Genomic DNA, 71,041 nt, shown 5'->3' on the forward strand with positions numbered 1-71,041 from the left:
CAATCTTAACAATTTTTTGAATTTCTTCATAATTTCTTTTCTTTTTTCTTTTATTTTCTTTAGTTTGTTTTCCCTCCACTTAGGGCCAGCAAGGGATGCGACGGCCTCACCCAATCTGGGCTAGTGAGGGCGTCTTGACCCTAAGTGGATGGGTAAAAAAATATAAAATAGAAATTATTCAAAATTCAAAAAATTATCAAAATGAGTCGTCATTGGCACGTTAAAGCCGATCGGCTAAAATTGGTTGAATGGATTGAATTGGCAGAAATACAAAAGGTTTATGAGTGAATTGGCGAAAAAAATATTTCGGATTAAATTGGCATAATTGCAATAGGTTTATAACTTTTTTTATGATTCTCCCCATCTTTACTAGGTATCCCTGTCCGAACGTAATCTTTACAAGCATTGTGACGTTAATGATGATTATATAACAAAATTCATTATCCTACATTAGGCATAATCATAGCTCAAATACAAAATGAGCTGCATTGCCTCGATCATCCGGGTCGAGTTTTTAACACAAGTATCTTGATCCCCCGACATGAGTGAATTATGTATTTGTATCACGTATCTAATTTTCAAAGCAATTGGTTGATAAGCAAATTACAATGTAATTAATTGTTACAAGGGGAATAGACTTGAAGGCAAGTCGTTGTAAACTTAAATGGTTGCGATTCAAATTAATGTGATCACACAAAAGTCGTGAATTTTAGTTATAATTTCTAGAAATTGACGAACAAGGAAAGGAGGAGACATGGGGGAATAAAAAGGGTGGAGTGAAATGGGTCGGCTGTGAAAATTTACAAGAGATGAAAAGTTTCAAAATTTTGCCAAGCCCCTTTTCAAGCTTCTCCTCCTCTTGTGACGTCCCGAAATTTTGACGTATATAAGATAAATGGATTCGATAGATTTTAACCACGAATTCCAACCCAGTAAATAATATTAGATTTTTGAGGATTAAGGGATAATAATTGGACAATGATTTATTCATTTTGCATGGATATTGGATTATCCCGATACGTCGATCAAAGAAAATTAAGCCCATGTAGTCAAGCCATCCCGTCGAAGTACCAAGACCCTTCATGCTTGAGCACAGCACCGACCGAACCCTAGTTGTGAAATTACCATTATGCCCTCAATCGTTGTGCCGGATGACTAATATGCCCTTATTTACCAAATTATCGAAATGCCCTTGGATATTTTGCATAAAAGACAAAAGACATTAATGTTGACTTGACCGTTGACTTGACCGTAGAACCCACCCCATTTAATTACCATCACTTCACACCATCTCTCTCCTTTCTCTCTCTTCTCTCTCCTGCCCTCACCCCCCATTTGGCCGAACTTCACACATCTCCCCTTTCATTTTTGCAACGCCACCCCACCACCACTTCGCCGCCGCCGCCACCTCCTCCTCCCTTTATCGTCGTTGGCCACCCCTTTACCTCTGCTCCACCATCGCGCCACGCCATCCCCATCGCCACCCAAGCACCGCTAAACCCTCACGACCCCTAAGCACTCGCGAGCCATTGTACACCTTCATTGCTGTCGTGCTACCCCCGAGCGCCACCACCCGCCTCCATGCTCCGCCGTCGCACCTCAAGCCACGCCGGTCCTTATCGCTGCTCACCACCATGTCGTGCCACCCGAGTCATCCACCCCTTCATTGGCAACCCACGACCCCCACCTAACCATACGAGCCATCGACCCGCGCACCCTCCTTTGCTTGCCACTTGAACCCCTAGCTGCGCCGCCGTGCTAACTCGAGCCCGGACCGAGTCAACCCGTGAGCTGCCACCTATGTAGCATGGACACCAACACGCGACACGCCGACACGACACGACACGCCAACACATTATTTCTAAAAAAATATAGTTTTTTGATACCTTCTGATACGTTGTATATTAAATATTATATATATAACTAATAAATGAAGCTAGACCATGTATTCTATGCAATGGTTGAACCACAACAAGTATTTGACTAGAAAGATTCCCATGAAAACCAATGTGCAATGTTAAGCGGAACATGAGAATAACATATAACTATACAAGTTCTTGGCTTGAGTCAAGTCGTAATGCCCAGGGGTCCCACTTGCACGATATTATCCACTTTGGGCTTTGCAACCCGCACGGTTTTGTTTCTCTGGGCACTCGGCCTAAAAAGGCCTCATGCAAGTGAATAATCCCTCAATCCATTATAAATTGGCTCAAGACTCTCTCTCTAGGCAATGTGGAACAAGGAGTACCACCTCATCTATGGGATGTTACATACTCCCCCCTCGGCGGCATAGCATCCTCCTTGTGCCCTCGGCGGCACCAGCGAGCGCTTGCTGTGGCCTCACATGTTCTACCCTCAGAGTCGACTACGATACTAATTGTAACGCCTAGGGGTCCCACTTGCACGATATTGTCCACTTTGGGCTTTGCAACCCACACGATTTTGTTTCTCTGGACACTCAGCCCAGAAAAGGCCTCATGCAAGTGAATAATCCCCCAAACCCTTATAAATTGGTCAAATACTCCCTCTCTAGGCAATGTGGGAGAAGGAGTACCACCCCTTCCATGGGATGTTACACAGGCCAACCTCGGTTCCAGTTTCAAACCAAAAAGAGACTTTGAATTTTCAAATACACCGAAAGTCCCATATTCCCATTAGCCTAAACGAGTTCTCAAAAAAAAAAAAACAAAAACAAACAAAACAAAAACAAAAAAAAGAAGATGTACAAAGTAAAAGGAATAAGATGAATGTCTAATGAGTGATGACACGTTTTAACTTTCATCATGCAATTCACGATCTAGTAAGGTTACAAAAAGAGGTCTCAAAAATCCCGAGAGCCATACGAATCAGAGGCTTAGAAAGCTTCAAATCTTTAGACACGATTCTGCTGCTTTCCGCATTTCTTACTCGGTAGAAATAAGGATGAGCCCGCACAAGAAAGAAGATAAGTTTTTTCATGGAATGATAAGACACAAGGAGTATGCACACACATGGAGAGACAGTAGGTGGGTGCATTACCCTTCTCATATTCCAAGGCTTGCAAAATCAACTTGACATGAAAAATGGCACTTATTAGTGTATTTGAAGAACCATGCCATCAAGAATAGGATCTAATTTCAACAAGAAGCCCAACAAATTGAGAAGTCTTGAAAAATTAGCAACCAAATGCTTCATATCCATAAAAAGGTAAAGGAACTCTTACTATTATATATGAGCACTATGATAGACTTTGAAGCATAGATATTTATCCTGCAATCATATGCCGTTGAAGGCAAAATATCTTGCTTCAAATTATGTGCAAGGAAAATATCAACATTAAAGCATAGCTATGAAATGATGAACAACCAGCAAATAGAAAACACAACCACAATATAAACTTTAAAGAGTAGAAGTCCAGCCCAAAAATAGTAGCTCAAGGAGAAAAAAATGCTCCGTAGAATCTCTTCTAGGGGACAAGGTTAGTTTTCATAGGAATAACATGAAAATCAAGAGCCAATGCTGACTTACCATCTAAGTTGTACCCTATGAAGAAATGATCATTCATCTACATCTACATTATCCATTCCTTCTAAAAAAAACAATAGACTCTATCTTTGGCTCATCAAGTGAAAGGCTCGCAATTTCAAGCACCCCAACATCTTCAAATGTGACAATGCATACCGCTAATATCCCACATCTTGGTCTCTCCTCCTGCATATTGTGGGCTTTTTCTTGATAGAAGACGAAGGTTGCTGTGAATGAAAACCAAATCTTCTGCATGTTTTAGAGTCATCTCATTCCTTCTTACCGAATGCACAAATGAGTACGCACGCTAATTTCTCAGCACATGATGAAGAAGAAGGTTGTGCAAGAAGCATAGGTGCACATGCACCATGATTAACCCACCAAGCCTTAGGATCCATATAATACCGATTTTGAATAGAATCAAATTCTCTAAAACCTCCATTTTTGCATGCAAAATCTACATACTCCAAATTCACCTTGTTGTGCTTATTCGAGTTGGGAAAGTATTTCTTAATGTATTTTAATCTTTCTTGATTGACCACCTTCTCCCCGTATGGAGAAACTCGAATAGGATCTTCATTGAGCCATTGATCACTATAGTACCTATAAAATAAAAGTAGAAAACCACAATAAGTAAGAAGAGTATTATATTATCATGTCAAAGAAAAGATACCAATTAATAAAGTCATAATGTCATACAATTTTTAAAACTTACCTATGATTCAAGGCATGTGCAAAGCAATGAAGTGGAGTGTTGTTCCTACTCTAACGATCCACAAGAATTGTACGAACCACCTCATAAAATGTAGACTCCTTATCTAGCCTTTTCACTTCTTTCGTATATATAGCTCTCTTCACTTAAACAATCATTAAATCTCACATGTCATAAACTAATTGAAGACATGGCTTGTCGATGTTACAAAATCAAAGCATGTCATAAATAGGAGCCGTGAAGGGAAGTGTATAATGAATTGAATCCCACCGAAAATCATCCAACACCTTATCCTTGACAAACTTAGTCCTCTCTTGATTATCATCTCGATAGATATTCCATTTATCACAAATAACCATGCTTTGAAGACCATATTTGATTAACTTAAACTTCTCAAACATCACAATCATCGAAGCAAAACGTGTATCCGCCACGGAAAGCAACTTCAAGCTAACAAACTCGTTGTATATTGCCAAACTCAAGGAATGGTTCATGATGAAATTTTTTATATGCATAACATCAACAACAATCTCTGAAATCCAACCACATTCCTCATAAACTACTTGATTATTCTCCACATTCTTCGTTGCACAAATATTCTTCAAAGCAAGATTAAAAGTATGCACTATAAAAGGCTTCTAGATAATGGATGAAAATTCTTGCTCAATGAGTTGTCCCGCGGCCTTACAATTTGAAGCATTATCTGTAATTACGTGGACCATATTTTCATACCCAATTTCATTGACAACTTCTTTCAATAAGTTAAAAATGAAATGCGTATCCTTTGTTTCTCCCGAACAATCAACCGATTTTATAAACATAGGTTCTTCATCCGACACGGCCATAAAATTAATAAGTAGCCTCCTTTGTGGATCACTCCATCCATCACTCACAATGCTCACACCCTTCTCCCTCCACATGTGTCTAATAGGTGCACACAACCTATCAACATTTGCCTTCTCCTTTTGCAACAAAGTAGTCCTTAACAAATTATATTTCGGTAGTACATACCCCATAATATGATGATTAGCAATATAAGTGAAAGCGGATTGAAAGTAAAGGTTCTTTGCTAAGTTAAATGGCAAGCCCCCTGAATAGAACATCCTAGCAATCTCACAATCTAAACTTTCTTGTTGACTCATGTTGAATGCATTTTCAATTGATGCTCCACTCCCACTCCCACTCACACTCCCACTTCCACTTCCAATCTTCCTTTTTTTGGAGTGAAAAGATGTATCCGTCCCACCACTACCACTAATTGAAAAACTAGAAGGGGGGCAAAGGTACTTTTTTAGGCCCATTACTCTTCAATCTAGATTTGACCTCTTCCTCTAATCTCTCCATCTCCAAAAGATCCTTTTTTTTTTTTAGTTTTCTACATTTTTGAATACCTTTCCTAGTTATCATCAACAAATGGGCCCTAACTCTTGTATACGAACTCTTGAAGTCTTTTTCACAAAAGTTGCATTTCCATGACAAATTTCCCCTCGCATCACCAAAACTACCTAACTTAGTAACATACCTCCACAATGGTTTATTCAAATCTTCGTCACTAGATGTAGGTGGTGGAGCAGTACTATCAATGCTTGAAGCCATTCTACAAAAAATACCAATACAAGATGTCAAGAAGTATGAATTCAACATATATAATCAGCCATCACTTATGTAGTATCGATGCAACTATGCAAGCTCAATAAAAATGAGGAGAACTGTTCGGGGAGATTAGACCCATTGGCCATTATAAGGACATGCATTAAGTTCCCTAAAACATCTACAAATTGAAAAGGACAAAAGCAAGAAGCATTATTCATGCATTATTCATGATGTTTCGCTATAACTCACTTTAGCGATGGCAGAAAATTTGCTTTTCGAATAGACAGACACTAAGTAAAGTGAAAAATGATATTTGTTGCCTTAAATCACGAGCATTGGATGAACTTTGTCTAAAAGCTGATCAAATCCTTATAAAAACAAAACCTAGATCGCAAATTCTAAACCACAATCAATCTCCTTGATCAAGTGGGGCCATCAATAAAACTAGTGAGCAAATAATCCAATTTCACTATGAGCACCGAACACCACCAAAATTGACCGACCCGGATAAAACTACTTGCGGATATAGAAAGCCAATCATCACACGAATCAACACAAAATAAAACTAAACCATCATATCTGAAGAACTAAGCCCGTCTAATCATCCATCCCTTTCATCCTAAGATTAACAGAAAAAGGGAAATGGCAAGCACAAGACTACGAGAGAAAAGAAAAGCAGCACGAGGAAAGAAAGAGACACCGAACTTGAGAAATATCTATTCTTATTCGTCGACGTACGAGAATAGAGCCGATTCGAGAGCCGATCGGAGGAATCGGTTCAACAAAACCCAGGAAGAGAACAAAATGAAAATCCAAGATCTGGGCTTTGAAGAGGACAGAAGACGATTGAGTTCAAGCCAGCAAGGGAGATAATTGAGTTCGAGCGAGTGAGGAAGATGTCGAGGGAGCAAGGGAGATGCAGAGAGAGGGAGAGTGACTCGGCGAGCGATACCTTCTGATTGTGAGAGGCGAGCAATGCCTCCTAATGCTTTTAGGGTTTGAAATGCAACTTTTAATTTGCTTTTGTTTTTTGAGGGACTAGCATGTCCGACACGCCCCACACGCGTACCAATATAGTGTCGGTTGTGCCGACCGTGTGTAAAATGGGTGTCGGGGCTGTGTTCGAGCTTATCAATGTTCGACACGTGTCCAACACTAACGTCCACACTCCCAACAAGTATCGGTGCTTCATAGGCTGCCACCCGCTGACCACCCCACCACCGCGAGTCGCCAAGCGGCCAAGATTCGCAACTCGCCCACGAGTCGCGGAATAGCCGAGAGCGGCGACCAGCATGCCCGCAAGTCGCCGTGGTCCGAGACCTTATCGTCACTACCATTGCCATTGCCGATCATTGTTTGTGAGTTAATCCATAATTTCTGATTAGGCCATTAATTACCTTTAAGGGATGAATTAGTTTAAATTAATTACGGGTTAGTTCAGTTAATTATGGTCGGGTTAAGTTAATTGATCATGGTTACGTAATTAGTTGACCATGATTAGGTTAGATTAACCATGGTTGGGTTAGAACAACCATGGTTGGTTTAATCATGGTTACTTTATATTAACCATGATTAGATTAGATTAAACATAGTTATTTTAATTTAACCATAGTTACTTGAATTAACTATAGTTACCTTATTTAATCATGATCGGAATAATCAAGCGAGGTTGAGTTAATTAATTATTGTTGGGCTAATTAACCGAGGTGGACTTAACTAATTACGGTTGGGTTAATTAATTAAGATGGACTTAATTAATTGTAATTGAGTTAATCAATTACATTTATGATAATTAATCTTGATCGGAATAATTAATTATTCTTAACTAATTATTATTGGGTGGCTATTTGGTGATTGTTCATTGCATTGATTGTATATTATAAATGGATATGAGGATTAATCACCCATAATGGAGTATCATGTTTAATGGAAAAAGTATATTCATATGACCGTGTGTGAATCTTTCATTGCATTTTTAAACATGAAAAATGGCATTAAGCCGAGTTTTGAACACGACCATGTGTGCATTGGAGTAAATGCGAAGATATAAACTAGCTTGATTGATTAGCGTGCTTATGTGGTCACATGATGGTTACCATCACCCTTGGGTACTTAGGACGAAGCTGACACCCTTGGATACTTGGGGTCGAGCACGATATGTTTGTACCGAGGGTACTTGGAACAATATGGCTTATCGGATGCCGATCGCGGCAAGTTGCGAGGAGACACTCCTTATAGGAATGTCTGATTGTCGGTCCATGCCGAGGGTACTTGGAACCACATGGCTTATCAATCGCCGTCGGTAAAGGAATGGGACGAAGTCCGGTCATGTTGGAAGAGTATCAAATGTCTAGTGTGCTGGGGTCGAGTGGCCGTTAATAAGTGGAACACATGTGATGTATTGTGCATGAAAGTTTGTGATGAGTATTTTGGTTGCGTACCTTGATTTGTGTATGGTTGAATACCATGTTGAGTATTGTATAATGGATGAACAAAGGCGGGGTAAGCTTGCATGTGGTTGATGGTTGACTGTTGAGTTGTGCTCGATCATGTGGTAGCTAGAGCGTTGTGAGAGTTGCACGCTATTGATTTGTTGTCGATATGTCCTTTATTTTTAGGCCACCCCGAGCGAATCGGTGCAATGTTTGGACTTAGCCATTAACTCATGGAGATTTTATATCTCATCCGTTGTTGTTAATTGTTTTTGAGACCCCTAACGATAGAGACTCACCCGGTTAGATTCGGGGTATCACTTGACTAGTCCGTTGATGTTATGCACCATCCGATCCTAGGGTTGGACCGCATCGGGGAGCACCATGTGACGACTTTCTAGGTCGATGAAGGATTACGGTACTTAGTACCTCATCGCTTCAAGGCCTGGTTTATCCGTCACAGGGATCTCCTCTTCGTGCCAATTTGTGGGTTTGACGGACCCCCAACTGCAACCCCGAAGATTGAAGCCCGGGATCCCATGGACATCAACACCCCGGATGGGGAAGTGGAGGACCCGGAGCCCAACCTGGAGGAGGACCCTAAGACCCTGGCTAGCTACTATCTTTGAGTGGGCGTGGTCGTGGAGACCTTTTTGTGGGAGTTGAGGAGGGTGACATTGGCCCCTCTTGTTGGAGCAGTTTGGTGGTTGTAGTGTTGACCCTACCCTAACCCGGTATCTTTTTGGTGACCGTAAGAAGCAACCCTGAAGAGTGGGCTTGTAGATTTTTTACTTCCCAAGGTTAACATATATATAAATAATCTTTTGTTGATGTTGTGATTTGATTGCCTAGTGATCTATCCCTGTCGTTTTATTTATTGTTTGGGGAAGCAGCACGTTCCGCATGCGATTAATCAAAAGATAAAATGAATGGGTCGACGACGTGCCTGTGACATCGCCATTAATGACTTGAGGCGTTTGGTAGGATTACTGCATACCCGAGGATCGGGGCGTGACATCTCTTAGAACAAAGCATGACTCTTGATTTTGAAGAGTAATCTTAACCACTAATTGAGGATTGTTATGGGCCAAAAGTTATATGAAATGGGAAAAATTGTCATGGGCCCTTGCCTGCTACCGACCGGTGAAGGCGCGGCATGTTGGAGTCCAACACCTAATATAAACGTGAGAAGGGAAGTTGATTTTTGGCCACCACATTCATTGCATGATGAAGTCGGCTAAGCAAAGAAAGAAGAAGAAAAGTAAAAAAGGAAGCAAAGTTCAAATGAACTTGGGCTTTGGCGTAAAAAAAATTACGGTAGCTTCCTTTTCACACTGAAGACGGCAATCTTTGAGGTGCCAATTTTGATGATACCCTCAAGATCTTGAGGTTTTGTAATTTATAGTATCGCATCTCATAAGAGACTTGGTTGCGTTTTCATGTAACATGAAGGGCTGTTGGATATGTGTCAAGGCAATTAAAGCCGTATGAGTTGAATTGTCTAACCCATGATCTAGAACTTGCTACACTTATGTTTGCATTGAAGATATGGAGGCACTATTTGTATGGGGAAAAATTTGAGATCTATACGGACCATAAACGTTCGAAATATTTGTTCTCTAAAAAAGAATTGAATATGAGACAAAGGCATTGGATGGAACTATTGAAGGACTATAACTGTGAAATTTTGTACTGTTCGAGAAAGGCAAACAAAGTCGCAGATGCTCTTAGTTGGAAGTCTACTCAAATGATTGCACATATGATGGTTAAAGAGTAAACGTTACTTGAGGAGGCTCGAGATTTGGAGTTCGGGTTTGATATGAATAGCCATTCAAGTGTACTAGATTGTGCAAAGGATCAAGACTCTACAGCAACCGGACTAGGAAATTTCTAAAATCTGAGAAGAGACATTAGAAGGAAAAAGGCTTGATTTTCGGGTGTCGTTGGATGGAATTCTTAGATCCATGGGCGTCTCTACATGCCTAATGATGTTGAATTGAGTAATGAAATCTTGTCAGAAGCCCACAAAAGCAATTATAGTGTTCATCCAAGAAGTACGAAAATGTATCAAAATCTTCGCCAACACTATTGGTGGAATGGCATGAAAGTTGATATTGCCAAACATGTCTCTAGATGTTTGACGTGTCAACAAGTGAACGCTGAACATTGTAAGTGTTGACACCCAATTTTGGCGATCCCGCATTTTATTTTATTTTATTTTTGTGTGAAATAGAATATGTCAAATTTTTTAATTGTGCATTTCTTTTTCTTTCTTCTCTTGTTCTATTGCAAAAAAAGAAAAAATTATTCTAAAATGCAAAATTGCAAAGCACCTCGTAGGCGTGATTCTAATCCGCGTGAGCTTGATCCACCTAGGCTTTTCTTTTCCCATGAATAGGCCATTTCTCTTTTCTACTAGGCCCATGTGGATTAGCCCAACTAGGCTTCTTGTGCTTCAAGTGTGACTCATCTTTCCCCCACAGCCCATCATCCTTATTTTTCTCCTCGGCCCATCCCTCAATTGTTTTTTATCAACCCACATTTCTCCCTCCACTCCCCTTTTCCTGGCGCGCACACACGTGACTTTCATTTCTACCGCACACTACATATGGTTGGTCACCAACCCACGTCTCCATCAACCGGATTTTACGCTCGTCCACGCAAGCAACCTGGATTCGGATCCCCCGCCATAGAGGGTTAATGACATGGGTGACATAGAACAAAATCCAACCGTCCGTTTGAATCCGAAGGCCGAGATTCATTCACGTCATCCGAAGAGGGGAGCTCAAATTTTGGGTGCGTGAAACCAGCGTTTCTAAATAAAAAATTAAAAAAATCTACTTTTCTCTCTCCTCAAATCTTACATATCGACACTCTCCCTCCTCCTCCGTTCGCTTTTACCTCTCTATCAAACTTCCTCCATCCTCCTCCTTTTGCTCCGGTGACGCTCCTTTTCAACGCCGGCATCCGCGAAACTCTCAAATTTCCTCCATCGTCCTCCTCCTTTTGCTCCGGTGGCGCTCCTCTTCGACACCAGCATCCGCGAAACCGCCGTCGACTTTCCCGACACCAAATCCAGAGGCGCATCGGTGGCTTCGAAGCCGAGCACATATCCATCTCTCTAAAAAAGATTACGACTCCATGCGCATCGGTGGATTCGAACCCGAGCACATATCCATCTCTCTCTTCGCCGATTACAACTCCGTGTGGATCTCCTCGATTACGGGTTGGTGCTCGATTGATCTCCGCTTCTCTTCTTCAGATTTGGCTTCTATGATTCGGCATTCTTGAGAAGTTTTTAGGATTTTTTGGTTTAACTCATGTTGGTGAGTCTGGGACTTTTCTCTGCATCTAAATGTCTGCCGAACTCAAGGCTGGATTTTCGAGGATTGGCGCGGATGAGCCGTAGAAGCACCCGATTGGTGCGGTCTTTGTTGTTTTCCTTGGTGAAGAACAGAGAGGAGGAAAAAAATTATCTGTCTTGTTTTGAGTCTTTAGTTGAATTATCGTGCACTTTTTTTTTAGAGGCCTTTTATCATCGTTCTTATGAGGCGATTTTCGTTGTTGTGGTTATTTTGATTCATTCGGAAAGAAGGAAAAAAAAAAGATACTTCTATGGCGGTGTATTATAAATTTAAGAGTGCAAGATATTTCGATTCAATTCCTATGGACGATCCATTTATATCGGTTGGTGTTTTGAAAGAAAAATTTATCTAACCGTAGCTCATTACCTTTTGCCACATCGAAACCGGGTAATCCCCCGCCATCACCTTCAGCTCCAGCAAGTTACGGTCAATGACCTTCTCATGGATGGCCAAGTATGGCCGAAAGAAGTAGTTGTAGATGTCTTGTGTGCCCTGGAAATTTCAAACATGATTGAAGGGGGGCAAAAAGATCATGAACTCGAAAAGAAGTTCTCAAATTCTGCATTGGATGAGACATGAAGTAGACATAAATCCTCAATGCATACCTTTGTCTGGGGATGCCATAAATAGATGAAGAAAGCGAACTTCGCTTCGCCGTACAATGGTAACCTTCAAGAAAAAGCAATAATCAAAAGATTTCAAAGCATGGATAGCAAGAAAATCTCTTACTCTAGGTTCTTGAAGTTAATTCTTCTGCTGTGTTGAATTGAAACTATACCATGATATGAATGCATCACCAAGTCTCTCGCAGACCGAAAGAAAAGCTACTAAAATCCTGCAAAAAATGATTGGAAGAGAACGCATTCAAGTCTTATTTCCAACAATATCATTGAATTGTATGAGGATCGAGAAGTATAATCCCCGACCGATGCTGGCACCGGAAGAGAAGTTGTTGGGCCTCCAGTTCGTTGTTCTCGATGGTTTTAAAACGGTTGTAAGCGGGATATTTACTTGGAATTGTAAATATCACCTAATTTGATATTTGAACGAAAAAGAGCTCTATGGAGAAGCTGAATTATAGAAACCAAATGCTAAATCAGCGGCTTAGAAACCAAATGCAGTGTATTTGAGATGTCTTTAAGGCAATGTATTTTTGGATGTTCAATATACATGTGGGTTATTTACTTGGAATTGGAATTGTAGGTCTACATCATCATTGTAGGCCATATCCTCATAGTTTTCTTGTTTTTTCTTGATGCGATAGTCTCTACTATTGGTGGGTTAAAAGTTGGGGTGACTGCAATTGGGGCAAGTAATATAATGTTTAGTGATTAGTATTTCTTACTTATATGCTCCTCTTAAAACAAATTTTCTTTTGGTGAAAAGAAGACGTTTCATCTTTTTCTTTGTTTTGTTTTTATGTTAGTTTGTTTGAGAGAAGCATTTTAAGAATCCTCTCAGTAGTTGTTCGTTAAAATGTAAAAAATTATAACTCCCTACCTCGGACAATGTCTTGGTAGAATGCACCTTAGGGGTAGGCCTTCATTTCTTTTGATATATATAAATGACAATTGTAAATGGAAGTTTAGCATGATAATGAATAATATATTTTTTCCCCTTTCTAAGCATTACAGCCTTTTCCCGAGATTAGATCGGGATACCTATAGTAGTGATGCTTTTAATGAGAAGTGATGCTTTTCTCAAACAGCTTATTGGTTGGAATTTGTCTCTTGTGCTTTTCTCTCTCATTCTAGCAGCTTTGATAAATTAACTTCTAATGATAAGTGACGTTTTTCTTAGTTTGAAGATAAAGCGCCTTCGGACAACGGCATCGAGAGACTCCCTCTCAAATGGATAAGGAGGGAGCAGTAACTACCATGCTTAGTACTAGCAATGAAATTATCCCTCAAATGGAGACTCCCTCTCAAATGGATGATGATGGCACAAGGTAAGTAATGTCTTCATGAAAGTATGTTAGTTTTTCTTTTGTTTTATTGTTTGTTATTCAAGTTTATCGTCTAATGATGTCACTTTGTCCACTATGTTTTTGTGTGATTTTATCGCCAGTAATGACTGGACTCCACAAATGGGTATGAAATTTAATGATGTAGATGAGGCATGGGAGTTTTGGAAGATGTATGCATTAAAAATTGGTTTTGGTGTACGTGGGAGAGTTACTAACAAAGGGAAGGATGGTTCCATAACTTCTACACGTTTTTGTTGCGCAAAAGAAGGACATCGACAAAAAGATATACGGTCGGAATTAGTAAAAAGCCTAGGCCCGAAACGAGGATGGACTGCCATGCCCGAATGGGAATCAAATTAGTTTGAGAGAGTGGTAAATATTTTGTGTATGATTTTGAGCCAATGCATTCCCATTCACTCCACTTTGCAGAGTGTACTCACTTGATATGGTCACATAGGAAAATAAGCGACGTCCAAGCTCAGCAAATTATGTTGGTCGACAATGCGGGCCTCACACAAAGACAGCAGCATGACTTGTCTAGTGTACGATCTGGGGGAAGAGAAAATGTTGGTTACACGAGGGTTGATGTGAAAAACTATCTTCGCACTAAACGAGGGAGAGGCATGGAGTTTGGAGACGCAGGATGTTTATTGAAGTACTTCAGAAACGACAAATCTTAAACACATCTTTCTTTCATGCTGTTCAGCTTGATAGTAATGAGCAAATAACAAACATATTTTGGGCGGATTCTAGAATGGTTATTGATTATGCCCTTTTTGGTGATGTTGTAACCTTTGACACAACACTTTCCACCAACAAAGAGTATAGGCCACTCGGTGTATTTATTGGATTCAATCACCATAGAGAGCTTGTGATTTTTGGGGCTGCACTTTTATATGATGAAACCGCAGATTCATTCAAATGGCTTTTCGAGACATTCTTGGGGGCACACAAAAAATAGGAGGCCCGCAACAATTTTTACCGATCAAGATGCAGCAATGTCGAAGGCATTAGAAGAGGTGATTCCCGAGACAAGACATGGATTGTGTACATGGCATCTAATGCAAAATGCTATGAAAAATGTTGGTCACTTAATGAGGAATGGATCTAATTTTTTGACTGATTTAAAGAAGCTTGTGTATGAATATGTAGAAGTGAAAAAATTTGAAGAGGCTTGGGACTCATTACTTTCAACATATGAAGCTACCGATAATTCTTGGCTCCAAAATCTGTATAGGTTGAAAGAGAAGTGGGCTAGATGTTATATGAAATTTACGGTGACCTTGGGGATACGTAGTACACAATTGAGTGAGAGTTTGAATGGAGATTTGAAGGATTATCTTCCATGTAATGTATTCTAAATGGATTTTTCAAGAGATTTGATAAGGTGTGAGTGCTAAGCGGTACAAAGAGTTACAGGCTGAGTTTAATGCTAGAGAGAAATTGCCCATGATTTTATGTCGGACATCACCTATGTTGCAGCAAGCAAGCAAGGTCTATACACCTTCAATGTTTGAAAATTTTCAGACATAATGGATGAAAACTTTATCCCTGGTTATCAAGGAACGTAATGAGATGGGTATTTTGCGGGAATATGTTGTTGGTTCATTTGGTACAAATGATCCGCAGTATAAGGTCACGGGCGGCCCAAGCAATGAAGTGGTAAATTGTGCTTGTAATCATTTTGAGACTGTTGGGATATTATGTTGCCATGTGTTGAAGGTGCTTGATAACTTGGACATAAAGTTAATTCCTAGTGCTTACCTTTTGAAGAGATGGACACGTGAAGCAAGAGATGGAATACTCGAGAAGCATGGTTTAGATACTCGGGTATAAATTATCGTTATATTCTTTTTTACTCAATTTAGTATTCTAATTTATTGGTAACTTCTAAAAATTTCTATATATTTGTTTAGGGGAATGGTGACATGGATGTTACTTATAGATATAGAGAGGTGTGTCTCGAGTTTGTGAAGATAGCAGTCAAGGGTTCACAAACTACTCGGAGATATGAATTTATCAAGAAGATGATCTTGACCATTAACAAATCTCTCGATGAAATGCCACTTGGAGGTGAGTCTTAGAGAAATTTAACAGGCTTAAGTGAAGATACAAGTCTCATTGCAAAATGTACGGGCCTCAAGAAGAAAGATGGACGCAAAGGAGGACAGCGACATAAGAGCTGTCTAGAGAAGAATAAAAGAAAAGGAAAGAAGCAAGGAGACACACCTCAAGCTTCTTCGCAAGCTTCTTGTGCACCTCAAGTTCTTGGAAGTTACTATAACTCTCCGGGTTTTTATAGTAATCTACTCAGTACGTTTGAGGCACCACGAGACTTCAATATGCCTTCCATGATAACATCGCTTGGTGACGGGTAATGCACTATTCTATTTGCAATAAGTTATGTTCATCTTATTATGTTCATTTTATCATGCATGCTAATTTCTGATTTGTTATGTCTATTTGCGAAAGTTTTGGATTTGTTGTTTGCATTAATGGTTTTCACTTTGTAAGGGGCAGATTTTTTCATATTTACTAACACTCATGACATTTCATTGTGGTTGTTTAGGCTTACGAGCCTGGTTATGCGATCCCACCAGCTCCCCCCGAACTTAGAACATACAGCCCCATCCGAAGTTCATCTATTTCAAAAAGATGCTCCGATTTCGGGTATTGTTGTTTGTCCCGTAGAGAGTTCATTTACTTCGTAGATTCTAAGGAATGTTTGATGTCATATTATCATACCTTGCTAGAGAGGTTTCTTCCTAAAGTTTTGAGGGAAACGAAACTAAAAAATCTTCATTAGTTCAAAGTAACTTGGTTATTACTGCATAATGTTTTATTGGAGAAGTTGGCTGTAGCGGTACTCTTGGCATTGGCTTGCAAATAAATTGTTAATGCTTGAAAAAGATGTTTTCTATGTTGCTAGGTGATTTGAGGGCTAGTGCTATTACATTCCTTCCTTGGATGTCTTATACCTTTTATTTGCAAATCTCCAGGAGAATTTTTCAAAGGCGGATACATCTTTACAAGCTGGGTTATTTTTTCCTTAAGAATCATAAGGGACATGCTAGTTTTTCTTGTTTAGGTTTGGTGGTTGGAAGATGCTGAAATTTGTAAGAATGGGTATCTCTATGACTGCATAACTATTCAATTAACTGAAGCGAAAGGCTTCTTTCTCTTCATCATTTTTGTTCATCATTATTTGTCTTCAGTAAACTTCCATTGCATGTTTTACGGAATATGCTCTTCCTTTTGGAGGAAATTCTTTGATGCACGTATAAAACACACTTCCATTTAAAATGAGGTAAAGCTACTTCAATTTTGTTCGTACTTGAAGTCATTTCTGAAGTCTATTAATATGTTTGTTCTTACTTGATATCACTCAATCTGGTGATCGCTGGAAAATGATTTAAAAAACAGATACTCTTTCGAAAATCTTTTTACAAAAATGTGATTTTCTTTTCCATATTAGTAGAAGGTGGGAAGTATGTTCATCATCTTGTTTCTCTAATTATGTAGGTTATGAAATTTGGAAATGAGAATCAAATAAATTTTATTACTTCGGAGGATCGTGGATCATTTGCTGCAGCTTTGGTTGAAGCATAGATTGAGGTTTTCAACTCTTTGATTGATGAATGTAGAGAGGCTGTCAAAATGGGAAACATTGATCTGAAGCTTGGTTTTGTGGTAGTCTTCCCCCAACCACATCCTTCCCTCCTGTTGATCCGAAGCTTTTCAACTCTTCTAATGTTTTAAGTTGTGTATTGTTACTTCCTAATGTTCGTCGTTTATATAATTTGTACATGACCTCAGTTTTTTATTCATGTTTCGCACTTTTCTAATGCGAAGCCCTTTTTAGCGTAGAATGGGAAACATTTTTTTTTTCATAAAAGAAAAGTAAAAAAAAATGGAAAGGGGGACATGAAAAGGAAAAGTAAAAAAAAAAAGGTAATCCGCTTTGTGCAAACTCACGTCGTTTATATAATTTGTATCTGACCTCGGTTTTCCATTCATGTTTCGCACTTTTCTAATGCGAAGCCCTTTTTAGCGTAGAATGGGAAACTTTCTTTTTTCATAAAAGAAAAGTAAAAAAAAAATGGAAAGGGGGACATGACAAAGAAAAGTAAAAAAAAAGGTAATCCGCTTTGTGCAAACTCACGTCGTTTAAATAATTTGTATTTGACCTCGGTTTTCATTCATGTTTCGCACTTTTCTAATGTGAAGCCCTTTTTAGCGTAGAATGGGAAACTTTCTTTTTTCATAAAAGAAAAGTACAAAAAATAAATTGAAAGGGGGACATGAAAAAGAAAAGTAAAAAAAAAGGTAATCCGCTTTGTGCAAACTCACATCGTTTATATAATTTGTATATGACCTCGGTTTTTCATTCATGTTTCGCACTTTTCTAATGCGAAGCCCTTTTTAGCATAGCATGGGAAACTTTTTTTTTTCATAAAAGAAAAGTAAAAAAAAAATCCAAAGGGGGACATGAAAAAGAAAAGTAAAAAAAAAAAGGTAATCCGCTTTGTGCAAACTCACGTCGTTTATATAATTTGTACTTGACCTCGGTTTTTCATTCATGTTTGGCACTTTTCTAATGTGAAGCCCTTTTTAGTGTAGAATCGAAAACTTTTTTTTTTCATAAAAGAAAAGAAAAAAAAATCTAAAAGGGGTACATGAAAAGGAAAAGTAAAATTCATTTTCATCAATGAGGAAAGAAGATTTACATATATATGTTTCAAAGAAAGAAATGCTGATTGGGTGACGAAGTAATGTCCATGATAGAGTGGAGGAAAGGAAAGGACTATGAGACTCCTCATGCCTATCCTCCTTTCAAGATGTCATTCCGCACTAGTCTAAATATCTCTCACAACGGGAGGTGGTTATTGTGTTCCTCACACAACCTTCATTAACCAACCCCGACTGTTCTAAAGCACAAAAAAAAGCATTAAGAGCTTATAAGGCGTATGCAAACAATTCTCAACAGTAAAAACATGAAAACCTGTCTACGACTTAGAGGGAAAAACTTCAACAAGGGTAGGTTGTATTAAGAAAAAAAACACTAAGTCATTCCGTGCCCCGCAAAAAAAAAAAACACAAACAATTCTCAGTAGCAAAAACATGAAAACCTATCTACGACATTACCAGTCATCCTTTTGTATGAGCGTATAAGCCGTGTGCAAAGAATCTTTAACAGAGAAAGGACCAAATATAAAAGGTAGTCTCATTTACTTAGTAACATTCATTAAGAAGCTCTAAATCTCCAGAAACAAGGTAGCATGTACTTTTGAGTGATTACAAAGGCATAAATGCAGATACTAACATCTTTTTCACGTCCTATAAGTTCAAGCTACATCTTCCACAAAACAATAATGCAAGAAGCATTTCTAATCGATGTTAACATTCCCGAAGCCACTAATCATATCTCGGAAGTTGTCGGTCACCTCCCTTGCATTCTGTAGCTCCCGTACAGTCAATCGAAGCGAACCTTGGGTATGTTCCAATTCTTGTATAGTCAATCGATGCGAACATTGGCTATGTTCCAGCTCCCTTTGGGTTTGTTCCAGCTCAAATCGGGTTTGTTCCAACTCCATTTCTAGATCTCTAATTATACGGCTACAACCACTGGAACAATCATAGTCCCGATTAGACATAACAAGAAACCATATAATTGTTTTATCCCTAAACCATTGAAAAATTAAAGTGTCTTATTACAAGAGTAAGGAACTAACATACCTGCTTCACATGTTCATTATTGGGACGAAATCGTGTAGGTAAATGAATTGTCGTTGGCAACTCCTTCATATTGAAAAATTTCAAGTACGCCTGTTTTGCGGCTTCCCAATTGTTATATCCTTTGTAATTAGCATTACTAAAACCACTTACTTGAACTTCAATTTGAGGCCAATTATCGTATATGCCAATATTACGGCCATTGAAAACAACATAGTATTCCTTCGGCATTTCAACAAACCTAAAATAGCATAGAGAAGTGACATACAACACCAAGGGGCATTAGCATTCAATTTACAAAGCATTCTTGTGAAGATCAAAGTAATCACCTTGATGAGAAACCTAAAAAATTATCCACTGAACAAAATCAAGTGAGATTAGCAAGCTCGTTGAACCATATGAGAAGTTACGGAACCAACAAAATCCGACAACCAATAGATGAAGCAACAAATTTTCTAATGATTAGCAATCAATCAAGCTTTGAACTTCTAAATCGGAGCATATGCATTCCTAAAAGTATCAAAGTGCAACAGAGAGAATATATATGGATAAGGCCCTCCTCCATCATCAACTCCATTCCACACGTGTTTATATACGAGTATGTGAAGGTGATCTCGAATTCAAAAAATAACTCCTTGCAGGGAATAAAATATGCAGGATGGAAAAGAAACATCAATGGAGCCAATCTTAAGTTACCTAAACGCTGGCCAACTACAAAAGACAACATTGTAAATACACAACAAAGAATTACCTCGACGAATGCTTCTTGTCGGCCTTAGTTTGTGCAGTGTGCTCGTGAGCCCGTAGTTTTGCAACTAACTCGGTTGCATCGTTTGCAGCATTAACGGCAAGCACCTTCAGCAGAAAAATAATTTAATGAAACAAGGAAGATAATTTACAAAGTCTGGGCAAATAGGATGCAATGCTCCATTAAGCCCAAACAAAAATCAAATTAAAGTTTGAAAAACATCAATGCATGTTAATCCGGACCCTTGGTATAATTAATAATGACTTGGTAAATTCTGCAATAGCTAACTGTTCACGGGATCCTAGCGTCGTTGCTACATACTCCAAGTAGACAGACAACGCAGCCTCAACTACACCACCACCCGCCACCACCTGTAATAGTGTCATGTCATGGAATGGAGTTGATGGTGGTATTGCTTCCCGAAGTTTGCACTTAAATTGCTTGCTAAGATAAGCATGAATGTTTCAAAAACTTCTCCCTGGAGCTCTTTTCCGCTCAAATATCAAAGTAGGTGATATTGACTATGGAGAAAGTACCCTCCTCCTCCCTCACCCAACCTTAACTAATCATCAGGTCAGCCTCTAAAAGCTTCTCCAGAGAGCTCAATTTCCCCTCAAATGTCAAATTAGGTGATGTTAATCATGGAGAATGTACCCTACTCCTCCTTCCTCAACACCCCCTCCCTCCCAAGAAAAAAAAAAATCACAACATGCAAATCACTTGCTAGCACTCACAACACAAACACTACCAGGGTTCATTTGACAAAAAGACTCGGGATCAGCAGGTATTACTACCTCAGGCCAAAACCCAGGCCCTAACACTATGAATACCTCACTCACAATCATTTCAGCCTCGACAAGTTCAGCATAAACATCACCAATATTAGACTCAAAAGGCCACACAAACAGCTCCCCACTAGACAGCTCTCTCCAAACTTGATAGCCTTAATTGTTAAAAAATTTTAATTGATTCATGAAGCAAGAAACCCACATTCATTAGTTTGAGCATTAGTTACCACGAGTCGAAATCGGTGCCCCCGCCCAAGTGCTTTGGTTCGAAAATTTTTTCTTTCAAAATACCAATTGATATAAATAGACCGTCCATAGGAATTGAATCGAAATCTCTTGCACTCTTAAATTTATAATACACCGCCATAGAAGTATCTTTTTTTTTCCTTCTTTCTGAATGAATCAAAATAAGCACAAGAACGAAAATCGCCTCGTAAGAACGATGATAAAAGGCCTCTAAAAAAACAGGGCTTGATAATTCAACTAAAGATTCAAAACGGTACAGATTCTAACAACACTCAATACTTTTTTTCCTCCTCTCTGTTCTTCACCAAGGAAAACAACAAAGACCGCACCAATCGGGTGCTTCTACAACTCATCCGCGCCAATCCTCGAAAATCCAGCCTAGAGTTTGGCGGACATTTAGATGCAAAGCAAAGCAAAGTCCCAGACTCACCAACATGAGTTAAACCGAAAAACCCTAAAAACTTCTCAAGAATGCCAAATCATAGAAACTAAATCCGAAGAAGAGAAGCGGAGATCGATCGAGCACCAACCCGTAATTGAGGAGATGCGCACGTAGTCGTAATCTTTTTTAGAGAGATGGATATGTGCTCGGCTTCGAAGCCACTAACGCGTCTCTGGATTTGGTGTCGGGAAAGTCGACGGCGGTTCCGCAAATGCTAGCATCGAAGAGGAGCGCCACCGAAGCAAAAGGAGGAGGACGATGGAGGAAATTTGACGGTTCCGCGGATGCCGGCGTCGAAGAGGAGCATCACCGGAGCAAAAGGAGGAGGATGGAGGAAGTTTGAGAGAGAGGTAAAAGCGAACGGAGGAGGAGGGAGAGTGTCGATCCGTAAGATTTGAGGAGAGAGAAAAGTAGATTTTTTAATTTTTTTTATTTAGAAACGCTGGTTTCGCGCGCCCAAAATTGAGCTCCCCTCTTCAAATGATGTGGACGAATCTCGGTCTTCGGATTCAAACGAACGGCCGGATTTTGTTCTATGTCACCCCCGCCATTAACCTTCTATGGAAGGGGATCCGAATCCCTTCTCCCGCAGCTCACCAGCCCATTCGCATTAGCCCACACGACAGCCAAAAAAAAAAACGTGGAACAGCTTCCCGGTGCTATTCACCATCTTCTTCGCGCGGCGCTTCTGCCTTTCTGCGACACCGACGGCGGTCCTGCCCTACCGACGCCAGCAACCTTTGCTCGCCCCGCCGCCGTGCCGTCGGGGTTCGTTCGCCGCACGGCCGTCGGATCACACTCCGCCGGATCTCCCGAGTGCAAGGCGGTTCGTTTCACCGAGTGCCAAGACCACGATGTCGAGATCCGCCCATCATGCCACCGCCTCCGTTCAAGCTCGCGTTGCCTTAGTCCGGCCCACGTCGCCTCGGGTTACACTCGCATCAACTAAGCCTGTGCTCGAGTTGCCTCCGCGCCCACGTCGCCGTTGTGCAGCCTAGGTTCGTTCACTATACCTCCGCCTATCGACGCCACCTGTCCTTGCTCGATTCGCCACTGCATCGCCTGGATTCGCTCATCACATCGCCGTTAAGTCTCGCCCGCCGGACCTCCCGGACGTTAACCGGTCCCGTTCGAGCTAGTGGGATCATCTGTTGACATTTGCGTCGCCTCCGCCCGAGCTCGCCTCGCCTCCGTTCACCCTTGCATAGCCTCAACCCGAGGTCGAGTCACTTCTACACCCGTTAGGACTCGCTCATCGTAGTGTCGCTAGGTCACGCTCCGCATGACCCTCTTGCCACAAAAAGAAACAAACGCCACAAAACAGCGACACCGAGATCAACCTTCAACGCCACTGTGTCATCGTCCTCCAATCCCGTGGCTGCCCCGAGGCCGATGCTTCGAACGGGCAAAAAGCAACCTAATGTGAACCGATGTACTCCTGGCTTCCGTTCGGTGGACCAACAGAACAGACCCGTTCCCCCTCTAAACACGACTCGGACCATAACCTTAGACGCGAACGTGCGGGGTACACCAATCGGGATGGGAAACACTTACGTTTTGAGGTCACACTAAAGCTTAAAGTAATAAGGGTCCAGCAAGAAAGTGTTTATAACAGCCTGCTCACTTAGAGTAGTTAACGATTAACGCTAGCAAAACCGATCCTTAGTTCGACCGTACAAGGCAATGATAAGACTCGAAGCTTACCCGGGTTCGGAGCGTCGCCGACTACAGAGTTGTTGGAGGTATGGTGGCTTGCGGGCGGTGACGAACGATGGCAGTTTTTCCCCACTAAGGCACGATCGGTTCCTACACTTCAACTCTCCCCAACCTCTCTCTATTTTTCTTCCATTTTTTAGTCGCCGGACGGAACCTTGACTTTGCCCATCTCTCTCTCTTTTATGCTCATTCCGCCTCCTTCCGCGGCTGCCGGCGTCGAAGAGGAGCGTCACCGGAGCAAAAGGAGGAGGATGGAGGAAGTTTGAGAGAGAGGTAAAAGCGAACGGAGGAGGAGGGAGAGTGTTGATCCGTAAGATTTGAGGAGAGAGAAAAGTAGATTTTTTAATTTTTTATTTAGAAACGCTGGTTTCGCACGCCCAAAATTTGAGCTCCCCTCTTCGGATGACGTGGACGAATCTCGATCTTCGGATTCAAACAAATGGCCGGATTTTGTTCTATGTCACCCCCGCCATTAACCCTCTATGGCAGGGGATCCGAATCCCTGGAGAAGACATGATGCTGGTTTGGGTTTTGGTTTTGGTTAGGGTCTGTTTTGTTTATTTGGTTGAGGTCGGGCCCGAGTTGAGGACTGAAGGAGGGAGATGGGGCTCGATATGGGCTTGCGGAATAAAGAAGAAAAATTAGTCTAGGGCGATGAGGAGCTGGGCTAGAAGGAAATTTAGGCCTAGTTCGGTTAAGAAAAGGAAAAGTAGGCTGAGCCCATGTTGTTCTGACCAGGCCCGGTTCGAGTCCTTTCTCTCGAGCCCGACCAAGTCCAACGACCCGGTCCAGGCCTGTGTCCGAGAACCCGACCCAGGCCCGGTTCCCTTTAATAAAATAAAAAATAATAAAAAATTCAAAAAAATCAGAAAATTTTCAAAAAATTAGAAAATTGATTTTCATGACCTTTTTACCCCTAATGTGAATTTTTAAGCCTCAAATTGGCGTTGATTGAAGACCGATGTCCAAATCGGTCCGATAATCGATGTAATTCGACCTCCGAGTCGAAATTGTTTGTTTAAATATCGCCATCATAGATTTGATCTGCATGTGATTATCCCGATCTTTATTTGGCATATTTACTCGATTGAGTGTTTACATACACTGTCTTTTGAAAAATTACCCGTTAATCATTTTTCCTATATTGTTAGGTTAAGGATAAATAGGTAATTGCACGAAACGATAGAAAAACATTATGCATTATTATTTAGTACTTGATTAGATACCCGATAAGTTTAAAATGATGTGCGGAATGTGTGGTCACTTTAGGGAATATCAAACGATTAGGTACCGAAAGGACGCTAATTATCTAGTTAGCGTAAACAAGTCCCCGAACTTAGTAACTCTGGTTGCGTAGGAATCGAGATAACACTCCCGTGTCTCAATTGGTTTCTAGCCGATCCCAATAGGTTAGTGGCGACTCTTAATAGCATTTTAGTTTGCTAATCAGTAAAAGAAATCTAATGTCACGCAAGGTAGGACTTGGGAAAGTCCACGCCATTGACCTATGGCAATATCTCTAAATCCGCCGGACCCTCAGGGGAGGCCGAAGGCGAGGTCGTGACAGTAAGCCGGTGGAATGTTGAAGCCATTAGAAATATTTGAATGGAAGTGGGAGCATGTAACAATGGATTTTGTACAAGGATTGCCAAGAACACCAAAAAGTCACCATTCAATTTGGGAATAGTAGATCGCTTAACTACATATGCTCATTTTCTGGATGCACAAGTAGATTATACATTAGAAAAGTATGCGAAATTGTACAGTAAACAAATAGTTTGATTGCATAGAGTTCCGGTAACCATCACACTCGATAGAGATCTAAGATTCACTGCGAATTTTTGGCGGAGTCTCCAAGTTACAGTGGGAACTAAACTTCAATATAGCACCACTTTCCATCCTCAATCGGCGATCAATCAGAAAGAATCATCCGGACACTGGAGGATATGTTGCGAGCATGTGTAATCGACTTCAAAGGTAGCTGGGATGACCACTTGCATTTGGTGGAGTTCGCCTACAACGACAGCTCTCAACAAAGCATTGGCATGGCTCCTTTTGAAGCATTGTATGGAAGAGCTTGCAAGACTCCTATTTGTTGGAACAAAGTGGGAGAAAGAAAACTTACGGGACCAGAGTTAGTTCAAATCACATCGGATGCAGTGAAAGTGATTCGTGATCGACTTAGAACCGCACAAAGTCATTAGAAGAGTTATGCTGATAAACGTAGAAGGCCACTGGAAGGTGATCATGTATTTCTTAAGGTGCCACCAATGAAGGGTGTTTTGCGATTTGGAAAAAAAGGCAAGTTAAGCCCAAGATTTATTGGACCTTTTGAAGTTCTCGAAAAGATTAGTGAGTTGGCTTATCGGTTAGCATTGCCACCAAGATTGTCCAAGGTTCATGATGTCTTTCATGTGTCTATGTTGAGAAAGTATGAACCAGATCCTACGCATATAATGGATTTCGAGACGATCGAAGTTGATGAGAGGATAATTTATATGGAGAAACCGGTGCTGATTATGGACCGAATGGAACAAATCCTTAGGAACAAAACCATTCCTTTAGTCAATGTCTTCCGGCAACATCACGACATGGAAGAAGCAATGTGGGAAAGAGAAGATGACATGAGGTGCAAGTATCCACAACGTTTTGAATGAGCAGGTAATTTTAAATTTCGAGGATGAAATTTCTTAAGGGGGAAAAGTTGTGACATCCTCAAAATTCTTACGTTAAATTATATTATATAGGAATTCGTAGGCGATAATTGTCACACGTGACAACTTTAGTTGAGTAATTTACATAGTCTAGCGGAGACACGAAATATATTTTGGTGTCCGTAATTCTCAGAAATATATTCGTTAGGATTGAATTGCTAGATATGTGCTCTCGTATTGCTTTTCGTAAAGTGGCGGTGAATCGCATAACGCCATCTCGGTTGTTAATGGAGATCGAGATACTGCAAGTTTACGTATTGAATGAGTGGTAGATTTAAAATTATTAAGTTGAATATTTCCTTGCGATTTGATGATTTCTGTGAAACGTTTTGACGAGTTTAAAGTATTTTTCTATATTAGCAATGTTTAAAACGGATATCAAGTTCTTCGTTTACGTACTGATTTACTTGATATTTTGGTAATCTTTCAATATCTATTCTTAGAAACTTACGATTGAACCCTTTTTTTTTGTAAATCTACCACATGCCCTTGATGACATAAATGTTTACGGTAGCAAATGATTTCATAACTTGCATCATGTAGTGCATTTAACACACTTAATGATTCCTTCTTTTGCTAGCTGAATGAAACCTTCATTTCTTGGCTTACCGATGAAGTTTTGTGGATGAAGTCATGGCTTACCTCAGAAACTTTGGCTTTAATCATTTAATGAATGTAATGATGCATTCCTTAATTGGCCGAAGGAGATGAAACTCTCTCAAAATATTCCTCTATTAACCAATGCTATCAAGCCACCCGAATCTAATCATTCCATGCATTTAATTACTAAGCCAATTTTTACGTGACCGGTGGAGCTCTACTTCTTCTCCAAGCCAAATAGCTCCTATTAGCTACTCTTTTAGGGGCCACTCCAAGCAATTTCATTGGGACAACTTACTACTCTACCTTCAGGCTTAATGATTGTACCCTATGAGTAATAATTACCTTAACCATGATTGAGCCAATTCCCTTCGTTCAATCCTCACACTTTCCGATTAAAAAGGTAGAGAGACCCTGTCCTATCTACCTCACTAACTCACCTCCAATTATCCTCTTCAACTTTCGTTTTCAATTCCATGAGTGAAAGTGAAGACCACACACTTGCGTTATTAAAGTTTTTTTGTCTTCGTCGTTCGATTTCGGACGAGGTATATTATCGATTCCCGCTACTTTCAATCAATGAGTTTTGTCATTTTTAAAATAAAACCTTCGTTGATTTTCATTTTTGTCAGTTTGAAGGATAAAGATTTGAATTGTGATGAAATCTTTTTGAGGTAAGTGAAAACTCTAAGCGCTAAGTTGAAATGATCTGTTTATTGCGCTGAACTTGATTGCTTGTTGTTCCCCAGTTTAGTTGCACTTGATGGTAAAGATGAAAGAAAATTTAGATTTGATAAGTGAAGTTAATGTATTGAATTGTTATGTTTTGATTTGTGAAAATGGGTGTTGGATTGTTTTTCCGTGAGAATCGATAATACGTTGGATGAAAAGAGTGAAAAGTGGGCAGTTATTAGCTTTTTGTTGATATGGAGGCTATTCGACGCTGTATGGAAGTTACCGACCATTTCTTGTAAAAGTTATCAAAAATTAAAAAAAAAAAAAAAAAACGAATGGTGGTTCGATGGTTGACCGATGGTCAACGCTGTTGATTGAACAGGGATGAAACCGATCCATGTGTAACCTATTATATATTATGGAGTATTATTATTATATTTATATTATATATAAAATAAAATAAAAAAGAGTTGGCGCCTGCATGTAGTTAGTTACACTTCTTGACGTGATCATTTTCTGAGTTGCCATAGTTATACATGAAAATTCTTATGCTTGAGAAACATGATGTTATAATGTTGTGATGTTGATTTTGATCACTTTCATGAGCGCCATCTTTGCATGATAAATATGTAAAAGATTATGTAAATGTTCCGTCGTCCACATGATGGTGGCGATGTGCCGCGGAGTTGCGATGCCTCGTGTGTGAAAATGCCCCGTATGTCGAGAAACCCCGAGAGTGTCGGGAAGAAAGATGAATTAATGAATATGATGCATGCTCATGTAAATACATTTGTTAGTGTGAAAAAGGCACTAGATGATACAGGTGCATCGTGATATAACATGACACTGGCCTACATCGTATGCACGATATTATAACTCGTCGTTATGAAAGAAGATCATCAGAATGTTCATGCACTCATATGTTACTTTGAATGCTTATGATTGTGAATTCCAAATTGAGCGGTAAGAGGATCACCTATCTCAGACTTAGAAATTTCATCTATCAAGCCTCGGCTCACTCCATTATTTTTTTTTAAAGATATGTAGGATGGATTATCGGCCACCATTGTTTGGAGCCATTGTGCATGTAGAATATATATATGATGATGTTTTTGTTCCCGAACAAGCTATAGTGTATACTTAAGTGTACCTCTTACGTGTAGATCGACATTTCACTTGCGTAATGGGTTCCTCATCTTTATGTCGTCTAGTACATTGACGTCGTCGGTGAGTTAGTAGGACCAATTAGAGGTTTTGATGGTCCTTCGGGTTTCGGCGACGGTGGTTTGCCGATGGGCAAAGTTGTCAACCATTAGTGGTAGCCGACGATTGTACAAACATGCTTTTGGCATTGGAGGAGCAAAGTAGAGGAGCTAGGTGACTTGAACCCTCTTCCCAGGATTGTGTTCTTTTATGTGGTATGATGTTGCTGGCTATGTTGTAATATAAAAATAATATTCTATAAATTTAGTAAACTAGTGGTACAAATAAAAGATGCTTATGTATTTAGTAACTCGTGCGTTGATGTGTATAGAATGATGATGTGAATTGAAAAATTTTATTATGCTTTCGCATGCTTATAATTAATAAAAAAAAAAAAGGTAGAAAGAAATTACACATGCAGCGCGCAACGGTCTGGGGCATCATTGCCGCCACATGGCGGCACATCTGTGTCGACCCAGTCAATCCTCGCCTGGGAAGTTGATCGACGGGTCTAGTTTTCTGGCCATAACCTCTGGAGACTCGCCATCGACACCAAAACAGGTCCCTTAACTGCACAGAAATGCTCCGATTTCACGCCTTATCGCATCATCGGCTCCATTACGTTAACATATCTCAATTTTTTACTATGAATCAACCTAATTCTTAACCAGTACCACCCGAGAGTGCCAAACTGGCAGATTTCAAGCTTGCGTTTCCTAAGTAAAACATTCAATCTAATCTGTCAATCATCATTGTAGGAAGCTTAGGAGACTTACCTGATGGACCGAAGGCTTCGATTTTGCTCAGGAAGAACTCGCGCTCAGGGTGGGTTCAGAGGTTCACGAAGCTCAACCATGGGGGTTTCAGACCAAACCGATGCAAAACAAGAGTATATTTGAGCTCAGAAATCATCCTAGATGAGATTCAATCAAAAAATTCGAAGAAAAACGGTCTGATCAGCAATCCGCCATTAAAATGAGCTCGCGGGTTGTCCATGGAGGTTGCCTTTTCTTGCGACAAGATGACTATCTAGGGGATTCATGACCTTTGTCTAGACTTCACGAAGCTTACGAGCTCAATCTCGAGACTTGACTCGTTCTGGAACACCTCGAAGCTTCGGCTCAAACCTTCGTTAATGGTGTTTCCTAAGCCCTAGTGGAGCCCTCTTCCTCTCTGTTTTTTTATCTTTCTAATCTGTTGTCGTCCCTCTAACTGAATGAGAACCGTTTTTGTTCATCCAAAACCAAATGAAAAAAATCGCTATACTCTCCACCAAGAATTTTTTTTTTTTTTTTTTGCGAGCTCAGGAAAGGTTGAGTCATCTATCCTCACGCATGCAAGCCACGTGATTTTTGGTCGCCTGAGGTCGGACGGGAATGGGCATGCTGGGGTCCTCAATCGGCATCCGGGTGTGCACCATTTGGACTAATTTGTCATTCTTTTCATGGTCTTCCTGAGCCGAGAATGGCCTGTTGGGGGAGATGGGGGAACGGTTCGAGTTGTTAGGTCGGATCCATCCGACCTAACCGACTCGGATACCCAAATTTCGCTTAATTGACCTGTAAAACTGCTAAATTTTCCAAATTAATTGCCAAAATTGAATTTTATGACATGGATTCTATCTGAAAATGTTGGTTTTGAGTTGAATTGGTCTATTTTTGTACAAAACCCCCCAAATTTCATGATTAAATCGAAAATGATTTTTTGAGAATCCAAACCCCAAATGACAAAATCGAACCAATTCAACCCCACCAATAGGTTTAGAATGATGAAAAACATAGGGGAACAGTCTTGGATTTGCATGAACATATCCAAAAATTGACTAATTGCACTTAGAATGAAAACCAAGGACTAAATTGAAAATAAAAAGTGCAATTAAGTTCTTTTCACCAAAATTGTTCAATTTTGCAAACAATTGGACTGAAATGCAAAATGAGACATTAGAGGCAAATGTCATGATTTAGAAAATGTGAAAAAGGAAAGTAAAAGGACTCAAAACGTAATTTTTTTGGGCTCAATTTGGGTTTATGTTTATGAAGACTCTTGTGACTCCAAATTGAATTTTCCAAGTTTTAAAGGGCCAAAATGAAAAGAGAATTAAAATAAAAATATTGGGTATTTTTCCATATTTTTGTGGCCACAAATGTTTTATGTTTTTTTTTTTTTGTAATTTTTGGGTTTTTTCCCAATGTACAAAAAATATTAAAAATGCAAAAAATACCAAAAGAATTTTGTTCATAATTGGTTTCTTAGGCTTGGCCAAGGCTTCCAAAGTTGATTTTTCAAATTTTATGAATTTTTATTTTATTTTTAATGATTTTTCTAAGAAAAAAGATTGGTTAAAAATCAGGTGTCAACACGTATAAGATAATTTTTTTATTTGGAAACAAATCGATATTTCCTGGAAATGCTTGTAAAAGTTTTCTTTATTGTGGGCTTTATTAATTAATATTGTAATAATTAATTGGTCTAATAAAGTAAAGAGATAAAATTTCTTAGAGATAAGATTTGTTGAAGATAAAGTTTCTTAGAAGTTGGGGAAGCGGCAGGAAGAAAATTCTCTAATGTCTTGTTTGGCATTGTAATTTGGGATACATTGGATTTTATAAGCACTCCAAATCAGAGGCTTTAATTATAACAATCAAACTGTCTCCTTCTCACTTTCATAGTGCACTTGCTTTGCTCTATGTTGCTACAAGGAGGAACACCAGCTTTCACAAGCTTGTAATTTTCTATCTCTAATCAGAGGACAGTAGGCTTCTCTATATGTATATATAGACATAACTTCACTTCAAAACATTGCAATTTTGGCTCCTCATTCTCAAAATGGAACCAGAACACATGAAGAATCCATCGGATACGAATTTGAAGGGAGATGAATTGGCTTTGGGCGTGGGACATGCCTCAATATTGGAAGCATTTGAGGGAGCAAGGTCATGTATTTGGACAAACATAGTTCAAAAGATTGACATTGCATGTGTAATTTTTAGTTAGCTTATGTTTGGGGGCTTTTTGTTTTGCCTAATGTGGATCTATACGACAAGCTCATTGTTTTTTCTTTTCTTTTCCTTCTGTGGGTTTGGTTGCTGAGTAAATGTAAAATGAAGGATCCATTGTGGGTTAATGTTTTATAGATGTGATGGACAAAGTTAATTTTATTATTGACATGGTCTTTAGCATCTCGAATGAATAGGGTCATAATGTAGCAAGCCGAAATTTTTTTTCTCTCTCTTGTCTCTCTCCATTTTCTTATTCAACTTTGAGTCAGCGTAGGGTTTGAGCGAGTCTCATCCTCCCCTCCCTCTCTTATTGATTTTGTTTGAGTTTTCTTATTCTTCTTTTGTTCTTTCTTCTCTCCCGAACTGGGTCCAGGAGCTCTCTTCCACCGGTCTAATTCAATATTTGAGAGTTTCAACACTTTCAATTTAGTTCTAGATCTAGGAGTTATCCTCTCTCAATCTAGATCTGGGATTTTAATAAATATGTTTTTGGGAATTCAATACCCCATGCTCTGTCCGTGTACATGTCCTTTGCCTTAGTTTCATTGGTGATTGCAGGAGCTCTGGTGTCTAGCTGAACCATGAACATTTGCTCTTTCAAATGTTAGATCTTTGTTTGTTCACTCTATAACAATGGTGTAAAGGAGTAGGGGCGCCCGCCAACTGGCAATGCCATAGTTATTAGAGAAGGAATTTCCAGCATGTGCTCATCACTGACAATAATACGATGTCTAGTGATCGATGGACGATTATTTAGTTTGATAAATCCGTTCTTATAGAACCATTGCATGTTTAACCCTGCTGGTGCTCTGTTGATCCTCCTTGTTTTCTGGATTTGTCTTTGTTTTGAAGCATTCTAGGCTTCGCTCTGCTTCGATTTTCTTTGCTATGAAGTCTATATACTTCTCATGTATTCTTTTAAGCAATGAATATGATTTTCTCTTGATAAAAGAAGAAGAAGAAGAATAGGGTCACCATGTCAGTCATTGATTTTTTCAATTTTTTTTTTATAAAAGTGATCCAGCAATCCATGTGTGTCCAGCGGCTGTTCTTGCGAAAGTTTAAACAGTTATGTGATGAATGTCAAATGTATGTCTAGACGCACACCTCACGTGTTTAAGGTGCTTCAAAAACGGGATTTAAAATGTGTGAATGTAACTACATCAAATATAAATATCAAGAGGTACACAATGATAATAAATAAATAAAAAAATTAGATAGCATAACGAGAATAGAAAGATTAAGATTCTGTTTGTTTTTCGAAAAATGAATGATTTGAAAAAAAAATTCTTAAACCGATCGCTTGCACCACTTGAAATAATTAGTCGATGCAAAATATTTTCATTATCGACAACAATATATGTCTAAACATTTCTGCCGATGGTGAAAACATTAATCGTACATTCATTTTTATGAGCGATACAAGCGATTATTTCTAGAAAAATATTTTTCAATTTACTATTTTTCACGAAACAAACGGAGCCTAGGATTCAAACTTTTTATTTATGCTCTAATACCACCAGCTAGAAAATCATTTTCCGGCTATAAGTTTAACTATAAGGAAATGAGCTTATTATACTTGGTCTAGCCCAAATCTTAAACCGTTTAACATAAGTTTTCTTTTTAAAAAAAAAATTGATATTTCCTGGAAGTGCCTAGGCATTATCGTGATATTAATTCTCTAGCAACATAGCCTCCAAGTAGCTTATTTTAAACTAACGACATTAAAGTGAATCAGATCAAGGATTGAGGAAATATATGGTGAATTGTACTTCTCAGTGTCATCATTTTATGTACCAGCATTTGAGTTACCAATTGGTCTGAAAGTTGCACAAGGTATTCAAGTAAGCTCCCAACATAACCATTTCCATGATGTAGACTACTTTAACTCGGGAAAATAGGTTTGGTTAAGGCTCCATCATTGACGAATAATTCGGATACCTGTTGGACCTCGGAAAGAATTAACTTTCGGGCTTTGAATTGCAACGGCGGATTGAACGATTGATCGATCGACGACCGATTCTATGCTGTCAAGATCGGTCCTAAGTTATTCCATTACTTTAGTTTGGAGTTGTTAGTCATTTCGCCTGGATGAATCTTAGTAATGAAATAATTGAGTCATAAATTATTGGATGATTAAGTTTCTTTTTTTGTGAGGAATTTATCATAAATTCATTGATTTATGTCCGTTATTGCTTCTGGGTTAGCTATTGGGCTTGCTTCTATTGGGCTTGGAATTGCTCAAAGTAACGTTGCAGACAGCTCTGAGGTGGAGGGAAAAAATACAAGGTACTTTATTGCTTAGTCTGATTTTTATGGAAGCGTTAAAAATTTAAGGATTGTGTAATTCGATAAATATAAAAAGGGACGTACTTTTTTCTTAGATTTTTAACCGTGGTGGCTTGCTCCTCGCTACTTCTGAATCTTTCAATATTCCACTATTGCAATTACTTATTCTGGGACACAAAACTCTTGGGAAGGACGATTTGAGGATGAGGACCTACTAGCATACCGATTTGCCTCTTCCTTCTCGTTCTTATAATAGGAAATTTTTTTAGACTCCGTTTGTTTCACAAAAAATGACTGGAGAATATTTTCGATTGCATTTTTTTTATTTGGCCTAGAAAGTATTTTTCGCGTTTGGTAAGAAAAATCTCATTTAAATTTCCTAATTAGACATATACTAATCAAGCACTAGTGACTTGCACATGGGTAGCCAAGGAACCCAGCAAGGGCATCAAGGTCTCAAGCCCAAATCCCCGATCGCCAGCGGCCAAGGTCTCGGGCCTAGCATCAATGAATCAGGGGCGCGAACGCAAGGAACCTTGGCATGGGCATAGGAGTCCTAGGTCGGCCTTGACAAACTTGGGCTCGGGAGTCGAGGACCCAAGCACGGCGCCGGGGTTCGAGTCCCGACCTCGGCGTTACCGAGAACGAGCATTGGTGTCTCGAGCCCGGCCTCAATGTTACTAGGCCTAGCGTTCCGTGCACCAAGACTGTCGTCTTGGGTTCGATCTTAATGGACTCAAGTCAAGGCACCGAGGACCCGGTCCCGACCTCTAGTCTAGTCCCATTGCCCAGCATACATGAACCGAGTGTTGGTGTTCCCGTGTCCAAGCGCGGGGTTTTTTTTCCAAGCGCCGATATATAGTCATATTGTGAAAATTGACTTTCAATCTATTAAAAAGAAAATCATTTTCCTGAATTTAAGTTTGGTAGGAAAATCCTTTCCATTGACTAGAAAAACATTTTCCTTGACTCATTTTCCTAAGCGATTCAAATGCTTGAAAATGATGAAAATCTTTTGTCAAAAAATATTTTCCTCGAAACAAACGGAGTCTTAAAAAATGTTACAACAAACAAAGTATTCCTCAATTGAGATAAAATTGGTCCCCGATTCTAATCAGAATTACTCTTGTTAGTATTAGGAATTTCCGCTGAAAAAAATCCACTTCTAAATCAGCTATATATTTTTATTTTATTTAGCCTAGAACCTACCCACCCTAAAATCAATTACCATTGTCCCCATGTATTTCATTTCCCATGAGTTGTGCAACCACTATTAGATTTGATACGATTCTAGTTGAGTTGTGAAGAGATCTATGGTAAACCGATTCGTAACGATCGCACATATAATAAAAGAAATATAGCGGAACCCCCGCCCGATGACCGAGCAGCGGGACACCCGTGTCAAGGGCGCGCCCCCCGAACTCCCGCATCCCATGCGCAGGGGTCACATGTCGTCGGATCATACTTCAATTTTCCTAAGCTCACGTGGGCGTGCCCAATGTGAAAAACAAGGGTCCTCGAAATATTCGTCAACTCCAACAAGTTGTTTACTTCTCTAGAAAGTAATGAAAACAAAGATATCAAGAACCTTGCTTGCTTTCTTGTGTATATTCTCAACCGAGAGTTTGTCTCTATGATGAATGTAAACGCCAAAATTTACATTGTCAATCTTCATGCTTTTTAGAGAGATGTACAGTGTGAATTTAGTGGACGTTGTGCGTTGCTTTTCTCTGCCGCAGTTAGTTCATGTTCTCTTTCCCGTTTCCAGAATACTAAAGTTCAAGGGTAATATTGAACAAATTAAAAGTTCGAATATTACTATTCCCGCTCTTTTTCGCTTCCTTCATCATGCGAAAAAGTTGCCGTTTCATAATGCTGTAATGGATTGAAGCCTTGACAGCTATGCTTAGGCACAGGTCACTTTGGGCCAGGTACGTCAAGACAAAATTTTCTTGTTGGGGCCTAAGACAAGCTTGAGGTTGTCTTTAAACTCCAGCGTTGTTCTGAACCTAAACTGCTGTGAAATGGGTTTTGCACAAAGCATATTTGAGGACCTTCCGCACCTTCGATCAACCGGTGCCAAAAATGCCTACGTAAAATTTGTGGCTCTAGAAGTGGAGTCGGCCAATATTTCCTTTCAGTTAGGAAAATTGAGAAGGCAGAGATCAATTATAACAGGTTCGAGCAAAAGACTTCTAACAGTTTGCAGTGTTCGCGGCTTTAGATGTCATTTTCCGTAATCACTGGTTTTTAGGCCGAACTCAATGCATTGAGATGCTATCGGCTTACCCGGTTAATATATACATTCTTTCTATTTAGTCCGTTATATGAGTAGGGGATGCTCAAAATTTAGTCAAATGTGATATTTGTTATTGAAAATTACATTTCCCCAGGTAGAACATTCATTTAAGGCATTCTTAAACATGTCACTTAGGTCATTAGAAGCAGTCAATTCTATTCTAAAACTAGTTAAGCAATCCACAATTTGCGTTCAATCATCTGGTCAAAGGACAGACCGCTGTCCTTAAACAAACGTGGGTTTTAAGTCCGCTCTTTGTACCCTGTCTGGATTCTTCATGTGATTAAAGAAAGACCGCAACTCGCAGAGTTAGGGCAAGTCTATACCCTCCCCTTGCTTCACGATGAATATTCCACCGAAAGACATTGAACATGATCAGATTAACATTTACTGCCTATCGCGTGCAGTAAATCCTGAGCTAGAGATTTGCTCTTTCAGTTTTTCGGATTCGGTTTCAAACTTTGCAAGAACTAGCCATGACGAACGCATGGCGACAAAAGCAGCCCCAACATGGAGTGAGCTCCAACATAATCGCTCATATAAGGGGTTAAAAAGTGATTGCACAAAAGTACCTAACAATTCATTTCCTAAAACAACTTACAACGTCCAGCAAAGTTCAAAACCGAGTCCAAAGACCACAACCAGAGCTACCCACAACAGTTAGAGACAACACCTGAAAAGTCAGCGACAATGTCAAAAGAGATTGCTGCACCATGGACAGTATTAATCCAAAGACGAGATTCGTGAAGAAGTGATACTCCAAAGCAGCTTCAGCTAGTCTTCACAAAATGACGGGACAGCAGCTTACCAATCTCCAGGAATCCAACTTTGTCTCTCCCCTCAAATAGAGTTTTCAGCCTCTCATCACAATTAATCTCTCGCTTATTACTGCTATCCTGCACAAAAGCCAAACATGTCTCTTAGAAGAACATGTAAGAAAAGACAAATACCACGGTTTTTTAATATCTAAAGTGGTGTGTTCAATACTTGTCCAAGTCCACTTCAATAAGAAGATAAAGCAATTGATACGGCAACATAGCTGCAGGGAAGCTTCATAGATTTGCCCATTTCTAAAAGAACGAGAGCGTGTAGAGAGAATTACAATCCCCATCCCCCTAAAACTCTAGGAATTCATTGATAGTTCGAAAAGACCAATCTATTGTCAGAGGAAGATGAAATACTGAGGCCACAAGCTTTCGGGCTTTGGCAAGGACGGAATCAAATGCTGCTGCCAGAACAGAAATAGATATGTAAACAGCACTGTATATGTCTAATTTCTCCTATTAGCACCCTCTAAAAGCACAGAGCTCATCTCTGTAAATACTTCCCGCAATTGGACAGAAGCCATAACGCTCGGAAAGTAACATATCAGACCATATTGACTGGGCATCAATTTCTCTCTTTGGCTATCAATACCCCCACTATCTTCTTAAGATGATCCCATAACCACCATATCATAGTGCTCACCAACTAGTTTGACGGTGTCCTCAATCTAGATTCGTGTCTTCCTGAGGTAAAGAAGTGATCATGTCATTTATGATCTATCATGTCAATTCCGCAATTAGAAAGAAATTATGGCGTGTGGAAGCCATATAAAATCACTTTTCAACCATAAAAACAAACAGAGCAATCTTATAATCACTATCGGGAGCTAAGAACAAAATTACACTTTACAGCTAAATATCAGGGAAAAATAAAGAATATGCTTTCTGTATGCCACATTTCTCACGCACAACTTATGTTGCATGTAAAATTAGATGCTAATGTACAAATTTGCATCAAAATGCTCTTGCATAATCCACTTCATAGCCGATCCGCAGTGGGCTGCCGTTACAGGTATTTAATCCAAGACAGTGGAGTCTGTTGAGCCCAAAAACCCCTCAGTAGCACACCACAAGCAACGGACAAAGAAATTAAAGCACTACAAGTACTTGAAATCAGCTATGAAACTGAAACCTCTGCTAACAACTACAAAGGACTCGCATTACACTATTACTTAGAGCCAAAACTAGCGTTCGGAAACCGAAAAGCACTCTGAGAAAACTCAACATAGTCTCGGACGAATGCTTCAACAATTTACTTTGAGTTCTAACAACATAGTTAGAAATGATGTAAAACGAGCATCTTTATGGTTCAATGCGTTCTTGAATCAAAGTATCTCCACTCCATTTTCACCGTGCCACAATGTTCTCGCCTTACTTCTGGAAACAGAGGACCAAATGCAGTCAACCCAACATTCCCCATCCACAAATCACTGAAGAACCCTAACAAACTGGAAAAAAAAAGAAAAAAAAAAAAAGAAAGGGACAAGCGCACTCCATTTCTCCGGTGATGCGTCAATTGATCTCATACCTGGAGGCCTTCCTTCTTGATGTAGGCCCAAATCTGCTGGACGGCCTGGACGCGAGAGGCTTCGTCGGCGTTGAGGAACCGAGCGAGCGCCGGCGAGACGGGAGTCACCTTCTGTATCCCCGACGGCCTGCTCGGCGCCTTCGGCGAGGCCGAATCGCTCGCCTTCTTCGGCTTGGGCTTCGCCGCGGCCTTGGAAGCCTTGGCAGGAGCAGGAGCAGGAGCAGGGGCAGCAGCCGCGGAGGAAGCGGACTTCGCGGGGGCCAGCAGTGCCCTGCAACCCCTGAAAACCCTAGAAGCAGTAAACGACATCGCTAGGGCTTAGGGGTTCTTCGCAGCTTCTTCGAGTAAGAGGGAGGGGGAATGGCTCCTTTGGGGGTTTGAATCGGAGGGAGATGGTCGTCACCTTCGTAGCCGTAGTGACTCAGACTGCAGAGAGAGAAAGAGAGAGAGAGAAGGACCGAAGGAGACGGAGTGCTTTTGGGTTTTTTTGGACAGGCAGAGAGGGAGGCGACCGCACGTGATTCCCACACGCTTCTCTCCATTTCGCAGGCTAGCTACACCACTCGCTCTTTGCACTCGCGGAGCACTACTCTCTTTCCTAACGCGACACTTGTCCCTGAACTCTGCTTCATTTTACGATGCCGTTCTTTAAGCTTTTAATTTTATTCAATTTAGTCCATAAAAATCTTCAATTTATCCAATCTAGTCTCTCAGTTAATAATGCCCCGATTTTAAAATTTTATTTTCCATTCTCCATTTAGTTATCTATATAAACAAAAAGTATTGCGTTATTTCTATTACCCTTTTGACATTGATGGTCTTTATAAATGCGATAGTTACATTTTGAGTATATTGTAACTTATGTTCTCTATAATGGTAAAAAGTGTAGCATCGTTTAGGGTAGTATTGGGTTGATATACTTGCTATTTCAATTTCTAAAATTATGTTAGTAACCATATTTAATTATAGGAAAAAGTATCATAATAGTCTTAAATCTATTTTATTTGTGCCAATTTAGTCTTAAACATTTTAATGTTGTCAATTTAGTCCTAAATATTTTAATCTAGAGTCAATTAAGTCCCAAACTTTTGACTTAGAGCTAATTCAGTCCTTCCAGCTAATTTTGATATAATATCGCCGACGTGGATACCGGACGCATAGTCGACGCCGACGGAGACATTTTTAAATAATATTTTAATATTTTTTTGTTATTTTATTATTTTCCTTTCCTTTTTTCCTTTGTGTCTTTTTTTCCTCAAATTTCTCCGGTGGTCTTCCATGGTGTAGCTCCCGTCACGTCACCGTGCCGCTTCCTCAATTTCTCTCGCTCTCCTTCCTCCGCGTCCCCTCTTGTCCGTTCGTGCAATGTCCGGCGGCCGATTTTTGTCATGCCAAACCACGCCGACGAATCCGGACAAGCGGTCATTGCCGATCGGCCGGGCCAGTCCTAGGAACGATCCCGAGATTGCGAAAGACCTTAAACAATCATACCGCCCAAACGATCACAATTTTCAATTGAGATGCTCACACATGGACTTATAGACGTGTGCTCTATTGGCTTTCATAGTTGTAAAAAAAAAAAAGTGTAGCGTGAACATCGTGTGGTGACGTGACCTCACTCAAGAGTCGAGAGTCATGTTGAATTCAACCATTTGAAAGGGCAAATTTTAGAGAAAGACCGAGAACCTCATGCCTATGCTGGAATTGCGACTGCATTTTGGCTTTGCAAATGTCACAATAGGGAAGAAACAACTTCAGCTGCAACAAAAAGGTGTGGAATGATGATGTAATAGTTCAAAAACCTCGCATCAACACAATGGTAAACGTTAACAACACAAGATAATTTCATCGACACGCTTATGGCAAAGAAGAAAATCAAGGATTGGCCGACTCGCCGCGAAATATTTTTGCGATGAACTTTCCACCTTCTTTTAGTACCTGAGTAGCAATAGTTAGTTTATACTAGCAACAGTTAACATGTAAGAATCTTAAACTGGATTGATTTTATCGGCATACAAAGACTACTCTTCGTTTCAGTGGCTACTGGGACGAGTACTCGAAGACGACCCCTATGCAGCAGAGAGCGAAATCCATCACAGAAGATAAGAAAAGAGCTTGTATAGGAGGATTTCTGCAGCTCACTTCTGTTTGTAACTTTCCTCTCTCGATATGAACTTGCTATTTGGCATCAAAAGCTTGTAAGTCCAAAAGCAGAAGCCAAAAAAAACCTTGTCTCTTCCACTTGCACTAGCTTCTTGAAGTCGTCAAAGACACAGTTTATAGTTTCAAAGTTTCAACGTCCGAACACAGCATTTCACTAAAAAGTGAAAGCTACACTGGAAGTGTAAACTGCAGTTGCAGCCAAAAAGCTAAAAGTCTAAAGCAACCCCAATCGAGCCCTTTAGTATTCCTGCTGAAGGAAATGACCATAAAATATGAAAGATTACCAAGTCATATGTTATGGTTTACCCTTAGGAAGTAAATACAAAACTTACAGCTAAAATCAGTTCAGACTGAACAGACTCATCCATGTCCTGAAGACCAGTAACAATGAAAATCTGGTATACTATACTAAAACAAAAGCCTACTCCACCTGTAACAATGTACATAACATTTATCCATCCAAAAAGCAATTAGTATTTCATAATTATTATGTAATCTTTCTTACATCGACATGTCGTCTGGATACGTATGATGTCTACATAGATATTCTGAAATGGCTTCAGTTCATATTTCGTACCCTCTCAAATAAAGTTACTTCGCATATTCAAACATAATCTTCTTCTGTATAAACGAGCATTTTATTGTGGTAATCATTTACCACATAAGCTATACTTTCTCCCTAGCCTTACTTCTACAAAAATTCTCCTAAAAACAATGCAAAGCAAAAAATCATATGATCATATCTCAGTACATTAAACAAGCCAATATTGTTCCTACCAAGCATGAGTAAGGGTTCAGTTTCTCTTTCTTCTTTTCAAGATTGGTCACCTTGTATCATCTCATTTCTCATTGCCAGTTCTATCTCATTGACCTTTAAGTGTCGCATATCGCAAGCCAAAGAAACTTTTCTTACCACTTCAGCTGTTTGGGCATTTGTTATATCACCCTGTAGTTGGATGACTCCCTCAATTGGAGCCATAGGTTGTAGATCAATTGCGACTATAAGCGGAAGATCACCTTCCCTGCAAATTGGGACAAGGAAGAATGGTCAAAACACAGAGCCTGAGCAAGAACGCAAACATCAAGATGCAATACCAATATCTCTATGAAGCAATAACATCAAAATCCAATTCTCAGTATGGCTATGAAGAAAGTTTGTCCAAAGCAGGCGAAAAGGACTCAGTACTCTGAAGTTCAATATGCATGTTTTCCAGAAACCCATGTTCAAAAATGATTTGGAAGTTTCACATGTTAGAAAGTCTGTCAAAGGCTGTCACATGGACTTCACGACCCTTATCCAGTACGGACATGTGGTTCAACAGTCAGGTCTGTCCACTTTCGGTATCTCAGATGATTTGCATTGCTTAACATGATACTCTACTCCAAGTCACCTACCAGATATGAGGACTACAGAGTATAGAGTGAACTGAAGCATCCATTGAATTTGAATTTCAAAAAAGAATTTGAATTTAGGCAGTATCCAGTGTTTTGAAGAGAGACATCAAGCTTTTTTGGAAATTTCTGATGGTACTGAACATTATACCTGACTCCAACTACCACGGGCAGCACATAAATCTACCACACGTTTCACTCCTGCAAAAGCAAAAATAAGAGCACAAGAGTCCAAGAAAGAGGAAGGCAAGAAGGAGGATGGCAAGAAGAAGAAGGAAGAGCAGCAGATTGCAGAGCTTGTCAAGGCCTATGAAGCGTATAATTCACCGCTCACCACACATTACCACGTGATGAGCATGGAAGAGAACCCAAATGCTTGTGTCATACGTTGAAATGAAATTTGCATCTTCTTTGATGTTTGACAGAGCAAATAGTGGGATCGAGATGTTGGTAAATCATGGTGTGGTTGATGTTCCTGATGATCAAGCCTCCAAGATGTACCTTAAAGCCAGGGCTTCTTTTTGTGAAGTTCATACTTCATAGGGATTAATTTGTCATCTTGACTTTTGAAATTTACACCGTTGACGAGAGTATGTATAGATAATACAGAGAGAAGTAATAAACCGTTGAATGCATTTTGGGGAGGGAGAGGAAGTAAATGTACAGATTTTTCTGGGCATATCTGGAATAACCCGTGTGCTTTTATGCCTCCATTTTTGTTATTGACTGTGCCTTGAGAAGTATTTGAGCATCTTGTTGTTGCAAACCTCATAGTTACTTTGCTTTCAGCTAGATTTGAGCATCATGGTCTTGAGACAATGATCAGGGCATCAGCCCGTAGGGATCGATAACTTGGCTATCGGGTATGCACAGATCAACAAATTTGAGCACAGAGACTCTTCGTGTTCGAAAAAACCGCATGTTTAAAGATTACTAGCAGTGGACAGACATCTGTGAACACTTCATTGAAATGATCTCTATCATTTGCACTTAGCTGGGTCAGTCAATGTACTAAACGCTGGGTGACGTGTAGCTTCTTCGATGCTTGCTGATACATGCGCGTGCTGTTCTATACGACAGTAGATCAATCACAGCTTTGTGCTGCAGATAGACTTGAAGGATGACCTATGCAAAGTTTCAGTCTCTTAAATGAAGTCGGATTCCTTTTTCCTACTCATGGTGTGCCTGCATACCTGTCTCGAATCTCCATTTTCCTAGATCACATCAGATGCAGCCATTTTATGGTGGTGGCTATTAGGCAGCAAGATATTGCGAGATAAGAGATTAGCTGATCATGGAGTTTAATTGAGTCTCTAAGTTGCAACAAAGTGTACATCGGATCTTGCTGAAACTCGAGCAGTTCCGGGATAGTCGAGCTCGAATCTCTGTCCTAAACGTAGATCAGATCGGGCATCGAATTTCATTGCCAACTGGAAATACTCCTAGAAGAGCTTATGCAATGACGTGACAAGCTTTTGCCATATTGGTTTCTTGTGCTCATCTTGGACTCTGTAATAAGCATCCGCAACGAGAAAAGAAAAGAAAGGAAAAGATTGCAAGTGGCTGAAGGCCCAAAGTTCCCGGACCCAACGGCTAAAAAACATTTCTTTAAAGGACAGCCGGTGTTCATGTCATAAATTTCTGGCCAACATTGATCGGATGGACTCAATTGACGAAATATCAAAAATTTCAGGGGCCGGCACAAAGTGTGACATGCTTGGGCTCTAATTGATCTCATCCCCGCATGAATTTAATAAATAATATACGCAGAGCCACATCACCCGTTGAACCTGTACGGTGTTCTCTTTTGCATTTCTCATATGAGCTCATGATTTCACTGCTAGTCCAAATTGGCTAGAAACTCGCCCAATCAAATGCTTATCTTAGGACTTCAACGCAGCACTGTGCACGTCTGAACGCCTATCCTTCTGTATGAGGCGCAAACCGTTCCCAACTTGAGTAAGTTGTGATCATATTGAGCGGAATTCAAATTCGTCTTAGGGTTAAAATGATTTTGTAACTAGTCTAACTATCATCTTTGAGTTTTCGTTTTATTTTGCATGTGAGTGGCGTCCACAACTTATAACTATAGAAGGAGGAGAGTATAGAAATTAAAAAACAAAAAACTATGCACATGACTATTCGATGTCATTTTTTATTATTGTAACAGAAGTGATATATATATGATTAAATTCGATTTTATTTTGATTAGATGAGGTTGTGATTTCTGTTTACGTTTATTAATATAAATTTGCTTTTATATTATATTCAGAGATTTACGTGGTTTTGTCTACTTGTTGTTCACTAGACTACGCCTAACATGGCACATTGGTCCATGCGATTTCTTTTGAGCAAATATTTTAATCGGGCATTAAAATTTTATTTAAAGTGTCCTTTTATAAAAAAAAAAATCATCCCTTTAATCAATAGTTACAATTATCATAATCATTTTCCACGAACTACTAACCACTTAAGAAATTACTTATGATATAACTTGTCATATATCTTATTCAAATTTTGTTTTTTATTTTATTTTCAAGTATTTGAAGAGAATAAAAAGAAAAGGAAATCATAGAATAAATGTTTACAAACGGACAAATCCATTTTCAAGAAACTTCAATAAAAAAAAATTGTGATGTCGAGCTCCTCTCGTTTAATCTCTAAATGGATATTTTGGCTTTTGCATTTCCTCGTCTTATGTCAAAATAAATTATATAATTTAAGGCGATGTGTTTATTCATCTAATTTGAGATGTTGTCACGTCGTCGTTAATGGTAAAAAGAATTCATTGGATAAATCACCAATTGCACAAATTATGAGTACTTAGAATGCTTAATCAACATAAATAAAATGTTCGAGCGAGGGCCCAATTTGACAATCTACATGAATTAAGAGGACCAAAAATTAGAATTCACAAAGTTTTCAAATGCCCCGACAACTGAAAGTAGATATTCCCGTTCAGCTCCTTCCCCACCTCTCCTCTGCAACTTCAAACTTCAAAATTCAAGTTTCTTCTCTCTCTCTCTCTCTCTCTCTCTCTCTCTCTCTCTCTCTAAAGAAACCCAGAAAAACCCAAGAAAGCTCTCTCTCTAAGTGAAAGATATTTGCAAAATCCATCGTGAATGGCTAAGCGCCGGCGTACAGAAATTGCCAAGATCGCCGATCCGGCCGCGCGGCTTGTGACGTACTCGAAGAGGCGTAAGGGCCTCTTCAAGAAGGCCTCCGAGCTCTGCCACCTCTGCGGCGCTCGTGCCGCCGTCATTGTCTTCTCCCCGGCCGGCAAGCCCTGTTCTTTCGGCGACCCCTCCGCCGAAGAGGTGATCTCGGAGTACATTCGCGGCGGCCATGACGACGTGGTGCCGCTGATGGGTCTGACCGAATTGGAGGACTGGATTGAGAAGGAATGGAATTCTTGTGCCGCGAAGGAGGAGGACCTGGAGTCCCTGATCGGGAAGTATGAGCGCGTTCGAGAACTTTTACTCAAAAGTTTGGAAGATCGGGAGAAGAATTCATCTGCCCCGGCCAATACCGGTGGCGATTCCGCAGCTGGCCTTGGTAGCAATTCGGAAAATTTGAGCCATCAAGAGATAGATCCCGACACCTCTCTTCGTCTGGGCATCGGTGACGGTGCCCACGGCGGTTTCTCGACTTTGCCGGAGAGCTCGGCCATCGGCGGGGGAAGTGCCAGAGTGGACTCCAACCCCACGTGCTCCCATCTCCGGGGGTGCAATTCTGATCCCGACACCTGTCTTCGTCTGTCCAGGGACTGGCCATGAAAGCTTCTCGACCTCGCCGGATAACTCGGGCCAACGGTGGTGGAAGCTCTGCGGTCTCGAGGGCAATCAATCGCATATAGTCCCAACCACACTGCGATGTAAATGCGAATATGCATACGTTGTTTTTCTTGTTAAACTTGCATACAAAGATTCAATTTCTCTCTTCCCAGTTCGCTGGCTTAATGTCATTGACTCTCTCTCTCTCTCTCCGTTTCTTTCCTTTTCACTTCCTTGATCAGTGCAATTTAGTCATTTTCTCTCTAAATTATGGAGGGTAGAGTTTAAAAATTGGCATGAACATATGCGATTGTCGATATGTAGGCTCGGTTATTTGCGTATATCTAAAAGGGAAATTGTGCAATTTCAACTGACTGTGATCAGATTTGAAATGGGTCTAGTGGGAGGAAAAGGAAAGAAAGTCCAAATTATATGCAATGTGCAAGGTTGAAAGTCCAAATTATGTGGGTAAATTGCTTCGGACTGCCCCTGTCTGAGGCCGTTGAACCCGAAAAATAGAGTAAAAAAAAAAAATCCCGATTTGTCCCGATCCTACATTTTCAATTTTCATATTGTAATTTTGATATACTTTGGCTGTGTTTGGTGGGTGGGATAAAATTTCGGATATGATAACTTTTATCCGATCTGGTGTTTGGAGTGACGCGAACTCCGGATATAAATGTGAAAAAAAAAAAAAAGACCCATCTAAGAAATGGGATAGAACCGGATAGGATATGTGAAATAGACAATAAAGTCTCTAAAAAAAAATCTCCTAAAACCCACTTTGCTTGTCACTCCAAATTGGTGGTCAAGGTTTTGATTCTGGTATGGGCTAAGTGCGTGTTTCGATTGCATAGATATACAATCAATGGGTCGTCTTTTTCCATTGAAGGGTTCCCATGTATTTTTAAAGTATGTATTCACGAGAACTCAGCAAGTTCAGGAGGCGTGTTCTTTTCTTTGGTGCAAAAGCTTATCTGAACTAAAACATAAAAAAGAAGAAGAAAAATGAGATGCAGATGAAACCCAATAGATTGAAAAGTGCACTAGTAAATAATCCAGTTCGACTTTTTCTCGAGCAGACCTCAAATTTTACAATCTAACCGTGTCAACCAGGAAAAGGTTTGGAGGCCACGATAAATGCAGAGAAGAACGAAAGTGCAGAGACTGCGCACATGTGTGCATCTTCAACTGTAAAGGGTAGTGTGCTTTTACATTAGATGGAGAACCACTGGGGGACAAAACCGGCAGTAGGGTGAAGAATCAAAGTGAATCTCTGAGGGTTCAAGCTCCGGCAGTTGTTGGAAAATGTTTCCTCACCTAACAAAGTGGAAGCCAACTTGCAGCCAGCTGAGCTCGCTTCAGCCAGAGCAGAATTGGAATCAAACAGGTGATTCTACTAAGCCTAAACAAAATTCAGCTACGATAGAGAACGATTCTGAAAGTCTCGATCGTTCAAAAAGTCCACTGATGGATCTAGGGTGAACCGTTGTTGTCCGTAAGAGGTCAATGGTGTGGTGGCACATCCTAATATCTATGTTATATCCGAATATTTACCAAACACATGATGAGGATTTTTCATAATCCAAATGACAGTTTAAAGGATTTTTAATCCTACCTTATCTTATCCTATCCCAGTCCATGTCCGAACAATCAATCAAACGCCGCCTAAACTCTCTCTCTAATCAAAATTACTCTATCCCCCAAAAAGACTTCTCTCTCTCCTTTGTCTTTATCGAGTGCACTTCGTAGAGCTTCAAAGAGTTGCACTTTTAGAAATATTTCACCATAACCCAGAACAAAACCCACTGCGCATGCAAACAAAACTAGGAAATGCCCTCGTATTCATCTGCTTCCACAAGATTTTCACATTTTTAACCGAAGCAAAAGCAGGAACGATGAAAAACCCATCGACTATACTACATGAATGAAAATGCATTCCGAGCCTTGCAAAAAAGAAGCAAATAATAATTCTGTTGTGATTTCAATCAACACAAATGGGCAACAAGAAAACAAAACAGATGGGAAAATAGGTCTAAGTTGAGATAAAATGACATTAATCAAGTTCACTGGGAGACTCCGAGCCACTTTGAGAAGTTCTCGAATTCGGTGTAATCACTGTCTGATATCATTGTCTGGTACCATGCCTTTCCGGCTGACCTAATCGCTGCGGCATCCTCCTGAAAGCACAAGCAAACAACAAAAATGGGAAATGAGTCGTGTATGAGGCAACCCTTCATAGGAGCAATGACAAAATTCCCCAGGCCCAGATAATAACAAATAGAGCAGGGCCAAACTACATAGAATCGCCACAAAAATAGCTCAAGTATGATAAGTTTAAGTGCAAGAGAAGGTGTGGATTGAGGGATACAAAAAAGCTAAACATCAGCAAGGAAGTTAGCCATATAGTAGTCGCAGGTGAACAGATGACAGCTTGCAAATACTGTACCAAACACATAGCAACTCCACAAGAAGCTAAATAATGGCAATGTGCCAAATTAACTTCACGGACAAACATAAATGATAAGCCTATAAAGGCTCCAACTTCATAATTTTTTTCAAAAATTCGATATGCAAATGGCACAGATTAGCCCAAAATACGTTCTCGCCTTTGTGCCAAAACAATTCTCCTTAGAAACAACAGAATGAAGAAAATGTGTTCCAAGCAAAAACAATTAGATACTTGTAATAGAGATTAGTGCCAAAATTATATGGTGATAAGCCCATCACAGATAGCTCAAAAGCACATCTCATCTCTCTAGTGACTAGTCTATGTGACATTAATTTTGATCAATGTTCAATACCAATACTCAGTGATAAAAGTCTCCAACAAAACAAGAGCGAACCAGTTTTAGTATAAAAAACATTAAAACGAGTTCCACCTAAAGCAAAACTCGAGAAGGTATAAGTAAGAACTCGAAGCATATACTTAGACTCGAAAAGACCAAATTGCAGTTGCGACCCACAAGCTTACATCAAACAGAGTACCAATGTACACACTCGGACACATTAAACTCATGCTAAAAGATTGGAAATTGCAATATCTACTTCGATTTTAGTAACAAGACCACACAACATGACGAGAATTCACGATAGCAACTCATAACCTTCCATCGACCAGAGCATCTATGGATGTCTACACAATCATACAAATTAAACTAACTCTACACAAACCTCTCTCCATACTAAATTAAAGTCGTAAAATTGACGCTTATGGAGAAATGTCTAACGAAAGAACAAGCTGTATTAGAATAAAAAAGAGTACCTTGGTAATGGGCTTCCTCTTCTTGTCGAGCTTCTCCTTCTTGGCCTTCACACGCTGAGCCTCGGCCAAAAGAGACATCCTCCTGGCAGTCTTAGCATAAGGGTTGAGCCTCAACATGGTGTTCAGGTTCTTCAATGGGTTCTTCTTCATCGGTGCCCTCTTCACCTCCTTATTGATCGGCCTCACCACAGACTGGACCTCGTCAGAGTTGATGATCCTCGACAAATCAGCATTCAACATCTTCGCCCTCGGCAACACGTAGCCCTTCTTCTTCTCTGAGGTCTTCTCGAACGACCCGTAGATCGAATCGAGCTTCTCGAACGCGGACTTTGTCCAGATGACGAACCGCCCGAGATGCCCGCCCGGAGCAAGCTTGAGCAGGTTGAGGCGCTCGACGTTGGCAACCTCGACGCCAGGGATGTTGCGGAAGGCCTTCTCGATCTTGGCGCCCTCAGAGCCGTACACGACGAGGGGACCCTTGCGGTTGATGTAGCGGCGGTTTCGCATCTTGCCCTTCCCAGGCCGGATGCCCATGCTGTCCTTTGCCTTCTCGGCATCAGGGAAGGCGCCTATCTGCCTCAGGACCTTCTCGGCAGCAGCGGTCTTCTCAAGGGCCTCGGCGCTGTCAGAGACGACGAGGGGAAGCTCGGGGACGGACTCGATGCGGTGGCCTCGGGCAAGGACGAGGGAGGGGATGGCGGTGGCAGCAATGGCGGAGGCAACCGCGTATCGCTTCTGATTCACGTTGACACGGCGGTGCCAGCGGCGCCAGGTCTTGGTGGGGGCGAACATGCGGCCGCCGCGGCACATGTTGCCGAAGGCTCCCTGGCCGGCGCGGTGGGTACCGCCTCCCGGGACGCGGGGGATACGGGAGACGGCGCGGCCAGTGCCCCAGGACTCGGCGGAGGTCTGGTGTCCGGCCTTCTTCGAGACGGCATAGGGCTGGCGACTGTTCTTGGAGATGTTAGAGTGGACGAAGCCGACGATGTCGGGGCGAATCGAAGACCTCATGACGTCGGGCAGGGGGAGGGTGGCGGCGGAGTCGGTGGCCATGTCGCCCTCCAGGGACTGAATGGTGACGAGAGGGCGCGCGGCGGCGGCCATTGGCGGCGGCGGTTGTGGAGTGAGGGAGTGAGGGAGGCGGAGGCAAGGGTTTATGGGACTTGTGGACGCAGAGAGAAATTAGGGTTTCGAGATGGTTAGGCATTTATATGTAGAGACAAAACAAAGAAGATGGAGGAATTTATGGGGCTGACATCGTTGTTTTGGGCTGGGCTTTGCCGGGCTTCCAAATGAGCATTGTTTGAGACGCCTGTCAAAGGTGCATTGAAGGCCTAGGCCCAGTATCAAAGTGGGCCCAAGCTCTTGGCAATGGGATGGTTAGGGGGCCAATGATCGCTAGTTAAATCCGTTTGGTAACAGACACTTCAAAAGTGCTTCTGAAACCGAAATCCGTTTGGTAAAAATATTGACTTATGGTAGGAATTTCTATTCGAAAGAGATTTCTACTCGGGTTGGATTTTTGCAACTTTGAGAAGCTAAAAATTTTAGCTTTTCACTCAAAATCACTTCTTCGACTCGTTCGTTCGGCTGGCCGCTGCTGGTTTTTATTAAAAGTAAAATTTTAGAAGTAGAAATTTTATCAAATGTCTTTTTTATGAGAAATCAACTTTTGATGGAGAAGTTGAAAATCAACTTTTCGATGGTGTTTCGTCGAATGTTCCATGCGCCCCGGTATTTTATTAAAAGTAAAATTTTAGAAGTAGAAATTTTATCAAACGTCTTTTTATGAGAAATCAACTTTGATGGAGAAGTTGAAAATCACTTCTCCTTTTGATGGATAAGTTGAAAATCAACTTCGCTTCGATGGTGTAAGTGTTACCATGCGCGCCCTTAGCCGATCGCTAGAGTTAGATCGTCCTCGATCCGGAGGAAGCGATTCCTAACACGACTCGATTCGTTCGGCCGTGCGATGAAAGTGAGTTACGTTTGGCCTTCATCCAAATCGTGTAGGAATTGAGATACCGTGCCACGTTGTAGTCCATGAAGATCAAGTCACGACGTGGTTCGATCAATGCAACCTCGACGAATCCAATGTTTTAGAAATCCTAAAACTTATGATTAAAGTGCAATTTGTTAGAATATATATTTAATATTCAATGTGGGCTTTATTAATTGTTATTGTAAATATTAATTGGTCTAATAAAGATAGATAAAAGATTTTTTAATTCTAGTTGGATATGAGACTGGATAGTATGGGTTGAGATAAGCCTTATCTATAATGAAGGGATAAAGTTTTAATCTCTATAAATAAAGTTCAAGTCCCTCCTCTAAACCCTAATGTCCACATAATCTCACATCAAGAGTCGTTATAAACGATACGTGATGGGCCGTCTCATTGAAGCTAGTGATAAAAGGGATTCATAGAGGAGAAGCTCTTGAGCAACGGATCGTCGCAAATTCTACATCAAGAACAATGGATCCGAAACAAGGTACATCAATTCTTCAACTTTATGAATCTGAAATTCGTGTATCTAAACGTGATTATCTTGGGTCGCTACATAAGAGTATTAATCGCGGCTAACGTGTGGTATCAAAGCCTACATGTTTTAGATAACGAATCACGATTTTGATTAGTTTTTGAGCCTTTTTTTTTTTTCTATTCGGATTAAAAAAAGCGTTCAACGTTTTACTTTATGGCGTTTTCTTTTATTTTACTTTGTGCGGCTTGTGAGGACGACAACTAAGCGTTCGAGGTTAAATCGATGAGGGTTTGATTATTGCAAGAACGAGCAACCCTCTTGTGCGTAACCCGGACTCATGTTTTATTATTATTGTTTTTCGCATAAAGATTTGGGCGTGGTGTAGGCTATTTTTATTTTATTTTTCTCCGAACAAGTCCGCACAAGTCGGACCTTTACTCTTGCTATGAAGGAAAGATAAGGCTTATCTCTTTCTCGGACTCACTTTCTCATGCGTGTTTACAAACAAAGCTTCCACTTTTGAACACTTCATGGTCTAAATCAAGTATAGCTACCGATCATGGGCGATGGGGTGGATAATTCGATGATTCTTTATGCGTCTTGTGATGGGACTTTGTTAAAAAAAAAATTCATATATTCGGATTGTATAGAGCACGCCGGTCATCCCCACGCATGCTAGACCTAGGCTCGCACGTGCTCGACACGCATCAGCCGACGTCACATGACGTTGCTTCAGTCCGGGTAGACCCGCTCCGATTCGATGACCCGACCCGACTCGTGATCTCGACCTAAATCGGTTGATTGTTGACTCGTGCCCTCGATCAAACCGGTTGTTGACCGGTCAGACCGGGTTAGCATGACCTAGTTCGCCGGTTTGGTCAAAGGATAGCGGTTAGATTAGAAAAATCAATCGGACCGGTTTTCGGGATTGGCTGATGCTCGAACACGTGCTACGCACGTGTTAGCGCGTGGTGATAACGCACCAAACCTTTGAGATGCGTGAGCGCTCTGTTCGAGGTATTTTAGGTATCGGCGTGCTAGTATGCTTATGCTCTACCAGGTGGTATATTTATTTTACATGTATATGGTTTGACGTGTAATGTTGGGTATCATAATGTAAATTAGCGGCGTGTAATTTTACGGATGATTGCCCCTAGTTTCTAAAATTACATGCATACAGTAAATGTGAAATATAAAATTTATATCCCAATTTTAGAAAAATCTAATTGGGTTGTGACCGCCAAAGTGGCACACTTGGTTGGATTTAATAAATAACGGTTTATAGAGTATTTGGATATCTCCTACTTTAATGCATGGTTATACTCCCAAAGGAGGTAATTGCGTATTGTTGCATGGAGGGTTGGATGTACAGTATATGGTCGAGAATTGATTGGTCTAAGTGCTTTCATACACCCAAAGGTGGTTATTAATGAAGATTAAAATAAATTCCCATGGCCGTTGTAATGCAGAGAGTATACAACCGCATATCATCTCTTCCGCCCAAAGGTGATTATATGATGATGTATGTAACTCTCAAGGTAAATTTTCACATTATGTTAATTATAAATATTGATTTTTTCAGTCATCTTTTTCGTGAATGGGAACTCTATAGCTATTGAGATTCTTACTGGTTCTAATTTTAAGAAGTGGAGAGAGGATTTTCTATTTGGTATGGAATTAGAGGATGTTCATGGTGCTCTCAATGAGGATAGACCTATAGCTCCCATCGATGCTAGTACGGATGCTCGTAAAACACGGTTCTTTGCTTGAGAAAAGAGCAATAGGATTTGCTTACTATCGATGAAGCAATCCATACATGAATATTTTAGAAGTGATTTTGATGCCGACATCACTACTGGGTAGATGATGGAGGCCTTGGTGGCTAAAAATCGTGACTCTCCTAATATTGAAGTTGGGACATATATGTCAAGATTATTCAGTTTGAAGTATGATGGTTCCGCTAGTGTTAAGGATTATGTCCTAAGGATGGTTGATCCGCAATCAAAGCTTAAGGCCTTTAATGTTCATATCCATGATGCTTGTATTGTGCATCTTGCACTCAACTCTCTTCCACCCGAATTTGATATTAGCCAAACACAGTATAATACCGCCGATCAACCATGGACAATCAATGACTTGATTGTAAGGGTAGTGTTAGAGGATACTAAGTTGAAGAAAAGTAAAACATATGTTGCTATGTACACTGCTCCTAGTTTTGGTGTTAAGAAGGGTAAGGGGCACAAAAATCATGCTCACAAAAGAACTTATTCATCTGCTGGTGTATTTGACAATTTGGGTTCAAAGAAGCCAACATTTAAAAGGGACGGTAATACCGGTAAGAATGGTCTCTGTTTCTTCCGTAAGAAGGGAGGACACATAAAGAAAGACTTTGCTAAGTATAAAAATTAGTTGTCTAAACCCGAGCCTAAATGGAATGATTCTTTGGCACCGGTTTGTGAATCTAATCTATCAGAAGCCTCATCTTGTTCGTGGTGGCTAGATAGCGATGCAACTAATCATGTTGGGTTTACCATACGGGGATTTATAAACCGAAGGAAGCCAAACAAGGAAGAATCAAAGCTCACCGTAGGAAACAACAATAAAGCTAACGTCGAGTTCGTGGGAGATGTCATTTTAATTCTAAATTCTGGTTTTAATTTGACGTTAAGGAATACATTTTATGTACATTCCTTTACACGGAATTTAATTTCCGTATCAAGTTTGGACATGTATGGTTACTTTTTTAAGATTTCAAACAATGCAATTTCTATTTCTTTTAATTCAAATAAAGTTGGGTATTGTACTATGTCCAATGGATTGTACATATTATGTTTGTCTCCCAACGAAATATACGTCACTTATACGACTGAAAAAGTTGTTTCTAAAAGACTTCTACCTAAGGAACAGTCTTACGCATTAGGGCATAAACGTCTTGGTCACATTTCTAAGGAAAAAGTGGAAAGACCGATAAAGGCGGACATTCTACCCACTCTCAAAAGTGACCTAGACGCATGCGTAGATTGCCGTAAAAGTAAGATGACTAAAATAAAGAAGAAAACTGCAATCCGTAGTTCTCATTTGTTAGAGATCATCTACACGGATATAAGTGGACCATATACAGCAATGTTGTGTAGAAATTTTTATTTCATCACATTTATAGATGATTATTCCCGATATGGTTATCTGTATTTGATTAAGGAAAAGTCTGAATCTCTTGACAAGTTCAAGATTTTCCGGACCGAAATCGAGACATGATTGGGAAAAGTCATAAAAATTATCATATCCGACCGCGATAGTGAGTATTATGGACGACATGGCGATGCTGGACAACTTAAAGGGTCATTCGCCAAGTACTTGGATGATTCTAGGATTGTGGCTCAGTTTACTATGCCCGGTAATCTTGAACAGAACGATGTAGCGTAAATGCGTAATTGTACACTTATGAATATGGTGAGATGTATGATTAGCAGAACTAATTTACCTGGTTTTTTGTGGGGTGAAGTTTTGAAAACGACGCTTTATATTTTGAATCGTGTTCCTACGAAATTTGTGCCTCTTACTCCTTTTGAGTTGTGGACTGGACGTAAACCTAGCTTGAATCACTTGAAAGTTTGGGGATGCCCCGTAGAAGTAAAATTGTATGATCTAACTTTGAGCAAGTTGGATTCCAAAACCACTCGATGTTATTTCCTATCTTATCCGGATCATTCAAAGTGATATCGATTTTATAATCCCAATAGAGGAACAAAAATTGTGGACTCACGGATAGCGAAGTTTTTAGAGCTTAATATGGTAGAAAAATGTGATTGTTCGTAGACTATTGAAGATAATGGTATGGTGAGTACTTCTATGTCGTTTTCTATACCTATGCGGACAATTGTGGAAGTTCCTACTCCACAGATCGAATCTGTTGAGGCTCAAGAACCCGTTACTAACGCAGTTTCTGATGAAGTTTCTCAAGCCTCTCAAGAACACAATGAGGTTGAAGATGCTTCTCTAAGAAGATCTATTATACATAGACGATTAGCTATACCATCGGACTACATAGTTTATTTAGGTGAGCAAGATTATGATATTGGTTGTGTTGTTGATCCGGTGACTTATGCAGAAGTTGTTTCTTGTCCTCAATCCGATTTATGGTTAGATGCAATGAATGATGAGATGTTATCTATGAAACATAATGACGTTTGAGAGCTTGTTGAATTACATGAAGGATATAAATCCGTCTATTGTAAATGGGTGTTTAAGACCAAGAAAGACTCTATAAGAAAGATTGAAAAATTTAAAGCCAGATTGGTAGCTAAGGAATTCACTCGGAGAGAAGGAGTAGATTATGAGGCAACTTTTTCTCCGGTCTCTTCTAAAGACTCATTTAAAGTAATCATGGTCGTAGTAGCTCATTTTGATATGAAGCTTCACTAGATGGATGTTAAAATTGATTTTCCGAATGGTGACCTTGATGAATAGGTTTATATGGCACAACCCGAAAGTTTTGCAACAAATGATACAAGCAATCTAGTTTGTAGATTGAAAAAGTCTATCTATGGTTTGAAACAAGCTTCTAGGCAGTGGTACATGAAGTTGCATAGTGTTGTTACTTCTTTTGGGTTCATTGAGAACAAGTTAGATCAATGTATTTATTGTAAGGTCGGTGGGAGGAAATTTATTTTTCTCGTTCTTTATGTTGATGACATTTTGCTTGCTAGCAGCGATATTGAATTATTGCATGAGACAAAAAGAATGTTGTCATAGAACTTTGATATGAATGATCTTGGAGAAGCGTCTTTTGTCTTTGAAATTGAGATCCATAGGGTTCGTTCTCGTTGCATATTATGCTTATCTTAGAGAGCATATATTGATCGCATTTTAGAGAGATTCAATATGTAGCAGTGCAAACCAGGAATTGCTCCCGTATGCAAATGTGATAAATTGAGTCTTTCACAATATCCTCATTCAGATATTGAGAAAAGCACAAATGAAGAATGTACCTTATGCTAGCGCACTTGGTAGTATCATGTATGCACAAGTTTGTACCAGGCCGGACATTGCTTTTGCAACAGGACTTCTAGGTAGATATCAGTTAAATCCAGGACATGATCACCGGATTGCTGCCAAGAAAGTTTTGAGGTACTTAAAGAGAACTAGAGACTATATGCTGACTTATATATATGTTTAAAACTTGCAACTAGTAGGGTATTCAGATTCAGATTATGCTGGTTGTCGGGATGACATGAAGTCAATAACAAGGTACATCTTTATGCTAGCAGGTGTGGAGTATCATGGAAAAGTGAGAAATAGAAAATAGTATCATCCTCTACCATGCAAGCAGAGTTTATAGCATATTTTTCAGCTGCTACTCAAGCTATTTGGCTCCGGAATCTTATTAGGGAGTTGACCGTGTTTGATTTTGTTGATAGACCCATAAAATTGTATTGTGACAATAACTCTGTAGTGTTGTTCATTAACAACAACAGAGGTCTCAAGAGGTCTAAGCATATGGAGGTCAAGTTTTTTACCATAAAGGAATCCGTACATAATGGTGATGTTGCAGTAGAGCATATTACTACAAATGTTATGATTCTTGATCCACTAACTAAAGGTCTAAGCCCTTGTGTATTTGAACGAAATGTTATTAGCATGGGTTTAGAAGCATCGTGGGATGCAATTGTTTAGTGGGGCTTTCTATTTTTGCTCTAATAAAGTTTGCATTTGTATTATGTTACTTTTAATAACGATTTTGATATGTATTGATTCTTTTACATTCAATTAAGTGTTTATGAATGTGTTATTGGATGCATATCTATTGAAAATCTCAAGGTATTATGTAAACCTTGAGTAATGATTGGGGCATTTATTTTTTGGCTATGTGCATATATCTTGTTATACATAAAGTATAGTTAACTATAAATGTTAGATATATGTGGGTTCGTTGGAACCATAAGGATGTTCTCTTATGACACATCGGGTTTCGTGATACATAAAGTAAGAGAATGGTGACTTACAATGAGGATAACATAAAAGGTGCCTCTTTTGAGATGTTATCCGTTTGTCATACTACCATATCAAATCCATATCAATAAAGTTAAAAGCATTTGTGACCATGGATGGCTATGTCTTTTGATGCGATTACTACTATGATTCGGTGCTTAAGACTTTATGGGATCGGATTGATTATTGGGAATTATCTCTAGACCAATATAAAGATGCGCATATACAATACAATTTCAATTAATCTAGCTCAAGTGGGAGAATGTTATAATATATATTTAATATTCAATGTGGGCTTTATTAATTGTTATTGTAAATATTAATTGGTCCAATAAAGATAGATAAAAGATTTCCTAATTTTAGTTGGATATGAGACTAGATAGTATGAGTTGAGATAAGCCTTATCTATAATGAGGGGATAAGGTTTTAATCTCTATAAATAGAGCTCAAGCCCTTTCTCTAAACCATAATGTCCACATAACCTCACATCAAGAGTCATCAGAAATGATACGTGATGGGCCGTCTCATTGAAGCCAGTGATAAAAGGGGTTCATATAGGAGAAGCTCTTGAGCAATGAATCGTCGCAAATTTCGCATTAAGAACGATGGATCCGAAACAAGGTGTGTCAATTCTTCAACTTTATGAATCTGAAATTCGCATATCTAAACGTGATTATCTTGGGTCGCCGCATAAGGGTATTAATTGCGGCTAACACAATTGAGTCATAAAAATTTTACAAACTGCAATGACGTCGGTGCGGTTTGCACCACATCGATGCTATGTGTTTTAAGAAGGTAATAGAAAAAGACATGCCATTGTTTTTCATTATCTAAATTGGACGGAGTTAATGGAGAGATTTGATTGTGCCAATCATGATGCGCAAGAATAACGTGACACAACAATAATCATGTGCAATGAGATATGACATATTGAATGCAAAAGAGGATGATGAAGTAACATTACATGACAATTATTACATGCACTGTGACATGTCAAAAAATGTGTTTGGTAACTGTACAAAATTTTCGTTCCCAAGAACAATTTCTCTTCCCATTTTATTTGCGATAATTTTTCTAAGCAAGTTTATGTACGGCTTCATGGCATGAACGTGCATGAACAAATATTTGATTCATTGACGTATTATCCGATTGGCTCTTATTTTGACCAACCACGTCTTATCTCTTCATGATGATAACATCTTATAGTCAACGCTTGACTCTTCAATTGGTTCTACCTTCTTCACTTCCCTGCGTTCCTTAACAATTTGACCCTTCACATGTATGAATGCCGGCACCGGACCTACTTATAAATAGCATTACATTTGAGCCTCATCTTCCTCTCTACATTCAATGATTGAAAGAATGGTGATAGGAAGAGTGAGCTCGAAGCTTTTTGTGGACAATGGCAGCCAAAGGGTGCTATTTGCCGAAGGTGGGAAGAGATTTGTTGACCTCCTCCTATTCCATGTCCTAGCATTGTCAATCGGAATTAGGGGTGAGCAAACAAATCATGATCCACCCAAACTGGACCGGACCATACCCAATCGGCCGATTTTGGATGGTAACCAATGGGTACGGTCTTGTTTCGGGTTTTAATTTTCCGGAACCGGTGGGTACCGGTTCGGTTCCCTATTTCTAATGGGAACCACCCAATCGACCCAGCTGGACCGGTTCTTTAATATAATACAAATATATATTCTTTTAATTTGAGTGCATAATTTTGTATATGCATTACTTCATGAAGTATGGAACATGGAATAACTACACCGACATAGCGAGATTGCGGCACGTTAGTTTAGGCTTAGCTAGATAGCTACACTAAAGTGGATCCGTGCCTTTCGGAATAACTTTTACAAATATTACAATGCTTGTTATCTTACATATTGAACATGTTCCGTTTGGCAATGGTACTAAATCGTTGTCCCCCATCGGTATCTTGCATATTGAAAGTTTTCCTCCTTCAACCTCTAGGGACTTGGTCCTTCTTCTTTTTTAATTAATGTTGATGCTCGCTAGGATTGTAACCGAAATCCAATCGGAAACCGGACCGGACCAGTGGTTTGGCTCTCGGGTGGATCCATGGAATGAGCGGATAGTTCATGGTTCGCATTTTGCGGAACCGGTCCTTAGAGGGCGATTTTTGATTCTAGGTGGGAACCAACCATTTTGGAATCGATCAGCCCTAGTCCGAACAATGATCGGGCCCCCGGCAAAAACCAATATGGTGGGTAGTTTAGGCAAGCTCCACGGTTGAGTCGAGAAATCGAACGAGGACTATGTCAAATCTTCCAAGAAAGACAATTCTCTTGAAACTCAAAGCACCAGCCTTTGTCTTTGAGCTCCTATTTCTATTGCCCGAGACTTCGTCTTTAGATTCAATGTCTTTCTAAGGGAATTGGAAAACACTAAAATGTTATGGTAAATCAAAACAACTACTAAATCAAATAAGAGTATATCGAGACAACAACCCTTATCAATGGGTAGTAGATAAATTACAAATTATTTGGGAAACCTAATATTCCTATTGTTGCCTCTATTAAAAAAAAAAATCCAAGGATTTAAAAACATTATTGGTGTGTGAATTTATTGGCTCTCTAGAGTCAAATGAAAAAATAAATATAAGTACTTTTAAATCTAAAAGTGGCGGAAAGAGTTCATGGAAAAATAAAAGAGAGGGAGGAACCTCCAATATCCAACCCGCATTGTTAATATCGAGATAAACTATAATGCCGCTCTTTTCAAAATATGGCCACCAAAAAAGGAAATTGTTTCTTGAAAACAAATTACCAAGTTAATTATATTGAAGAAAAAGGAGAAACATAAAATAATGAAATACATTGTTGACTCTCGTAAAGGGTAGCGCTTTTTTCACTCCTTATATGGCTCAAACACTCTCTTTCGTAGTGTCTCGACCATATTACCCCTTGATTTTTCTCCTTTGAATAATATGTCCCACATAGTCAAATGTGGGACCTATTTGAGGCCTTTTTTTTTTATTTGTTTCTTATTTTTTCTTCCATTTTCCTTCTATTTGTTCTCGCTTGTATTAAGCCTATCACCGGCACTACTTCATCTTCCTCCTCCAAGCTTTTCTCGAGATGGATGGCTTGATATCATCCCTCGCCTTCTCACCCGAAAGGTCCACAACATCCGCTTTTTCCTTTTGGTACTCCTCCTCGAACGTCGCATTGAACCCCCGGAGATACGCACTTGTTGCCTTCGATGATCATCCCATGGCTGCAACTTTCGGCGGGGACGAGAGGACCTTGTTCTACACCACGGTTGCATAGCACGCCGCGTATTGCCTCATCTTCTTCGATTGCCTCGCTACATGCTCGTCCCCAAGCAGGTTTTGAGATTCGTCAAGTAGTTCAAATTATTTGCAAGGAATAGGTAAGAGAGCAAGACACTTTATTGTAGAGCTCGGCCTTGGCATTAAGCCTCCAAAGTAGGATGAGAATTAGCCACGCTAATCAGATTGAGACCGGATACATCGGGAGATCGCTGCAGTTTGGGCTTTTGAAATACAATTCCGTCAGATTCAAGATATCAAAGAGAGTCGAGTCGGCGAGTGCATTTCGCCACCTTTGGCAAGAATTTTGGAAGAGTCCTTTTGAGAATTATGGTTTCGTGGTTCGAGATGATCATTCCGAGCTTCATCAATGAAGACGGCCATCCTTTGATTCTCGCAATGATATTTGAGAATCAAGAAAAATCGATGAAGGTGCTCGAGCTCATTGGCAATGCGAGCAAAGACTGGAACGTGGAGAGAACAACCCTAATGTATTTGCTATTGGACATCCGGGACGATGAGGAGCTCGAAACTCTTATCAATAAACCAACGTTGGAGGTGAGGCAACATCCTCAGTCAACAAGACACGAGAAGGAAAAGGAAAGTGGAAGACAAAAAGAAACAAATAAAAGAAAGATCCAAATGAGCCTCACATTTGATTTTTGTGGCTATAACATTGTAAAGGAGAAAAAAAAGAGCCAAGGGTAATATAGTCAATGCCTCGTAAAAGAGAGTGTTTAAGCCAAACAAGGATTGGAAAAAGCACGACCCTTCTTATAATTGGTTCATATATAAAATAAGGGTCCAATTAGCAAGAGTTTTCGAGATACTAGTAACTATACTTGACTTGAGAGCCTTTTCTAAGTCTTTTCACTTTGTTGGTCTTGTTTCTCAAAAGTGATTCTAAAACAAAGAACTAATTTTATTTTTTATTCTTTTTTCCGCTCCAAATCTATTATCGAGAACAGAATGAGAGAATTTGACAATGAGAATTATTTACATTACCAAACAGGTTTTTCATTTTTGTCAATTATGAGAACAAAATTAGAGAATTAGAATCGTTGTCAAAGAAGCCCTTAATGGAGAAGTATAGAGTGCGTGGGATCTAAAAGCTCTTGTTAACGAGGCCATAAGTCTTCTCATGGGCTTCACTAGCTCAAGCCTGGTTCATTATAGTAGGGAGGAGAACATAGTCGCAGACTGGATCGCAAACTCACTTAGGAATGGGTCTCTTCCTTTTAATCGATTATCATGCCCATTGAAAGCCATGCTATTTGTTTGTACCCTTCCCTGTTGAGGAAGCTCACACACAAAAAATAGCAACCCTGGACAAGGGGGCATGTATATGAACTTCTCAATTATCCAGTTAGATGTCTTGTTTTTTAGGGTAAGGCATACCATACAAACTCTCCCTCTTCCACTTCTTTGTCCCTAATGGTCGTGAATTTCTCCTTCCGGTCGATCTCCTCTCGATTGTTTGAACACTCTCCAAACTCATGCCTATATTTATGATTCCACAAGTCATTATTGGATGTCGAATGCTGAAGTTCCTTAGTCACACACCATACCCTCGCAAGATCGGTGGTAGGAAGTAATTTGACGATCTTTAGCTATAGATCCGCGGGAAGATGTTTGAAACAAGATGGAATCGACAAATCAACCCTTTGGGTTAGGTCTATTAATAGTGGCAATGCCAAATCGTCTTTCACGATCTTAAAAACTCTAACAATTCTTTTTCTCAGGATATTTGGACTCTGCATACTAGCCACAAGCTTAGGCACACTATAACCCAATGATATGGTGAACTCTGGCCATCGATCGGGGAGATGAAACTAATCGCGAGCCATTCCGGTGACCATATCAACCGCAACGACACCAGATTGCGGTAGAAACACGTGCACCGATGGAACTAGAAGCTTATGGTCACCACCACACTACCTAGAGGTGAGCATGGTTTCAAGTGGGAACCGACCCGTAGTATCGGTTTTTAAGTTTTGGTGAGACCCGATCCACCCCATTCCACATTTTAAGGAACCTATGTTATGCTGTTCGGGACCAGGAACCAACAAAATCCTAAAATAGAAATTGACTTGTACGCTTTGGCTTTCTCATCTACTAGTAAATCGTAGTAGGCGTGCACAAATTATGAAAATGCTCGATCGGGAGGAGAATAACACCACCATTTCGGAGGCATAGTTGTCTGTAGATCTTGCTTTGGGCATCCTTGACTGCGGTATTTACTCCTAGATCACTTGTTTATTCAGAAGAGGCGTGTTCTGTTTCTGTGAGTCAACTGTTTCAAGTTTGTCGAAGCTTTGTTTGGTTGGAGACCCGTGGGGAGGAAATGACATAATATCCTTGTGATGCTCAAGGTTGCTTCTTGTATATCTTAATATTGACTGATTCTCGATTAGAATATGAAATTAACCTTAGAACCTGTGACATGATAGGTTTTAAAAAGATATATTCTAGGTTCTAAGTAAAATCTGGACGGAATATGAAACCGCTCACCTCTATAACCACCCAATTCTTTTCTCAAAACCCTCCTCATAAAGTGTCATAAATCTCTCGGAGGGGTTTCAAGAAGATTGGTTTAAAGGTTGTGACACGCCAAATTTTCTTCAAGGTTGATAATATTTAAAATGTGAATTTAGTGAGAGTTATTGAAGGAAATAAAATTAGTATATTAATTGACAACGAGGACCGATACACTCCAAAATTGTTGACACCTGATTTTTAATCAATTTTCTTTTGATTTTATTTTCTAAAAATTCCCAAAAATTCACAAAAAATCAAAAAATTAAAAAATCAACATTGGAAGCCTTGGCCAAGCATAAAGAACCAATTTTGAACAAAAAATAATTTTTCATATTTTTCACATTTTTTTAATATTTTCGAAAAATAGAAAAATATTAGAAATTTCATAAAAAATAATTTTCGAGGTCGAAAAAATATAGAAAAATACCCAATATTTTTATTTTAATTCTATTTTCATATTGACCTCAAGAAAAATAAAAAATCGAGTTCAATTTTAGGTGTTTCTTCACAATGCCTAAGGTTGAACTTGCATAAAAAATACCAATTGAGTCTTTTTATTTGTAATTTTTGCACATTTTAGGTCTAGATATTCAATTGCAGTCCCTTTGAACTTCAATTTGATCAATTGCACCCTCAATTGCGCGAATTGCACGAATTGCATAAGAATCCCCAAAAGTTTTGCAATTTAGTCCCTCTACTTGCTAATTTTTAAAATTACTTTTAATCTAGGGACTTACTCTGCAAAATTGGACCACCCCTAGGGTTTGACACATTCTGAATCGATTGGCATAGGTCTCATGGTCCAATTTGATTGAATTGACACTCAATTGAACATTTCCCTAATTTGGGCAATTAAGAAATTTTGGGGTTTTTGCAGAAATTGATGATAAATTTTGGGCAAAATTGCATTTTTAGATAATATCCAAGCCCCTAAGTGCAATTTCGAGGTTTAATTGCGAAAATTCCTCATCAATTTTGTTTAATTTTGAAAATGGTGAAAATTTCACTGTCTGAACCGGTTCAGGCCGGTCTGACCGCTGGTCGGACCGGTCGGATCGGATCCAACAAAGTGTCGTCTTCCTCGGACTACTCGCGCCAATTTGCAGATTTTGAGGTCGAATTTCAACGATCAAATTGATGGGCAATTTGATCCTAATTGGTTCAATTGCTGTGGGGGTTTTCATCTACAAGTCATATCGCGCCAATTGCCACCGGTGGCGGAGCCGATTGTCGCCGGAGCACGGCGGAATCGACGATCAAAGCTCCGGCGAGGTGAAAGTCAACATTTTCAAGTTTAAGTGTAAATCGTGCTCGTTTTGGCTCAACGGAAGCTCTAACAAACTTGGACGGAATCCTAGTGATTCCGTCACCGTCCGGCAAGCAAAAAAATCGTGTGATTGGCACGTGAGAACCTTGGCTAGCTCACGCCCGACGCGCGCGAGATTTCAAAACTTGGTATAAAAGGAGAAGGAAGGTTCGCGAACAAGGGGGAGGCTCATTCGTGCTCGCGAGATCCAACATAATAGAGAGAGAGTGAGCTAGAGAGAGGAGAGAGTTCCTAGGCGATGCCATTGTCGGAGCTTTGAGATCGGATCGTGCACCGCTCGCCCGATCAGTCCAAGCTATATTGAGCTGTGAAACCAAGTTCAGAAGCTCGCTTTCAACTTCGGGAAGCGATCGCGCCGAGCTAATTAACCCGTAGCCTCCGAAACAGGCAAGTCGAACTCTCGATCTTAGCTCTGCACTTCCATGGCATCGCACTGTCCCGAGCACGATTCTTGAAATTGATATGTGTGTTTTTGTTCTGGAGCATTGCTGACCACATCTGCACTTCCATTTTGCATCGATTTTCTATGAAACCGCATAATCGAGTCATCCAAGCTCCAACGCCATAGCTTGAACTGTCGAAGCTAACCTAGACAATTCTAGGTCATGCGAGCTCAATCCGAGCTCGAGGTAAGCATCTAGAACTCCTATTCGTGCGATTGTGTGAAGGAATTGATCTATCTTGCTCTATGATGTGCGATTGAGTTCTGCAATGTCATTCTGTGCGAAGCTTATTACTCAAGATCTAGCGGGTGAAATGGCTTGATTTTTGGATATGTTAGTCTAGAGGTCGAGGCGAGTCGAGCGGTAGTGGTTTCATGTCAATCGGGCGAGATCTCGCCGGAGCCTCTCAGCCGTTCATCCGCTCACCGGCGAGAGGTTGAAGACGATGATGTGGCACGATCAACGTGTCAAAGTCCAAGTGGCATCGTGCGATTGGTCCAAGGCGTCGCCGACTCGGCTTAGTTGTTGGCGCGAATAAGCCGAGTTAGATCTGATCCGACGATCACCATAAATAGCTAGATTTGATTCGGGACCGTTGGATCAGTATTTTTGTATTTTCGAAATTTCGTTTATTAGTTAGAAAATAGAATAATGCAAAAACGGTGGCGTTTTATGTAAGCTGTGTGGCGTCGTTTTAGTCTTAGGGGAAGTGAACGGCCCGGATTGAATCTAGATTAGATCGTAGCCATCCATGCTTTTAATTGATGCGGCATCGTTCGGAGGACGGGGATGAATGCGTCGTCGTTTTAGGTATAAATGAAGCGAACGGCCTGGATTAGATTTGGTCTTTGAATCGTGGACATTCATTTGTTAAATTGCGCGACGTCGTTTTAGAGTAGAGAGGGCAACGGCCCGGATTAGAACTAGGTTAGATCGCGGCCGTCCATTCGATTAATAAGCACGGCGTCGTTTTTGAATAGATACACCGGAACGTCGTCATTTCGCTTATGCGAAGGCCGACGGCCGAGATCGATTCCAGGATTGATCTCAACCATCCATTCATTTTCTTTAATTCCGAATATTAGAAATTAGATTTAGAAAATCCAAAAAATATATAGAAATAAGTAGAAAATAGAATGCGGTGCCGTTTTTGATGTCGAGCGGTCTATGGGTGGTCTGGACCGGGTTGAACGGTCGTGGACCGGTTTGACCCGGTCTGAAAATATTAATAAAAAATAATAATAAATAAATAAAAATTCCAAAAAAAAGCAAAAATACTTAGAAAATTCATAAAAATTCCCATATTTTTACAAAAAAATTCTAAAAATTCCTAGATCGATTCGGGATTCATAAAATCTGGATCGAAGATTTTCAAGACTTCGAGGGTCGATATGTGTCGATCCGAAAAATTCCCAATTTGTTTTAGAAAATAAATAAAAAATCCAAAAAAATTGAAAAAAAATTAGAAAAATTCTGGAAAATCACAAAAAATAGGAAATAGCCACGTTCAACTGGTCCGACCCCGATTTTGTGATTTTCGGGTCCCGAACCCTAAAAATGACCATTCTACCCCTCTGAACCTTTCGCCCCAAATTTTCCCGAACCATCATTGGAACCCAAATTTGATATTTCTGTGGGTCGATAGGGCCATTTTAGATATATCTATATGATTGATTGACTGGATTGGTTGTGATTATTTTGATTGTGCATATTAATTTTCATGATTGTGATTGTTAGAATTGAAAAATCCCGTCTGCATGACACCTTAAGATCGTTAGGGCCTAACTCACCCGAAAGTTCATCTGCATGAATTCTTAGGTTAGAAAATCACTCAACATCGGTAACCGAAAGGGCGTCAATGTAAACCTTGGCGTAACCAAGTCCCCGGACCCAAAAATCTCTGGTTTTCGCGGAACCGAACGATTTCTCTCGATCGCTCGGTAGGGTTTTCCAATCATACCCTCCAATAAATTGATCGGTGGCGACTCCAAAATTGCATGTACACTACGCACATGCCACCCGACCACACTAAGGTCGATCTCGATAAAATCTTTCCTACATAGCGATTTGAGTAATGGGTCTTGGGAGGGACCCACGATCCCTAAAAATCCCGCTAGCAACCGGGGTCATATATATTAAAAGGGATCGGCTCGTTAGCCCTACACACCCCGGGAATCTTTCAAAGAAAAAAAAAATTTCCGGGAGGGTCGCGACGTAAATACGTATCGAACAATTCACAAATTAAAATTTTACTGAGTTAAGATGTCCCTATTGTTATATACCTTTTGTTAATAATTTTAGTGTTTTCAAAATAATTTTCTAATTTACCGGCATTTACAAATACCAATTTCCCTACTTATTTATTGTTATGCAAAAAATCTACCCAAAAATACCTAATTTTCAATCTTTTCATCCAAATCATTGCCATTTGTTACCCCTTTAGCTTAAACAAATCTCTTAATCCACTGGCCCTTAAATTAAGTCATTGAACCTAGCTCATAAGATGACCTCATGCATGACATATTGGCTTTAACCCTAGTTACTTCATATATATTTTTAACTCTAGTTAATTGATAACATCATTTTTCATCCCACCTAGATGAGTTAAAATCACTCTTCAATAAAAGTAAATGAGGAAGACGAGATAAAAATACCAATTTCCCTTCATCTTTTGGAACATGTAACTCCATCATCCTAATGATACGGGCCATTTGTTTCGTATCCCTCGTATGATGCGAAGGATTGAACGACTTGTGTTATCGAGTCTTCCCACACTCATAAACCTTGAAGTCGTGTATGTTGGTGTCAAATATAGTAAATGAGCGATGTAGAGGGAAAGAAGCAACTAGGTCCCAAGGAGTGGTGTCGGGACGGTTTGTGATAGGAGTTATAGGATTAGATAGAATACATCCCTTAGAAGCTCTGAAGGTAGGGTTGACCTCTTGTGTACAAATTGCTAGAGAGCTAATGCCGCTCTCTTAATGAGACCATGGCAGACCAAAATCCATTGTGGTGCTTAAATTAATCTGCTCTCGCTTGATATAAAGGATATCCGAGCTAAACCGAGCATGGTACGATTTGATACGAGAAAGACATTCACCTAAGTGTTCTATGGGATAGCTAAAGAAACAGGGCTAGCTTAGTCCGAACGACTCGCCGGGTTCCCCACAAAATGTTTCGCCGCCAAGAAATTTCTAGGCTCGTGACAAGTGGTATCGAAGCGTAAATCCCTCCAGTAGGTGGGTGAAAAGGAAGAAACCTGTGGTTTACTTGGTTCTCCGGAGAGTTAATTATTGGAGCTAAAACAAAAGAAAAAAAAGAAAAGGCTTAGACAATGTGCGGCTCTCGATTTGCTTCTGGGATGCTAATGGGGGCATAGGAAGAAATCGATTCCTCACTGAAATGGGAAACATTCTTGGATCAATTTGGCAAATCTCAAGTTGGATCCTCGACCATGTTGAAAACGAGGGAAACCTCTATTGGTTAGTTAATACAAAGAAGTAGTTATTAGGGAAAAAGAAAAGTGTTGCCAAGTTAGTGCGGTTGGCCAAAGCGCCACACTTTGAAAGCGGCGGTGAAAAAAAAATGGTGTTGCCAGGTAGGCGCGATTGCCCAAAAGTACCACACCGAATATGACATTCTGAAATTCCTGTCCTTTTTGAAATGTATGAATGAGGAATGATCTATCAATGTATTTCAGTTATATTTCACTCAAATCCGATCAGTCATGAGTTAACCGACCAAAAAGGGAAAGGTTAACGCGCAACAAGGTACGTGGACCAAGGAAACTCAAATAAGAATTGACATTTTGACTATAAGGATTGCAAAGGGGATATTTAGAGCCAAGAAAGAGCGATCTAAAGACGATTATGGAGTTCATTGCTAGTATTGTACGATTGGTATGCGGATGATTCCGCTTAACCAATGTATAATTTGCGAGCTTTTCCTAAATCGATTTCCAAAGATCGAAACCTATGGACTAGTGATAAACCCTCGCAATTACATGACAACTAAAATGGCCATGACTAGAGTATGCCTAAGAGTGATGAAAATCACCGAGTCGATACGCGTAACGTTGCTGCAAAAGCCGCTCGTCAATTTGAAACAAACCGAAATTACATTTGATAGAAAATGAATCAGGAAATAAAATCTCAAAATTTGGACAAAGGAATTGAAGAATTCGAATTTTGGTTTTGGATTAGACGTCGCCTCATTGAAAGCAATCTATGGTGGAAAAATCAAATTTTCGATCGACGGGAGTAAAATGACCATTTTGCCCCTAGAGTATTAAATTTTGTTTAAAGTACAATGAAGGACAATATGGTCTTTTGGGAATACATCTCGGCTGAAATTACCCAAAAATTAGGATTAATAATGGCTGAAAGTAATTTATGTGGTGGAGGATTTACTTGCTAAGTGTCAAATGGGGGTGGTGTGTTATTGACTAATATTTTCTTGAAGCCAATAATTCAAGAAATTAAGGGATAATAACAAAAAAGAAAGCTTGCTTCAGCTGAGAACTTCCGTAAGCCTCCCTTCCCCTCCAATTGCAGTTTCTTCTTCCCCTCCTTGCGGTTGTAGGAAAACCAAAACTACCTCACCGGAACCAGTTTTGATCACTCATTCCATCGGTCACTGCTCACTCCCTGGCAAACCACTAGCCACAAGCATACTACCCCCTAAAAGTTCAGTCTCTTGCCAACTTTCTCCAACCAGAAGCACCTCATTTGCTCATCGGAACAGTTCTAGCCGGCCAAAAGAAAATCGTTCGACGGTTTTAGAGTTAGCCGAGGGTAAGTGGCATAACTTCTTCATTTTACCTCCATTTGGCATGAAATTTTCGGTTATGGCTCCAGGACTGATAAGACTAGGTATGGATGATTTGAGATTGTTATGTTATGTGGGAAAAAAATTAGAGTTATATAGTTGAATTGGAGCTCATTATCGTAGTAGTTTTTTGGCCGGTTGATACTTGCTGATTTTTGAACCGTAGGAGGTCCTAAATTGAAGTAAATTGCTACCAAATTTTTGGTAGACCTCATTAACATATAGAATGAGGGTTTGGCAAATGCAATTAGTGAAGATTGAGTGATTACAATAGTTAAATGGATTGAAATTGGCAAATTAATGCAAAATTGGGAATGCCCTGTTTTCGAACAAGAGAAACCAAATTGTTTAAGGGCCAAATTGGAGTCTTTTGGTCTTGAATTTAATTGTGGGATGTCTTAAGATAGTGATTAAGGTGTTGTTAAAAATTGGGCACAATTGGAATTTGATATGATTAAGTTTTGGATTGATTTCAATAGGCGCGACTTGAGTTGTTGCTGGCCGGTTAGAGGAAGAAGAAATCCATTTGGCTTTGGCACTTGGAATAATAATAGTGAGTAATTCTTACCCTTCCTAGAACATAGATATGTTCATGGATGTAATAATTATTGGAATGTAATACAGTGTGATGGGATTTGTGACTGAAATTACTGGATTAGTTATGTATTGTTTGGGCCAATGAGGTGGCATAGGGGACCCGAGGCGTAGAATACTTGGGTTCCACGAATCATTAAGCTTGAGGAGTGTTTACGCGGGTGAGTTTATTGACATTGAGATCATATAGCCCGAGACGTTTTGATGCGGGCTAATGTATTGAGTTTGAATTAAGCCTGAGGCGTTTTACGCGGGCTAATGTATTGAAATTGAAATGTAATGCCTAAGGCGTGTTTACGTGAGCAAATGAGAGTAAAGCTGATATGATGCCTAAGGCGTTTTTACGCGGGCGACTTGATTTTGTTATTAAAATTCGTGTGATGCTAGTGCGACTACTTAGGTCTTTATTGTGATAAATTGTTATATTTGAATGTTATTCATGCCAAGTTCTTTCAATTACGTGAGGTTACTAAAGTTGAATTTTTTGCTATGCCATGCTATTGCATTTCCTTCCTTTATTTTGTCTTTGAACCGGTGGTCTAGCTAGGTTTAGGATTTACTCACCGAGATGTCAATCTCA

The 71,041-nt window shown here is 40.0% G+C and overlaps 4 protein-coding genes and 2 long non-coding RNA genes across 6 annotated transcripts; 2 read left to right on the top strand and 4 right to left on the bottom strand.

Moving 5' to 3' along the window:
* Positions 1-11,149: 11,149 nt before the first annotated feature.
* On the bottom strand, positions 11,150-12,833 carry LOC115754902 (putative HVA22-like protein g). Its single transcript, XM_030694081.2, has 6 exons — positions 12,792-12,833; positions 12,533-12,636; positions 12,385-12,441; positions 12,212-12,275; positions 11,973-12,098; positions 11,150-11,362 (listed from the first exon to the last, which is right to left on the bottom strand). Exons 1-6 carry the CDS (start codon positions 12,831-12,833, stop codon positions 11,150-11,152), a joined length of 606 nt encoding a protein of 201 aa, XP_030549941.2.
* Positions 12,834-13,442: 609 nt separating this feature from the next.
* LOC115754877 lies at positions 13,443-16,199 on the top strand. Its single transcript, XR_007199810.1, has 5 exons — positions 13,443-13,554; positions 13,674-14,227; positions 15,346-15,402; positions 15,489-15,946; positions 16,142-16,199. It is a non-coding gene; the product is annotated as an uncharacterized LOC115754877 (long non-coding RNA).
* Positions 16,200-36,582: 20,383 nt separating this feature from the next.
* On the bottom strand, positions 36,583-38,893 carry LOC115754884 (upstream activation factor subunit spp27-like). Its single transcript, XM_030694055.2, has 2 exons — positions 38,377-38,893; positions 36,583-36,920 (listed from the first exon to the last, which is right to left on the bottom strand). The coding sequence occupies exons 1-2, from the start codon at positions 38,683-38,685 to the stop codon at positions 36,795-36,797; spliced, it is 435 nt and encodes a 144-aa protein (XP_030549915.1). The 5' UTR covers positions 38,686-38,893; the 3' UTR covers positions 36,583-36,794.
* Positions 38,894-40,423: 1,530 nt separating this feature from the next.
* On the bottom strand, positions 40,424-42,139 carry LOC115754885. The gene is made up of 3 exons (XR_007199811.1): positions 42,083-42,139; positions 41,453-41,561; positions 40,424-40,630 (listed from the first exon to the last, which is right to left on the bottom strand). It is a non-coding gene; the product is annotated as an uncharacterized LOC115754885 (long non-coding RNA).
* Positions 42,140-44,991: 2,852 nt separating this feature from the next.
* Positions 44,992-45,762, top strand: LOC115754883 (MADS-box transcription factor 51-like). Its single transcript, XM_030694054.2, has one exon. It carries the CDS (start codon positions 45,054-45,056, stop codon positions 45,705-45,707), a length of 654 nt encoding a protein of 217 aa, XP_030549914.1. The 5' UTR covers positions 44,992-45,053; the 3' UTR covers positions 45,708-45,762.
* A 1,928-nt stretch (positions 45,763-47,690) lies between these two features.
* LOC115754882 (60S ribosomal protein L4-like) lies at positions 47,691-50,161 on the bottom strand. The gene is made up of 2 exons (XM_030694053.2): positions 48,970-50,161; positions 47,691-47,884 (listed from the first exon to the last, which is right to left on the bottom strand). Exons 1-2 carry the CDS (start codon positions 50,071-50,073, stop codon positions 47,771-47,773), a joined length of 1,218 nt encoding a protein of 405 aa, XP_030549913.2. The 5' UTR covers positions 50,074-50,161; the 3' UTR covers positions 47,691-47,770.
* Positions 50,162-71,041: the final 20,880 nt, after the last annotated feature.

Source organism: Rhodamnia argentea, chromosome 9, assembly GCF_020921035.1.
Source record: "Rhodamnia argentea isolate NSW1041297 chromosome 9, ASM2092103v1, whole genome shotgun sequence".
NCBI classification, from domain to species: Eukaryota; Viridiplantae; Streptophyta; class Magnoliopsida; order Myrtales; family Myrtaceae; genus Rhodamnia; species Rhodamnia argentea.

Coding starts and splice junctions, on each gene's coding strand:
- LOC115754902 (XM_030694081.2), bottom strand. CDS start 12,833: ATGGCCTACAATGATGATGTAGACCTACAATTCCAATTCCAA. Junction 12,637..12,791: donor ACCTACAATTCCAATTCCAA/GTAAATAACCCA, acceptor ATATCAAATTAG/GTGATATTTACAATTCCAAG. Junction 12,442..12,532: donor CTCTTCCGGTGCCAGCATCG/GTCGGGGATTAT, acceptor CATTTTTTGCAG/GATTTTAGTAGCTTTTCTTT.
- LOC115754884 (XM_030694055.2), bottom strand. CDS start 38,685: ATGTCGTTTACTGCTTCTAGGGTTTTCAGGGGTTGCAGGGCACTGCTG. Junction 36,921..38,376: donor TCAAGAAGGAAGGCCTCCAG/GTATGAGATCAA, acceptor GCTTTTGTGCAG/GATAGCAGTAATAAGCGAGA.
- LOC115754883 (XM_030694054.2), top strand. CDS start 45,054: ATGGCTAAGCGCCGGCGTACAGAAATTGCCAAGATCGCCGATCCGGCC.
- LOC115754882 (XM_030694053.2), bottom strand. CDS start 50,073: ATGGCCGCCGCCGCGCGCCCTCTCGTCACCATTCAGTCCCTGGAGGGC. Junction 47,885..48,969: donor AGAGGAAGCCCATTACCAAG/GTACTCTTTTTT, acceptor TTGTGCTTTCAG/GAGGATGCCGCAGCGATTAG.